The sequence below is a fragment of the Cynocephalus volans genome, chromosome X (genome assembly GCF_027409185.1).
Source record: "Cynocephalus volans isolate mCynVol1 chromosome X, mCynVol1.pri, whole genome shotgun sequence".
Taxonomy (NCBI): domain Eukaryota; kingdom Metazoa; phylum Chordata; class Mammalia; order Dermoptera; family Cynocephalidae; genus Cynocephalus; species Cynocephalus volans.
In genome coordinates, this window is record NC_084478.1 from 147,469,852 (window position 1) to 147,541,940 (window position 72,089).

At 42.6% G+C, this 72,089-nt stretch overlaps 1 protein-coding gene and 2 pseudogenes across 1 annotated transcript; all 3 read right to left on the reverse strand.

Annotated features, from left to right (window-relative positions):
* Positions 1-19,548: 19,548 nt before the first annotated feature.
* LOC134368447 (nucleolin-like) lies at positions 19,549-27,964 on the reverse strand (annotated as a pseudogene).
* Positions 27,965-36,574: 8,610 nt separating this feature from the next.
* On the reverse strand, positions 36,575-54,981 carry LOC134368448 (heparan-sulfate 6-O-sulfotransferase 2-like; annotated as a pseudogene).
* On the reverse strand, positions 54,392-57,990 carry LOC134367381 (small integral membrane protein 10-like protein 2A). The gene is made up of 2 exons (XM_063084120.1): positions 57,420-57,990; positions 54,392-55,630 (listed from the first exon to the last, which is right to left on the reverse strand). The coding sequence occupies exon 1, from the start codon at positions 57,962-57,964 to the stop codon at positions 57,755-57,757; it is 210 nt and encodes a 69-aa protein (XP_062940190.1). The 5' UTR covers positions 57,965-57,990; the 3' UTR covers positions 54,392-55,630; positions 57,420-57,754.
* Positions 57,991-72,089: the final 14,099 nt, after the last annotated feature.

Here is a 72,089-nt window from a genome sequence, read left to right on the forward strand (position 1 = left end):
AAGAACTGACAGAAATTTCATGTAAAAGGCATAATATAATTTGCCTTAAAGATACCACTATCTCACTTTAATATTTTCCCTTTGAGTAAGTTTTTTAAATTTATTTTTTCTTTAAAAAGATCAATAAAATTACAAACCTTTATCTAGACTGATCAAGAAAAAAGGAGAGAAGACCAAAATTACCAAGATCAGAAATAAAGCAGGGGCATTATTACATTGTCATTATGGTTTTTATTGGTGGTGAGATTTACTTTCTTTCTCTTTCTTGTTTGCATTTTTGTTCTACCAGTGGATTTTGTTTTTTCTTATGTATTCGTGGTACTGACTATCATTTTTCAGATTCCAGATGCAGGACTTTGCTGAAGACTTCTTGTAGGGCTGGTTGTGTGGTGGTGAACTCCCGCAGTTTTGTTTGTCTGGAAAATATGTTATTTTCCCCTTGTTTTTGAAGGATAGCCTTCCTGGGTATAGTATTCTTGGCTGGCCGTATTTTTTCTTCTAGTATTTTGAGTATATCATCCCATTTTCTTCTGGCCTATACAGTTTCTGTTGAGAAGTCTGCTGCTAGTCAGATAGGGGCTCCTTATAGGTGACTTGACACTTTTCTCTTGCTTCTTTAAGATTCTCTCTTTGTCTTTGAGCTTTGCCAGTTTGACTGTAATGTATCTTGGAGATGATCTTTTTGGGTTGAATCTCTTTGCGGATCTTTGAGCCTCCTGGATCTGAAGGTCCATGTCTCTCCCTGTACCTGGCAAATTTTCCATTACTATTTTGTTGCATAGGTTTTCCATGCCTTTTCCTTTTGCATCCCCTTCTGAAAAACCCATAATTTGAATGTTTCTGCACTTAAGGTTGTCTGCTAGCTCTCTCAGATTTTCTTCATTTTTTCAAAATTCTTTTTTCCTTTTTTTTGGTCCACCTGGGTTATTTCAAAAAGACTATCTTCAAGATCAGAAATTCTTTCTTCTGCTTGTTCTAGCCTTCTGCTTAAGCTATTAGTCGTGTTTTTTATTTCACTGAGTGAATCTTTCAGTTTCATAAGTTCTGCTACATTCTTTTTTAAGGTATTAATCTCTTTGTAAATTTCCTCCTTCATATCCTGGATTTTTTTTCTCATTTCATTATGTTGTCTAACTGAGTCTTCTCATATCTCAGTGAGTTTCCTTAAGGTTGTTGCTCGGAATTCCTTTTCAATCATTTCAAGGGTTTCCTGCTCTATAGGGTCTGGTTATTGAGAATTACTGGATTCTTTTGGTGGTGTCATATTTTCTTGGGTTTTCATATTTATAGTATCTTTATATTGATGTCTGGTCCCCTGGTAGAACAGTCTTCTGTTACTCTGGAGTGGGCCTTGAGGAGAGAGATGTCCTTTTCTTTTTGCTGTCTACGCTAGTGACTCTCCTGTGACAATGCAGTCAAGTGTCTGGTGGGCCACCTGCATAGTGGCTATGGCTACTGCTGTGGCATCAAGCTGTTTTTGCAGCAGCCGTGGCTGTCAAGAAACTGTCATGGGCCACTCGCAAAGAAGTGGTGTTTTCAGCATGCTCTCTTGCCTGCTTCTGGGCAGAAGGGGCTTCCCTTGGCTCCTGCTCCTTTGAGTCAATTGATATCACTAAGCTATGTGACGTACAAAAGGAAACAATGAGATAATCACCAAAGCACCAAACTCTGCAAGAAACTCAAAGAAACGACTTAGGGCAAGATGTGGAATGTCCCCCAAGCACTAAGTAGAATATCCTTGAAGATTTTAGCTTACATACTTTCCCATCATTTAGGTTTAGCTGCACCAAGCACAGTTCTAATAATTTTAATTTACTTATATTTGACAAGCAGCCTAAAATTGATAAAATTGCAACCATAGACCGAGGAGAAACATAAAGTGGGCAAAATGACTTCAAGTCATGCATTAAGCAAAGGAAATGCATCCTTCTCCCTCACACTACACGGTGAATATAAAATAGCAGTAATAGGCCAAAGTTATCCTCTTTGGGAAATCATACAAGTCTGAAGTAGATGGATATCTATCTATCTATCGATCTATTGTCTGTCTGTCTATCTTTCTATCTATCTATTTATCATCTATGTATCTATCCATCTATCTATCTATGTAGATATGAGGAGGTCTTTTAAAAGTTCATGGAAAGATTCATATTATCTTTCAATTCTATTTTTCCGTGAACTTTTTGAAGTGGCTTCATATCTATATTTTACACTGCCATATTGGTCTAGGGACCATAGATGAAAACATAATCTGAGGCTTTCATGGTACAAAACACTGAATTGAACGTAGGTGCTTATCTCCCCCAAACAAATAGTAACAATTACAAAGAAGAAGAATGTGAATTCATCCATAAAAGCAGTGGAGGTGGTGAGGATAGTGGACCAAAGAGTTGGATAAATTCTGGAATGAATGCCGATGGGATCAAACTGAAGGATAAATCAGAGTGGAGGGCACCACAGCCCAGCAAATCTCAGGAAAAGGCTGCAGCAGAGGTGTAAGCCATTTTCATGGAAGAAGCACCCCCACTTTCCAGGTACAGAGAGTGGAAGTGGGAGGATGACATAAAATGAGATGACTATTTCAAAAAGTGTTAGAAAAGTTGGCTGAATAAGTTGGGCTCCATTTCTACCACTATGCCCCCTCCAAGTAGAGGAGTATGTCTCTTCTGGATGAAAATGGACCGTGTTTCTCTAAAGACTTTGAGTGATGTGCCTGAAAAGGGCTGGGACTCCAGAATGAGGGAAGTTGTATCAATGCCTGTGGTGGAGTGTAAAAACAAGCGTAAATGTTTCCCCTCCCTGAATCCATAACTTGGCATTGACATTGCAGATCCTCTCATCAAAAGGTTGTCTATTCTTTTTTTCTTGAATCTGCTGTGTGATTTGACTTCATCAAGGGGACATTGGTGAAAATGGTACAAGTAAAAGCTGGAAGAGTGCTTAGGCATTGGGGCTTGCACTCTTGCTAGTCTTGGAAACCTGCTGCCACCATGTGAACAAACCGGATGGTGAGAGACACATGCCCGAATCATCCCTACTGAGGGCCAACCAACCCTTAGAAGTAGTGTCACCAAGACCACCAGCAGCAGCTGACCACAGACACACATTCAGCTGACACAAGCAGAAGACTAGCCCAGCTGAGCACAGCCCAAACTGCCAACCTACAGCGACTGTTAACTAAATAAATGGTGGTTGTTTTAGCCTCTAAGCCTTGTATTATTGTTTTTAATTAACACACAATAATTGTACATATTTATGGGGTACAGAGTGATGTTTCGGTACATGTATACGATGTGTGATGCTCCAATCAGGGTAATTAACATCTCCATCACCAGGAACATTTATCATTTCTATGTGTTGAGAAAATTTGAACTCCCCTCTTCTAGCTATTTGAAAATATACAATAAATTATTGTTAATTACAGACGTCTAGGACTACTATGGAACACTAGAACTTATTCTTCCTATCCAGCTGTAAGTTTGTATCTGTTACCCTATATCTCCCTATTCCCCTCTCCTCCTGCCCCTCCCAGCCTCTAGTAAACCACTATTCTACTCTCTACTTCTATGAGCTCAACTTTTTTAGCTCCTACATATGAATGAGAATATGCAATGTTTATCTTTCTGTGCCTGAATTGTTTCACGTAACGTGATGACTTCCAGGCTCATCTACGTTGCCACAGATGACAGGATTTCATGACAGTAGTATTCCATTGTGTATGGATACCACATTTTCTTTATCCATTCATCTGTTGATAGACACTTAGGTTGATTCCGTATCTTGGCTATGTGAATAGTGCTGCAATAAACATCGGGCGCAGATATCTCTTTGGTGTACCAATTTCCTTTCCTTTGGATAAATATGCAGTAGCGGAATTGTTGGATCATATGGTAGCTGTATTTTTGTTTTTTGGGTTCTTGTTGTTGTTGTGTCGCAGCAAAAGCTAACTGACAACTATGCCCTAGAATAGAGCTACAGAGTAGAGTGGGAATCAAAATGAGTTGACCCACAGTGATCTCAGGTGGTGATTAATTGATCATGAAACCCTAGAACTGAAATAGAAGCTTGATCCATTTAACTAAAAGAATTCTGGCAAACAAATTTGTTTCTCGAGTGTCACAGCCCTTTGGTTCATATACCCAGAGGCCCTAGGATGAAGGCAAGACTGAGTACCTTAAGGAAGGATGCTATAGTAACATTATACTTGTGTACTGTAAATCTTCTTAGCTATCCCCAAAAGGACCTCCAGCAATTTAACAAGGTAACTGTTCATAGGGGAAATAAAAATGTGCACACTGTAGGGCTGGCCCATGGCTCACTTGGGAGAGTGTGGTGCTGATAACACCAAAGCCACGGGTTCGGATCCTTATATAGGGATGGCCGGTTAGCTCACTTTGGAGAGTGTGGCGCTGACAACACCAAGTCAAGGGTTAAGATCCCTTTACCAGTCATCTTTGAAAAAAATATATACACACTCTTCAGGGATTATTGGACAATGGCTCTGAGCTAACACTAATCCTGGGGACTCAGAGCAACACTGTTGCCCACAGTCAGAGTAAAGGCTTATAAAAGTCAGATGATAAATGGAGTTTTGACCTAAATTCAACACATAGTGTGCCCAGTGGGTCCATAAATCCACTCTGGTAATTTCTCCACTTCCTGGATGTACAGCTGTAATAGATATAACCAGAAACTGGCAAAACATCCCAATTGGCTCCCTGACGTGTGGAGTGAAAATTTTTATGATAGGAAGGGCCAGGTGGAAGCCTGGAACATACTCTCCCTTCCAATTATAGCGGTAATAGCAAATACATATACAGCACTTAGTAGATGCCAGGCACTCTTCCAATCACTTTACATTTATTAACACATTGTTCCTCAAAATAGCACTACAAGGTATGTACTGTTATTGTACACATTTTACAGAAAATGTAATTAAGGCATTGAAAACTTGAGTAGCTTGCCCAAGGTCACGCTAGTTAGTAATTTGTGGAACTGGAATTTAAACCGGAAACTGGCTCTAGAGTTTATGCTCTTATCCACTATGCTGTAGTGTCAAAACAGTAAAGCAAACTCAATACTACATGCACAGATATTAGGGTCACCATTAAGACTTAAAAACTTAGTGGTAGTGATCCCTATCGCATCCCTTTTTGATGGACCTGTTTAACTACTGAAGAATACAGAGGGATCTTAGAAGTGATATATATGGATTGCCCTTGAGCAGGCTCTGAAGGCACAGGAAAGGTACATGAACAGTGGCTCACTCCCGGTGTCTATGCCTGCCATATACTGCCTTCTCTTTCTCAACCCACATTTATGGTTTCATGGGGACTGCTATGGGCTGAATTGTGTCCCCACCAAATTCATTTGTTGAAGTCCAAACCCCCAGTATCTCAGAATGTAGCTGTATCTGGAGATAGGGTCTTTAAAGAGGTAATTAATGTTAAGTGAGGTGATTGGGGTGGGCCCTAATCCAACAGGATTGGTGTTCTTATAAGAAGAGATGAGGAGACAGGCACAGAAAGACGACCATGTGAAGACACATGAAGAAGATGGCCATGACAAGACAAGGGGAGAGGCCTTCAGAAGAAATCAACCTAGACGACACCTTGATCTTGGACTTCTAGCCTTCAGAACCGTACAGAAATACCTTTCTGTTGTTTAAGCCACCCAATCTGTGGCACTTTGTTGCACCAGTCCTAGCAAATATAGGGACCTCTCTATAACCAGTTGTTTGAAGAGTAGGAAGTTTAAACCTATTTTAGTACACTTCTTCATGACATAAGGGCACCAGCCAGAAGCATATTGTTGTGGGTCGCAGCCCTACACACGGGTAGCCCAAAAGGACAGACAAGAAGGACCTTCCCTAAGAACATAATTTCAAGTGGTGTATCTGGTTGGTCACCGTCTGAAGAGAGAGGTAGCCTAAGGTATGGCTCCACACTGTTTCATGTTCAGGGACTTGGAAAGAATAAAATTTGAAGTATTGGTGACAAGGAAGTGTACAAGAGGTGTGTGTTTGGACCTCTAGGAATGCTGAATACATTTGTGTTCCATATAAATGCCCAACAAAGGTCATCGGCTGCGATGGAGGCTTTCAATATGTGAATGAGAAGAATTGTATTAGAATGTCAGTCAGCCTCTTTCCCCAACCACCGTGAAATTGCTTAAGGGTCCCATTACAAAATGTGCATGGTGGCAGAGATGCAGGCTCGGTATGGGCTCAAACACATGGACTTCCTCTCACAAAGGCCGATCTAGCTCCCTTAACAGTTGAGTTCCCAATCCCAGCTTGACAACAGCAGAGGCCAGTGCTGAGCCATTAACTTGCGTGTGTGTGGAGAGGGTAGGGTTACACCAGCCATCTGGGGCAGGTTGGTTAGATTGGTCTTCCACTTAGCAGTGCACTGCAATATGGATGCGTCTTGCCTGCCTGCAACACTTCAACCAGCACCATTTTCATGGGCACATTCACAATTATGATATCCCACAAAATGCTGCTTCTGACTAAGAAACTCATTTATACCACATGGAGCCTTATCAAGAAGGCTGGGAGCCTGAGTTTCCTGGGAATCTAAGACACAGAGGCCCCAGAGCCATACCACAACCAGTACTACTGAGCACAAGACCAGACCGGGCAAGTTACCCCCCTCCGAAAGCTACGCTGGCAAATGGTGACTTGCCATCTGGATCTGACACCCAGGACCAATTGCTCTCGGACCTGGCTCTCTAGGGCTCTACATTGCTGGCAATGGAGTACACCTCACCTAGGGTGTGCTAAGCTTGAAGGTAGGCTGTTCCCAGTCAGAGCAGGTCTGGGTACATTGCCCCTTAAAGGCAAATCCATCACTGAACCATCATTGTACCAGGAAGGGTGTGGTAGGAGGGGGAGCCAAGAACCAGGAGGCCCAAGACACATAAGAACACATGGTAACTGAAGTGTCACAAATCAACAGAATACTCAATGTAAAGTCTGGGAAAATATCCTATCCTTTTCCAGAAAATACACTAAGATACTTAACTCATACCAGACACCAAGTTACATTATACATGACTGTAAAAATTATATCTAAACAAGAGGCAAATAGAAGAGATATTACATGAATATTTCCCTTTTCTCTGCATGGAAAGTTGTTTTCAAGGCACAGCAACAATAGAAACCAAAATAGAACACATCAATAAATTTAATCAGGTAAAAATTCAAAATTTGTCAAAGAAGCAATTCAAACGCAAAATGAATGAGGAATAGATATTACACAAATATCACAAGGGCTAATGTGCTTCATACATAAATGCTCATAGAAATATTTGAGTACAACACCAAAACACCAATTAAGAAAAGTGTGCAAAAATGTGTCCAAACAATCTAGGGAACATAAAAAGTAAACAAACACCAAACATATGAAAAAGATTCAACCTTCCTAGTAATTGAGGAAATGAAAAACCAAAAATTAAAACATTAGCTTCCAAACAGCCTTTTTTTAGAAATTAGAAAAACTAAAACAAAAACTCACAAAATTAAGAAGGCTTAATGACCACTGGTGGTGAAGATGCAGTAAAACGGGCAATTTCATATACAGATGGAAGTGGTATTTAAAACGTAAACACTTCCAGGAAAGCAATTTGTCAATAGTTCAACAGAATTAAAAGGAGCCTGGTAATACCTTTCTCCTGGGAGTTTAAATTCTAAAACCTAACCCTGAGGAAATGAGCTGAAAAACATAAAGATTTATATATAAATGTATTTACTGAAGCATTGCTTAAATAACAAAATAATTGAAAATCACCTAAATAACAACCAATGTGGGAACAGATAAATATGGAACCATATCATGCAGCCATTTCACTCATGTTCTGTCAGAATCTTTAATGAGATGGGAAAATGTTCACAATATAAGTATACTGGAAAACAGCATGCTATGAAATGGATCTGAATTCTGGAAGATGTATCTTTAGCCATAGCTGGATATCAAAAGACAAAAGAAAATGCCAAGAGATTAACAGTAGTTATATGGAGAATTCAATCACAATACCTAGCTGGGTGTAGTCCAACCCCCTCATTGTACAAAAGAGCAACTGAAAATGAGAAGCAGATACAAGGCTGGAACCTTGGTATTGGCCTGGTAGAGTCTGAAATTCCAATATTCTGGGATTCTAAAGAAGAGCAGTAAGGGCAAGAGGAAAGGTCCTTGAAGTGACTGGATTTCAAAAGGCATCTCTCAGAAAGGCCGCTTCACCAGATATGTTCTGAAAACATACTCACTTTCAAACAAGACATCAAGTGATATAGGTGGCTTGCGGAAACCAGTTGTCTCGGGCTGAAATGTATCTCTGCCCAGGAGAGTTGCTGTGGGCAGAGTTGTTGGCTTCTCGGCCATAAAAGGCTCCATAAGAAAGATCTTGGCTTGCAGGGTGACGAGCACTCATTTGACTAAACCGTTGTACTCTGATGCTCACATTCATCCAATTGTTCAAATTTGGGGCTTGTGCGTTCACAGACTAAAACCGAAGACTAGGCTGCCATCTAGAGGCCACTTACATCAAAAGGAAAAGAGCTCAAACATTGTTTGTTCTGTTCGTATTTGGGCAAGTCATTTCTCCTACTGGGGTCTCAGTTCTCTCACCAGTACAATGAGCGTGCTGTCCTAGTTCGGGAGTCCCCAAGCTCAGCTCCACAAAACACGTATGCCTCTACTGGTTTGTGATTAGAGTTGCACGTCAGAATGATCCATGATCTTTCAAAATGTACATGCGCCTACGCTTCTGGTGAGGAAGGTGTGAAGCAGGCAGGGCCTATGAACATGCGTAAAACGAAGCCAAAAACCATGGCACAGGTGCTTCAGAAGAACTCCCCAGGTAAGGAGTCTGTGATGCAGATGTTAATAGGTGCTCCTTGAACAACAGTAACCAGTTTTCTCCACTCCAGGGCTCTGGAAAACTTTACTATTCTAATGTACATTGCAGATCTCCAAGAGGTGTTTATATTACATGCCACTCACAAAGATGTCTGACTATAGAACCAACACCTAATAGTTCAGGCACATCAGTGTTCCTCAGATCACAGTTAGGAAAACCCTAGACTAGGAAATACTCAAGGCCTACATCCAAAAATTCAAAGTAAACCAACCATTTTCTTTTCGGGAAACTTTGTCCACTATATTAAGGAATTTCCATGGGAAGATAGCATGGACGGATCTCACACGGGTGCATTTTCATACTGGTCTTAGTGCCTCCAATGAAAGATATTGCAAAGTAACTAAATATTACTATTCTTTCCAATCTTTTTTTGGGGGGAGGGGGGAGGGAGGATGTCCTTTTTTATTAATGCTGGAACCGAAACAATACTCCGAGCCTGCTCAGAACGCTAGTCCATACCGCAGTCTCACTTCTTCTCACACAGGTGGTGCCAAGCCATGCCCTGTCTATCATCACAAAGCAAAGTATCCTTGATCCCAGACTGTGGCCCAAAGCCTTCATTCTGCATCTGCACTGAGCGCAACATTCAAGTTGTGGACGAGATACATGTTTATTTTGGTGTCTATTCTCCTACTAAGAGGGAAGGCTCAGCTGAAATTCCAATCCCTGGCAAACTCAGACATGTTTCCTTTACACCCACACCCAGGTTCTGATTTGATGTTCACACCAGCGGATTAGATGGGATTCACACCCCTTGGGTAAACTCATATCCAAAATACAGACTTTGTAGCTATATTGGTTCCTGCCCTTTTGTAACATCCTCCTGTAGGAATTAGATCATATTTCTATATACAGACAGTGGTAGATTGATTGCAATGAAGGACAAAGCAATTCCTCCTCTCCCTGGATGTGCATGTGGCCCTTTTCACTGTGACCTTACTGCTCCCTGCTTCAAGAGGTGAGGTCTGTTTCTCCACCCCCATGAATCTGGGCTGGCCTGTGACTTGCTTTCACCTATAGGATGTGGTGGAGGGGACATTGTGGGGGTTCTCAGGCTAGTCAAGAAGGCTTTGAAGTTTCCACTCCCATTCTCTTCAAACCCATATCAAGAAGGCTGGGAGCCTAAGTCTCCCAGGAGCTTAAAAGACACAGAGGCCCCTGAACCAGGCAGAAACCAGAAACACTGAGCATAAGGCCAGGCCAGGAGGGCTTCCCTGCCCTCAAAAGCTACCCTGAAAATGCTGACTTGCCGTCTGGATCTGAGATGCACGACCAATTGCTCTAGGCCTTGGCTCTCTAGGGCCCTACATTGCTGGCCCCTGGGCAGAGACAAAGTTTTCTAGCAGGGCAGAGAGGAGTTCCTGAACTCCATCTCCACACGAGAAGTCTGCAAGCCACCCTCGGGGCAGCAAGGCCAGAGGTGGGCCTGTGCCCTCTGCAACACACATCTTCCAGGCTGCTTATTGCCATTTCTCAGTCTTTGCTCTCTGTCAAAGCTGTCTTGCATAGTCACACTCACCACCATTCCGCTGTATAGAAGCACTCGTGAGTAGACAGGGCTCAGAGGAGGGAAGGAATACACGGGGGGTTTGACCAGGCCCTGCCCTCCCTGAACCGTGGCCTTGGACCTCACATCCCAAGAGAGGCAGCCCTGTCCATCTGGGCCTGCAAGACCCCATCAGCTCTGTCTTGTGGGTTGGAGTTGACATCATATCCCACTGAAGCCTCATGGCCACCACCAATACGACATGTACACAGATATTCTGCATGCTACTGTGTCATTCAAATGGCATGAAGAAAGCATGTTCCAAATGAAAAAGGGGTGAGGAAAAATGAATGCACATGTTGCATTAATGGGGTAGGATTGAGGCCGTATTTTCTCTTCTCATACAAGCGCCATCCTTGATGCTGCTATGAAATTGCACTGCGGGTGGGAGTGTAAATGGGCCTAACCAAATGGTGAAGCTTTATGGCAGTTTCTACTAAAGCTAAACATAAGCATCCCGTGACCCAGTAATCGTAATACCTAGATTTTTACCCACGAGAAGCACGTGAACATGTTCAACAAAAGATATGTGCAAGAACTGACCATCGTAGAGCACGGGAATAACGAGACTAGTTGGGAGGCTATTAGAATAATCCAGGAGAGCGGTAAAGTGGTTTGAACACGGGTCGTATCAGCGGAAGTGCACGGGAGTGGTCAGGGTCTAGTGGAGTAATGAAGACAGCTGAGGACGTGCACGCGGAGTCACGTGCGGCATGAAAGAAACAGGATTCGAGGACGACAACAAGGCATTTGGCCTGAGCAATGGGAGGGAAAGAGCTGCCATTTACCAAGATGGGGAAGACGGATGAGGAGCAGACTTGGGAGAACAAATATCAGCCTTCATACATAAATCGTTCATCATTCCTAGATCAATGTATTTATTTTAAAAAGTAAACACATAGAAAACAGTGAAATTATGCTTCCATTAAGTGTTCCATTATAGATAGGATGTTGATAGATAACATCACATAAACTTTATATATATATATATATATATATAAACTTAGTAAGATTTGTACTTAAAATCCTAACTCTAAACCTATTCTTGAATTATCTACTGCATTTTAAGTTGGAACAACAGGAGCGGCATCATTTGGGGCTGGACTGTGTGGCCATTCAGAGGGACTGACCCGCAGCATTGTCTCATAAAAACACATGATTTATGGAAGAAACCCAAGTGTCACTAAAACCGATTGCCCCGAGTAAATTATGTGCATGTATGTGATGATGATGTCAGAAAATGGTACATAATGATCAGAGCATCAATTTGATTTTGTGGTGTTTGTAAAAGACTAAAAGCAAATGCCTCTGGTAAAACAACATAACCCTTTTTATTTTATAGTTTCAACCTCTGTGGAAGTGACCCCATGATTATCCTCTTTTGGTGTCTTAATACAGCGAATTAAGAGATTCCTTACCATTTATCCCTCCTTCCATTACCTGCTCCTGGCGGATTCTTCTCTGAATATGCTGCTCTGGATTACGTTTGCTGCTATTTCGGACTTTCCCATTAATGTCGCCAGACAAGCACGTCTGTAACCAGCGATGCCACACTTCTGTGGCCGAGAGGGCATGAAGCAGCAGGAAAATGTGTTCGCAGAACCTCACTCGAGTGGTGTCCAGAGCCTGGGGTCCGGGAAGGACAACACCAGGGCTGACGAGTGAGGGGCGGGAAAGGTTGCAGCGGGAGGACACATCAGCTTCCAGAACTTGGACCCCTGTTCTCCAGGACAGCGGGCCCCGCCGTCCCCCTCCGTCTGCAGGAGTCCTGGGCTCAGCCCCGCGGCCCGCCCCTCGCCCGCGGCCCCGCCCCGCCATCCCGACCCCTCCTCCTGGAGCGGGCGTGGGCGGGGCTCTCACTCCTGTGTAACAGTTAGATGTTATATTCGAATTCAGTTTTGTGTGTGAGTACAGAATTAATACCAATTCATCACCAGATATCATGTGTACGGGAAATAACCTATTAAAATATGTTGCTTAGTTAAAGCCCCAATCGAAAATCGGTTCAAAAGAACTAAGGCCTAGGAATAAACATTAAAAATTGTACATGCCACATGAAGAAATTTTTTAAATGCTAAAGAGGAAAACAAAATAATACTCAAATAAATAGAATGATGTTTTCAGATCTGGAATAGGATAATCAACATCACAAAGACGTTAATTTTTACAATGTGAAGGGATAGAGGAGTTGTGGATTAGGTGCTGCCGCTGGAGCTGTACATGCTGCCCCAGGAACTGGAGAAGCTGAAGGAGGAGTTCTGGCAGGAGCTAGATGAAGTGAAGAGTCAGCTGCTGCCCCATACCAACAAGGGGACTCAACAAATTTGCCTCCACCTGTGTGAGTTGCTTGGTGCCCCCTATGACCTTTCAAGTGCAAAATATCTCTTGTGGGCCTGGCTAGCCCAGAAGAACAAGAAAAGAATTCTGGAAAGTGTCCCATTAAAACTCAGTTGACACAATATAAATATATCACAGTTGTGGTGATCATCCAATATACTGCAATGCACCCTAACCACACTGTACTTAATCAACGCTTGTGATTTTCTTCTGCCTCTTGGGCCCATGTCAACACTGACCCCTTCTAGGACCCATTATGTAGCATTACACAGAAGAATACTTGCATCCATCCATATCTGTAGTCAGGGGTCTTTTGGGAGGGTCTAAAACCTCATCACTGTAGTCATGTCTCTGCTAAATTTGAATAGGCTGTTTTGAATGTTGTCTCCGATAATGATACTCTTGTTTAATAAACTGAGAAAAAAAGGTATAACTGTAGTAGATTGTATTACTGTTTGCCAAATAGTTGCGTTCCTACCCTGCAGTACCCCTTGCTAGGTAGCACTCCCTGTCACATACTTGCCCTGTTGAATGCATGTGTGGTGAATGCATGTTGAATACATGCATGTTGAATGCATTGCATGATGATATGACTTGCCTTATAATGAAATATGGACAGAAATGTAGTAGAAGCTTTAAGAGCCACCAGATGGATCACCATGTCTTTTTACCTTCATTCATCATGACTGACTGATACTATTCCAAAAAGGCTGCTCTGTCATCTTTGATCCTGTAGTAAAGATGATACGGAGTAGAACCTTACGTGACTCACAGTGGACATGTTGTATAAGCAAAAAAAATTTTATTGTTGGAATATAGTGAGATTTTGTTTTGTTTTCCCCCTCAGTCTGAATAAACAACAGAATGATTTTGCCTGTTCAAAGTTTGTTGTATCGACATACTGAAGGTGGAAAGGGGCTTTGACCACCTCTTGTCAACAACAACTTAATCTGAAGGGATTTAAGAATAATTTTTATGGAGAACTATTGAAGGAGGTCATGCTTCTTCCTTTGCAGATTAGTAAATTAATCTTTTAAAACTCATTGCTTGGTAAGACTGAAGTGGAACCAGAATCTCCACACTCTGATGGTGGTCTTATGAATTGAAACACCATTTTTTTTTTGACCGGTAAGGGGATCACAACCCTTGGCTTGGTGTGGTCTGCACCACACTCAGCCAGTGAGCGCACCGGCCATCCCTATATAGGATTGGAACCTGCGGCCTTGGAGCTCCCAGCGCCACACTCTCCCGAGTGAGCCACGGGGCTGGCCCTGAAACACCATTTTAAAACGGCATAGCAATATGTAAGAGCCACTTTGACTTACTGCTATGGACTGAATTTTGTCCCCTCCAAATTCATATGTTGAAGCCCTAACCCTCAATGTGATGGTATTTGAAGATGGGCCCTTCGGGAGGTAATTAGGGTTAGATGAGGTCATGAAGGTGGGTCTCTTAGTGGGATTAGTGGGCTTATAAAAAGAAACACCAGAGAGCTTGTTCTCTCTCTCCGTCATGTGAAAACACAGCGAGATGGGGCCATCTGCAACTAGGAACAGGTCCGTCACCAGAACCCAACCATGCTGGCATCCTGATCTTGGACTTCCAGCCTCCAGAATGGTGAAAAAATACATTTGTGTTGTTTAAACCACCCAGTCTTTAGTATTTTGTTATGGAAGCCTGAGCTGATTACGAACAGAGTAATCCAACTCCTGAGAATATGTTAAAAAAAATTTATCAGAATAAAAAAATCTTGAGGCATGAGGATATTCATAGAAGAAAATCTATAATTCTCAAAACCAACCCCCCCCAACCAAAACCCTAAATATTCAATAACAGAATAGGCCACACATTATTATTCATTAATACAATTTAATTACATGGAACCATTAAAATAATTATAAAAACTAAACAGAAACAAAAATTCATTAACAAAATATTAAGTTGAAAAGCAGAATCCTAAATGATATATTGTCAAAATTGAAATAGCTGTGTGTAGCAGCACCAAACCTTTGATGCTATGAAGTGGCTGCCCTGTCAGGTAGTACATTTCCAGCCCCCTTTGCATCTTCCTGGGTCTACATGGCTAAGTTCTGGTCTAAGGAATGTGTGTAGAACTTCCCATGCCTGTCCCAGAGAACTTTACAACTGATTTTGTGAGGCCAGCAAAACTTGACATAAGAACCTGCCATGAACATTATGAAGCAGGAAAATTATAGGCCAATTTCATTCATAGACACAGATGCAAAAATCTGAAACAACATATTAGCATATGGAATCTTACAATATATAAACATCATGATATATCATGACCAATTTATTCCAAGACTGTGGAATAAAAAAATCAATCAATGCACTCTACCATATCAAATAGAAAAATGGGGAAATCATTTATATGATTACTTTTCTGGATCCTGAGAAAAAGCATTTGATAAAATCCACCTACCATTCATGATAACTATTAGCAAGTTTGGAAAAGTACTGAACTTTATTTTTCTGATAAAGGGCACTTGTGAAAAATCTGGAACGAACATCATACATTATGGGGAAAATGTTGAAAAATTTTCCTTTGAAATAGGAAATAAGACAAGGATGCCTGACATTATCATTTGTAGTCAAAGTTGTCCCAGAGGTTCAAGCCAGTTAATAAAGCAAGAAAAAGAAATAAAGGAGTAAGGATTGGAAGGGAATAAAATGTCATTATATCTAGACTACGAGATTCTCCATGTAGAAAAAAAAAAAGAAAGTACAATTACATTATTAGAATATATAAACAAGTTTAGGAAATGTATTAGTCCATTTCTATTGCTTATAACAAAATACTTGGAACTGGGTGATTTATAAAGAAAATCCAATTTATTGCTTACAGTTTCTGAGGCTGGGAAGTCCAAAGTCCAGGGAACACATCTGGTGAGAGCTTTCTTTGGTGGTGATTTCAGTAAGGCAGGGTATCACATAGCAGAAAATGCCAGAGCAGAGAGAGAGATAGTTCCTTATTCACTCTCCTTCTAAAGTCTGCAGAACCACACCCATGACCACCATTTTAAATCCATTTACTAAGCATGGTCCTTTAATCTAATCACTTCTTCAAGGCCCCACCTTGCAGGTACCATAATAGGATATCCCACTCTCTCAACAGTCACAGTGGGGATCAAGCTACTAATACATAGAACTTGGGGGACACAGTCCATATCAGGAAGTTTGCTGGAATGCAAGGTCAACGTACAAAAATCAATTGTGTTGCTATGTACCTGCAACAAATAGAAAATAAAATGTAAGAAAATATATTTTACAATAGTATCAAAACACAATTTCTAAGAAAAATAGAAAAGAGCAAATGCAGAAAAATGTTGAAACAGATTATTTATGTATCAAAGAATCAATATCATACAGATGCCAATTTTCCTCCAGTATTTACTTATTTATTATTATTATTATTATTATCCTTTAGTATTTAAAACAGTGTGTTACTGATGCAAAGATTGTCAAATAGACAAACAGAGTTAGAATAAAATCCTCAGGAGCAATCCACGCAATGTGGATATTTGATTTGCGAAGATAGTATTTATCGTAGAGCAATAAATGATGCTGAGAAAATTGAATATCTCTATGAAAGAAAATGAAATATGACCCTAGCTCACACCACACACAAAATAAATTCCAGGTAGTATGTAGATCTCAATGTAAATGACAAAAATAATGAAATTTCTATAATATGATATTGGACTATTTTATGATCTCAGAGTAGTAATAAATTATTTAAAAAGACATGAAAGTACTAACTAAAAGTATGAATTAGACTACTTTCAAATTAAAGGCATCTCCTTGTCAAACGATACCATTAAGGGAATGGAAAGACAGCCAGAGAGTGAGGGAAGATATTCACAAATCATATAACCAATGAAGGGATCATGTCTAGAATACATTTAAAAAAAATCTCATCCATAAGAAATAGACAAATGATCCAATAGAAAAATAGGTAAAAGATGTGAGCAGGGACCTTAAAAGGTGGCTCTCCAAATGGTCAATAAGAGTATATAAAGATTTTCAGCTGCATTAGTCATTAGGAAAATGCTAGCTAAAACCACAATGAGGTATTACCATATACCCATCAGAATGGTTAAAATTTACAAATTAACTATAACAAGTGTGAGCAAGGATATGAGGCAACTGCAGCTTTTGCACACTGCTGATGTAAAATAGTAAAACCATTTTAGAAAACTCTGTCAGTGTTTTATAAAGTTGAACATATAATCCAATGACTCTATTTGTAGGTATTTAAGAGAAATGGAAACCTACATCTGCATACAAATTTGTACACAAATGTTTGTTGCAGCTTCATTCACAATAGCCCCAAACTGGTAACAACCAAAATGTTCATTAACAGATGACTGGATAAACAAAATATGGTTTATCCATACAATGGGATATTAATCAGCAACAGCTTGAAACAAACTCCTGATGAAAGCCATATAGATTAATCTAAAAAAGATTATATATAATGAGTAAAAGAAGCCAGACACAAAAGTAGATACCGCCTGATTACATTTACACAAAATTCTAGAAATGTAAACTAATCCATAGTGACAGAGAGTGGATTAGTCGTCTGGGGACTGGGATTGCAAATACAGATTGACTGTAAACTGGCAAGAGGAAATTTTTGGTGCTTATGTACATGTATCTTTATTGTAGTGTTGGTTTTGCAGGTGTGTACATTTGCTCAAACTTATTGAATTGTATATCTTAAATGAGTGCAGTTTACTGTACATAAATTATACCTCAATAGAGTCGATTTTTTTTGAAAAATACTTTCTTCCAAAGAAAACTCTGCACAGTTGGTTGCACCAGTGAATTCTACCAAATATTTAGGGATGAAATAAGCAACACTCTAACACAAACAAAGAGAATAAAAAGCAGAGAATACTTCCCAATTTATTGCTGAAGCCAGCAAGACCTTGAACGCAAAACTTGATAAGGACAGCCTAATGAAGAGAAATTATGAGGCAATCTTACTTAGGAATATAAATGCAACATCCTAAACAAAATATTGGTAAACCAATCTTAGCTATACGTATGACAACCAAGTTGGGCTTGTTCCAGGAAAGCAAGCTTGTTTATCATTCAAAAATCAATCAATGTAATTCATGATATGATTGGGTGTGTAGAATACCCAAAAGATTTAGAACAAGAGAGTATAGCACTGTTGCTGTTACAAAATCAATATGAAAAAATCAGTTGGTATTTATGTATACCAGTAACGAACATTTACTAAATGGAATTTTCAAAAACTCTACCATTTAAAATTTTATCAAAATATCAAGTATTTAAGATTGAATTAAAAAGAAGACAGTTAACACAATAATAATGGTCAAGAGTCTTGAAAAGAACTTTGTCCAAGTAGGAAATCCAAATGGCCAAAATCATTAAACATTAGGCAAATGCAAATTAGAACCACAATGAGGTCCCATTACACACCCATCAAATTTGCTAAACTTAATGAGTCTGCTAATGTCAAGAGTTGGTGAGAATGAGGATCAGTAGGCAATTTCATATACTGCTATTGAAAGTACAAATTAGTTGAACTGCTTTGGAGAAGAGTTTGTTGTTTGTTATTATGTACTCAAGATGAAGACACACATTCCTTATGATCCAACAATCTCTCTCTGAAGTATTTACCCTAGAGGCATTATGTATGTGTGCACCAGGACACAAGTAAAAGAACGTTCATATCTGCATTATTCATAATAACCCCAAATTGGAAACAACCCAAATTCCTGATGAGTGTAGCCTGGATAGAGTAATTGGGATAGATTTGTACAGTGAAGAAAGAAAAGCTAAATTTTTAAAAAGAAGAGTATTTTCTAGTTATTGTGTTATAGTATTTTAAAGAAATCCAATTGCTGCCCATTGGCCCTGGGTAGCACCACATTCCCTAGTACTCTCCTAAAATGAGGAGATGGCGTGGGTTGCTAAAGAGGAAACTGAATCTATAGTCTGTGAATCTTTCTTTGGCCTCCAGGCTTACTGCTCAATAGCTTCAAGCCTTTGGGAACATTTATTATCCTCTCTGACTCTCTTTGTCCAGCTGCAAAATATGCATAGTACTTTCTACTTCACTGATGTGTATCAATGAGGCCATGTTTATCAAAGTCATTTGTAAGCCATTAAACACCATACATGTTCAGTGTTTATAAAAAAGGAAGAACAGAAAGAAAGTATGCAAAGTAAATTACTTTAAAACATAGATGACTGTGTGAGGAGAATAGTCACAGGGATAAATTTATAGGTCAGCTTGCTGAATTATTGAATATCCCAAAAGTGGTTTTAGAGCAGCTTTAATGGGATGTCTTTTTTCTGGCACCAGAGTTTAGGACTTGTAATTTGTCCCAAAGTCACTGAAGCAAAAATCATCATAAAATCTTCTGCATTTCTTTACCAGCCCCCAATGCATAAAACTATCTATAGGGAAAAATAGTTTTGCACATGGGATGAAATTTAATATAAATTCAAACTTACATGTAAGGATTATCCTTATCTCATCTCTTTAAAACATTTATATGAACATCCAGTCAAAACCAACAGGGAATTTCCCTCGAAATGTTATATGAATGGATTTCCAAGTACACCACAGGACTGTATGCTGTCTTGAAATGTCCTCTGAAGACTCTGACATTGATTAGGTAATAATGAAAACCCCAGAGTACTTACTTTCAAATGGAAGAAGAAAAGACTGAGGAACAGAAAAAAACTTAATCACACTTGGTCTTCTTTCTTTGTGGCTGTGGTCTCCTCCTTTTCTTCCTCCTCAGAAGCTTCCCTGCCTTCCAAATCCTATGCAATCTCTGCCATCAAATCCACGTTGGCCATCTCTTCCACCATCTTTGCCTCCACATCCTCCTCTGCCTCCTTCGAGACCTCCAAAGACACCTTTGCCTTTGGGCTTGGCCTAGTTCAAGGTAAATTCATTCTCATCAATTTCACCAACTTCCATGACCTCCTTAGTGGCTTTGGCATCTTCCACACTGCTGCAGTCTACAAGCCAAACACATCCTGGTTGGTAATTATCCTGGCACACATGGAGGTGTCAAAGGATTCTTTCAGTGTCTCTTTTGTACTATAGTATTCCCAGATAGAACTTGACAGAGTTTTGGCTGGCTGGCTTCTTGTATTAGCTGATCCTCTGTGTCCTTGCAACTCTAGTGTATTGTTCTACCTTCTATTTGTCGTTTATTACAGGAATTTAAGGCTTCTTTAGCATTTTCAAATGAAGCAAGTCCTACCAATGCATAACCTATAGATCTGCCATTACGGTTTTGGGGCACCTTGATAGAAATTGCCTTCTCAATACATCCTGAAATGTTTCTTCTGTTACATTTTAGAAGAGGTTGTTTATTTTTTATTTTATTTTTATTTTTAACTTTTATTTTGTCGATATACATTGTGGTTGATTATTGTTGCCCCTTACCAAAACCTCCCTCCCTCCTCCCTCTCCTCCCTCCCCCAAAACAATGTCCTTTCTGTTTGCTTGTCGTATCAACTTCAAGTAATTGTGGTTGTTATATCTTCTTCCCCCCACCCCATTTTTTTTTTTTTGTGTGTGTGTGTGTATGTGCGTGTGAATTTATATATTAATTTTTAGCTCTCACCAATAAGTGAGAACATGTGGTATTTCTCTTTCTGTGCCTGACTCGTTTCACTTAATATAATTCTCTCAAGGTCCATCCATGTTGTTGCAAATGGCAGTACTTCATTCGTTTTTATAGCTGAGTAGTATTCCATTGTGTAGATGTACCACATTTTCCATATTGGCTCATCCGATGATGGACATTTGGGCTGGTTCCAACTCTTGGCTATTGTAAAGAGTGCTGCAATGAACATTGGGGAACAGGTATACCTTCGACTTGATGATTTCCATTCCTCTGGGTATATTCCCAACAGTGGGATAGCTGGGTCATATGGTAAATCAATCTGCAATTGTTTGAGGAACCTCCATACCATTTTCCATAGAGGCTGCACCATTTTGCAGTCCCACCAACAATGTTTGAGAGTTCCTTTTTCTCCGCAACCTCACCAGCATTTATCGTTCAGAGTCTTTTGGATTTTAGCCATCCTAACTGGGGTTAGATGGTATCTCAGTGTGGTTTTGATTTGCATTTCCCGGATGCTGAGTGATGTTGAGCATTTTTTCATATGTCTGTTGGGCATTTGTATATCTTCCTTAGAGAAATGCCTACTTAGCTCTTTTGCCCATTTTTTAATTGGGTTGCTTGTTTTTTTCTTGTAAAGTTGTTTGAGTTCCTTATATATTCTGGATATTAATCCTTTGTCAGATGTATATTTTGCAAATATTTTCTCCCACTCTGTTGGTTGTCTTTTAACTCTGTTAATTGTTTCTTTTGCTGTGCAGAAACTTTTTAGTTTGATATAATCCCATTTGTTTATTTTTCCTTTGGTTGCCCGTGCTTTTGGGGTCGTATTCAAGAAGTCTGTGGCCAGTTCTACTTCCTGAAGTGTTTCTCCTATGTTTTCTTTAAGAAGTTTTATTGTTTCAGGGTGTATATTTAAATCCTTGATCCATTTTGAGTTGATTTTAGTATATGGTGAGAGGTATGGGTCTAGTTTCATTCTCCTGCATATGGATATCCAGTTATCCCAGCACCATTTGCTGAAGAGGCAGTCCCTTCCCCAGTGAATAGGCTTGGTGCCTTTGTCAAAGATCAGATGGCAGTAAGTATGTGGGTTGGTTTCTGGATTCTCTATTCTATTCCATTGATCAGTGTGTCTGTTTTTATGCAAGTACCATACTGTTTTGGTTATTATAGCTTTGCAGTATAGCTTAGTCGGGTAGTGTTATGCCTCCAGCTTTATTTTTTTTGCTCAGCATTGCTTTGGATACACGTGGTCTTTTATTATTCCATATAAATGTCTGGATAGTTCTTTCCATTTCTGAGAAAAATGTCTTTGGGATTTTGATGGGGATTGCATTGAATTTCTATATCACTTTGGGTAGTATGGACATTTTCACTATGTTGATTCTTCCAATCCAAGAGCATGGGATATCTTTCCATCTTCTTGTATCCTCTCTAATTTCTCTCAGCAGTGGTTTGTAGTTCTCATTATAGAGATTTTTCACCTCCTTGGTTAACTCAATTCCTAAGTATTTTATTTTTTTGGTGGCTATTGTAAATGGGCAGGCTTTCTTGATTTCTCGTTCTGCATGTTCACTATTGGAGAAAAGAAATGCTACTGATTTTTGTGTGTTGATTTTGTATCCTGCTACTGTGCTGAAATCATTTATCAATTCCAAGAGTTTTTTTGTAGAGGTTTTAGGCTGTTCGATATATAGGATCATGTCATCTGCTAACAGGGACAGTTTGACTTCATCTTTTCCAATCTGGATGCCCTTTATTCCCTTCTCTTCTCTGATTGCTCTGGCTAGTACTTCCAACACTATGTTGAATAGGAGTGTTGAGAGTGGGCATCCTTGTCTAGTTCCTGTTCTTAAAGGAAAAGATTTCAGCTTTTCTCCATTCAGGATGATATTGGCAGTGGGTTTGGCATATATGGCTTTAATTATGTTGAGATACTTTCCCTCTATACCTAACTTATAGAGGGTCTTTGTCATGAATGAGTGCTGAATTTTATCAAATGTTTTTTCAGCATCTATAGAGATGATCATATGGTCCTTGTGTTTGACTTTATTAATATGGTGTATCACATTTATTGATTTGCGTATGTTGAACCAACCTTGCATCCCTGGGATGAATCCCACTTGATCGTGGTGAATAATTTTACGTATGTGTTGCTGTATTCTGTTTGCTAGTATTTTCGTGAGGATTTTTGCATCTATATTCATCAAGGATATCAGCCTGTAGTTTTCATTTTTGGTTCTATCTTTACCTGGTTTTGGTATCAGGATGATGTTTGCTTCATAGAATGAGTTTGGGAGATTTGCGTCTGTTTCAAACTTTTGGAATAGTTTGTAAAGAATCGGTGTCAATTCCTGTTTGAATGTTTGGTAAAATTCTGCTGTGAATCCATCTGGTCCAGGGCTTTTCTTTGTTGGGAGCCTTCTGATAACAGCTTCAATCTCCTTTATTGTTATTGGTCTGTTCAAATTTTCTACGTCTTCATGGTTCAGTTTTGGGAGCTTGTGTGTGTCCAGAAATTTATCCATTTCCTCCAGATTTTCAAATTTGTTGGCATATAGTTGTTTATAGTAGTCTCGAATGATTCCTTGTATTTCAGATGAATCAGTTGTAATATCGCCTTTTTCATTTCTAATTTTTGTTATTTGAATCTTCTCTCTTCTTTTTTTTGTTAGCCATGCTAATGGTTTGTCAATTTTATTTATCTTTTCAAAGAACCAACTTTTTGATTCATTGATCTTTTGTATTTTTTTTGGGTTTCAATTTCATTCAGTTCTGCTCTGATCTTAATGATTTCTTTCCGTCTGCTAACTTTAGGTTTGGATTGTTCTTGTTTTTCTAGTTCTTTAAGGTGAAGTATTAGGTTGTTCACTTGCCATCTTTCTATTCTTCTGAGGTGAGCATTTAATGCAATAAATTTCCCCCTTAATACTGCTTTTGCAGTATCCCACAGGTTTTGGTATGATGTATCATTATTTTCATTAGTTTCAATAAATTTTTTGATTTCCTGCTTGATTTCTTCTTGGACCCATATGTCATTAAGTAGAATGCTGTTTAATTTCCATGTGTTGGTATAGTTTCCAGAGTTTCGTGTGTTATTAATTTCTAGTTTTAATCCATTGTGGTCTGAGAAAATACATGGGATAATTCCAATTTTGTTGAATTTATTGAGACTTGGTTTGTGACCTTATATATGATCTATCCTGGAGAATGATACATGTGCTGATGAGAAAAATGAATATTTTGAGGTTGTTGGATGGAATGTTCTGTAGATATCTGCCAATTCCAACTGGTCCAGAGTCTTGTTTAGATCTTGTGTTTCTCTACTGATTCTTTGCCTAGATGATCTGTCTAATATTGAAAGTGGGTGTTCAGGTCCCCTGCTATTATGGTATTAGTGTCTATTTCCTTCTTTAGGTCTAATAGAGTTTGTTTTATAAATCTGGCTGCTCCAACATTGGGTGCATACATATTTATGATTGTTATGTCTTCTTGATGGATCAGTCCTTTTATCATTAAGTAGTGTCCCTCATTGTCTCTTTTTATGGTTTTTAGTTTAAAGTCTATTTTGTCAGATATAAGAATAGCTACTCCAGCTCGTTTTTCTTTTCCATTTGCATGGTAAATCTTTTTCCATCCTTTCACTCTTAGTCTATGTGAGTCTTTATGGGTGAGGTGGGTCTTTTGTAGGCAGCATATAGTTGGGTCCTCCTTTTTGATCCAGTCAGCCAGTCTGTGTCTTTTGATTGGGGAATTTAAGCCTTTTACATTAAGAGTTGTTATTGAAAGGTGTTGATTTATTCCTAGCATTTTATTGGTTGTTTGGTTGTCTTAGGTGTCTTTTTTTCCTTGCTTTCTGATTTACTGTTTGGTTTCTGTGTTTGTTTGTTCCTTAGGTTGTAGATAGCGTTTTTGTTTGCTTGTTTTCTCTTCATGAATGCCATTTTTATTATACTAGTGGGTTTTGATTTCTCTTGGGTTTTTATGGCAGTGGTAGTTATTTTTCAGGAACCAAACCCAGTACTCCCTTGAGGATTTCTTGTAAGGGTGGTCGTTTGGTAGTGAACTCCCGCAGTTTTTGTTTGTCTGAGAAATATACTATTTGCCCTTCATTTCGGAAGGATAGCCTTGCAGAGTAGAGTATTCTTGGCTGGCAATCTTTGTCTTTTAGTATTTTGAAAATATCATCCCATTCCTTTCTAGCTTTTAGGGTTTGTGATGAAAAGTCTGATGTTAACCTGATTGGGGCTCCCTTATAGGTGATTTGACACTTCTCTCTTGCAGCTTTTAAGATTCTCTCTTTGTCTCTGAGTTTTGCCAATTTGACTATGACATGTCTTGGAGAAGGCCTTTTTGGGTTGAATACGTTTGGAGATCGTTGAGCTTCCTGGATCTGAAGATCTGTGACTTTTCCTATACCTGGGAAGTTTTCTGCCACTATTTTGTTGAATATGTTTTCAACATAATCTCCATTTTCCTCCCCTTCTGGAATACCCATGACTTGGATGTTTGAGCGCTTAAGGTTGTCTGATTTCTCTCTCAGATTTTCTTCAATGTCCTTGATTCTTTTTTCTTTCTTTTTGTCTGCTTGTGTTATTTCAAACAGTCCATCTTCAAGTTCAGAGGTTCTCTCTTCAATTTCGACAAGCCTGCTGGTTAAACTCTCCGTTGTGTTTTTTATTTCGCTGAATAATTTCTTCAGTTCAGCAAGTTCTGCTACATTTTTTTTCAGGACATCGATTTCCTTGTACATTTCCTCTTTCAGGTCCTGTATACTTTTCCTCGTTTCATCATGATGTCTAGCTGAGTTTTCTTGTATCTCATTCAGTTTCCTTAGAATTATCACTCGAAATTCCTTGTCAGTCATTTCAAGTACTTCTTGTTCTATAGCATCTAGAGTTTGAGATTTATTAACTTTTGGTGGTATACTTTCTTGATTTTTTGTGTTTCTAGTATCTTTTTTTTTGATGTTTATTCATTGTGGCAGGGGGTTTCACAGTCCACTGGTTTGAGACTATTGACTAACTAAGATGTTGCTGTGGTTGCCAATTTGGTATGGCTACCACTGTGACTGCTCAGTTGGCCTCTAGTGCCTTGTGTGTGTGGTTGCCTCGGGTCTTGGGCCTCTCCGGGGAGCCACCTGTCTGGTCAGCTTGGACTCTGCGGGGCTGCTGGATCACGGGGCGGTACCGGAGGGTGTGTGGTCTCTGCTGAGCTTCGACTTCCCGTGCAGGACTTCTCCTTGTTCTGTGCGCTCTGGCCCGGGCTGTTGGATCATGCAGTGGCGACCCCACAGGGTGTGTGGTTTCTGTCAAGTCTCCGCCTCCCTAGCCGGACGTCTCCCCACTCTGTGCTCACTGGGCTGGGCTGGGACGTGTCTTCTGCAGCCCTCATCTATCAGCTGGGCCTTCAAGACCCTGCTCGGCACCACCTTGCCCAGGAAGTCTACCTGGTTCCTGCTAGGCACAGACGACCGGTCACTCTGGGTGCCTTTGTAGCACTGTGTAGATATTTCTCGGGACTTATCACCTTCCTCCTGGTATTGCGGTTTTTTGTGTACTTGTCTTATCTCCCACACCAGAGCGTGAGCTCCTTGGGGGTGGAGCCTGAAGCACACGGTTCACCTTTGAATACCCCCAGCGTGGACCGAGTCTGGTGCCCGCCTGCAGTCAGCTCTCCGGCAGGTTCAAGCAAACTCGGGAACTCTCTGACCACACTATTCCTAACCAGAAATAGGTTAGGCGTTTTTCCGAACTGGTGGCTGCAGAGATGGTATCTGCCTCCCGGTAACAGGAAGTTTACCTGGGGCCGGAGCCCAGGGTGCGGTGGAGTGACAGTTGGCCCAGCCCGTACTTCCTTGCCCTCCCGATGCTGGCCCGTGATGCCCCACGCCACCAGCCCCGCCAGAGAACCATAGAGGGAGTGGGAGGGGAGGCCAGCCCGCAGGCCCCGGGAAGCCCCGTGCTGGGGCAAGCAAGTGGGAAGGCTCAGTGAAGAGCCGAGCTGGGTGAGGAGGACAGGCTTGGCCGAGCCGGGCCGGAGCCACCACCATCTGAGAAAATGGAGGCAGCCCCGGGGCCGGTGAGTGGTCTGGTGGGGCAGGCAGAAGCCAGGCAGGCGTCGGCCCCCTGAGCAGGTCCAGGCCGGGGGTCACTCACAGGGCTGTGCCCGGTCGGTCGCCTCCCTCTCTGCCTCTGTGTCATCACCGTCCCCATTCTCGGCTGCCGCCACCTCAGGCTGCTCACTCGGTCCCGCGGCGCGGCTTGGGCGCTCCCAGGAATCTTCTTTTATGCCGGCCTGAAACCTCGAATCCTAAGTAGGGCAGCTGGCCGCCTTCAGGTTGGCCCCAGCCTCCGGGATCCTGGCAGCATCAACAGCAGCCCTGGCGCCGTGTTCCCTGTTTCGAGACTCACTTTTGCAGCTAAGAAACAGTTCTTTTCCTGCTCCATACTTCAAAGCTGTTGCCTGTAAATGAGGCAGCCTCTCCTACCAAGGGCAAAGTGGTGGTCAGCCCCCATGACCGGCCACCAGCAGTGGTCCTCCCTTAAGAGACAGCAAGAGGAAGGTCCACAAGTTTCCCGGCTGCCTAAGACCCAGTGGCCGCCTTTTCCACCTCAGCTACTCGGCGCCAACCGCCGCAGCCACCGCCATCTTAGGATCTGCCAGGTGGATCCTAGAAGAGGTTGTTTAAAACCAGTTTTTAATTCACTAATCCAAGTGCTACTCTTTCCACCTCTATAATCTTTTTTTTTTTTTGCGGATGGCTGGTATGGGGATCTGAACCCTTGACCTTGGTGTCATAATACCGTGCTCTAACCAAGTGAGCTAACCAGCCAGTCCTCCACCTCTATAATCCTGATTTTGATTGTTTCCTCCACTGTAGTACAGGGTATGGATTGCCCTTTGACCCTGTTCTCTGCTTTTCTTCCAAGATCTTCTCTGCATCGACTTCTATTTTAAATTAATTGTAAGAAATATTTTCACTCTTTGTATCCTTGCTGACTAATCTGATCTCCACAGAATCTTTGAACACTTCTTGGAATTCATCCTGAATGAGTGCAAGGAAGAATTTTAAACAAAAGTGTTATGAAATCTCAATCTTATTGTCATCTCCTTTTTGTTTCTCTAGTTAAATTTTATTGCCAAAGTCTTTTGAACCAGTGAATTCCAAGGCTTTTCCTAGGCCTTTGGCAGATTCAAAATTAACACAGCTAAACTTCTTAGGTCTACCAATTCTGACGTCCACAACAGCGAGATCATTTTTAGCAAAAAGGTCACTGATACCCTATTTTAATTCAGGAGCAGATTTGTTGAACTTTAGGTTTCCAGGAAAAAGATCAAAAACTGTAGTTTTTTCTACCTTCACTTTCTATTTCTTAGCTTCAGGAACTGGTTGCTGTTTGCACATTTTCTTCTCCCACTTTCCAGGTGCTTCTTTGGCAGGCTCTTTCTCCTTTTCCTCATTGCTCTCATCATCTTTGTCATGGTTATCTTCATCTTCCTTGTCCTCAACCATGCTTGTCGTATTAACTTCAAGGAATTGTATTTGTTGTGGCTTCTTCCCTCCCCCCCAGTTTATTTGTGTATTTATTTATTTATTTTTAGCTCCCACAAATAAGTGAGAACATGTGGTGTTTCTCTTTCTGTGCCTGATTTGTTTCACTTAATATAATTTTCTCTAAGTCCATCCATGTTGTTGCAAAAGGCAGTATTTAATTCTTTTTTTTTTATAGCTGAGTAGTATTCCATTGTGTAGATGTACCACATTTTCCGTATCCACTCATCTGATGATGGACATTTGGGCTGGTTCCAACTCTTGGCTACTGTAAAGAGTGCTGCGATGAACATTGGGGAACAGGTAAACCTTCGACTTGATGATTTCCATTCCGCTGGGTATATTCCCAGCAGTGTAATAGCTTGGTCACATGGCAGGTCTATCTGTAATTGTTTGAGGAACTGCTGTACCATTTTCTATAAAGTCTGCACCATTTTGCAGTCCCATCAACAGTGTAGGAGAGTTCCTTTTTCTCCACAACCTCACCAGCATTTATCATTCTCAGTCTTTTGGATATTAGCCACCCTGACTGGAGTGAGATGGTGTCTCAAAGTGGTTTTGATTTCCATTTCCTGAATGCTGATGATGTTGAGCATTTTTTCAGGTGTCTGTTGGCCATTCATATATCTTCTTTTGAGAAATACCTATTCAGCTCCTTTGCCCATTTTTAAATTGGGTTATTTGTTTTTTTGCTGTAAAGTTGTTTGAGTTCCCTGTATATTCCAGATATTAATCCTTTGTCAGATGTATATTTTGCAAATATTTTCTCCCACTCTGTTGGTTGTCTTTTCACTCTGTTGATTGTTTCTTTTGCTGTGCAGAAGCTTTTTAGTTTGATATAATCCCATTTGTTTATTTTTCCTTTGGTTGCCCGTGCTTTTGGGGTCGTATTCATGAAGTCTGTGTCCAGTTCAATTTCCTGAAGTGTTTCTCCTATGTTTTCTTTAAGAAATTTTATTGTTTCAGGGTGTTTATTTAATTCTTTAATCCATTTTGAGTTGACTTTGGTATATGGTGAGAGGTATGGGTCTAGTTTCATTCTCCTGCATATGCATATCCAGTTTTCCCAGCACCATTTGCTGAAGAGAGAGTTTCTTTCCCAGTGTGCAGACTTGGTGCCTTTGTCAAAGATCAGATGGTTGTAGGTGTATGGGCTGATTTCTGGGTTCTCTCTTCTATTCCCAAATAACAAAAATTAGAAATGTAAAAGGTGATATTACAACTGATACCTCAGAAATACAAGGAATCTTTAGAGACTACTATAAACAACTATATGCCAACAAATTTGAAAATCTGGAGGAAATGGATAAATTTCTGAACACATACAAACTACCAAAACTAAGGCAAGAAGATATAGAAAATATGAACAGACCAATAACAATAAAAGAAATTGAACGTGTTATTAGAAGACTCCCAACAAAGAAAAGCCCAGGACCGGATGGGTTTACTGCAGAATTCTACCACACCTTCAAAGAAGAATTGATATCAATTCTCTACAAACTAATCCAAAAGATTGAAACAGAGGCTATTCTCCCAAACTCATTCTATGAGGCAAACATCACCCTGATACCAAAACCAGACAAAGACGCATCAAAAATAGAAAACTAAGGCCAATATCCTTGATGAATATAGATGCAAAAATCCTCAATAAAATACTAGCTAACAGAATACAGCAAAACATACACAAAATTATACACCATGATCAAGTGGGATTCATCCCAGAGATGCAAGATTGGTTCAATGTATGCAAATCAATGAATGTGATACACCACATCGATAAAAGCAAAGACAAAAACCATATCATCATCTCTGTACATGTTGAAAAAGCATCTGACAAAATTCAACATTTGTTCATGACAAAGACCCTCTATAAGTTAGGTATAGATGGAAAGTATCTCAACACAGTTAAAGCCATATATGATAAGCCCACTGCCAATATCAAAAGAACAGGAACTAGACAAGGATGCCCATTCTCACTACTCCTATTCAACAGAGTGTTGGAAGTACTAGAGCAATCAGAGAAGAGAAGGAAATAAAGGGCATCCAGATTGGAAAAGATGAAGTCAAACTGTCCCTGTTTGCAGATGATATGATCCTATATATTGAACAGCCTAGAGCTTCTATCAAAAAACTCTTAGAGTTGATAAATAATTTCAGCAAAGTTGCAGGATACAAAATCAACACACAAAAATCAGTAGCATTTCTATACTTCAACAGTGAACATACAGAAAAAGAAATCAAGAAAGCTAGCCCATTTACAACAGCCACCAAAAAACAAAAACAAAAACAAAAACAAAAACAAAAACAAAAACAACTTAGGAATAAAGTTAACCAAGGATGTGAAAAATCTCTACAAAGAGAACTACAAACCACTGTTGAGAGAAATTAAAGAGGACACAAGAAGATGGAAAGACATCCCATGCTCTTGGATTGTCTCCCTCTTAAATACTATACTATGTTGTCATTTGGGTGATCTTGACACCTTTGAAGACATACTCTCCCAAGATTCCAGAATGTCTTGAGAAACCAAGCCCTGAACACACCAGTTATGAGTGGATTAGCAGGTATTTTTTTGCAGGCTCAGAGGACTTCACAGACATAGACATAGTCTGCTGTGCAAATCTTTGATCAATGTCCAAGTGAATACTTGTGGAATATGCAGAAATTGAATTGAAAGTAGGAGGATGGAGCTACAGTTTCACAGTGTGGTGCTAATAGTGGTCTCTGGGGATCTCCTATTGTTTTTTATCCAAAAGCTTATGAGGAGCTGGTAGGGTAGTGAGCTAGGTGAAGACAAAACAAGTGATTTCAGTAGAAGGCCTCAAACTGTACTATGGTCTTATAAAAAGACATGATTGCTCAAATCAAATTTTTTTCTTACGTGGTCATAGTGGAGGTCTTGCCAGTTCTTCATCAGCTCTGACTCATTTAATACTCTCAGCATCCTGACCTGATTAGAAATGACCAGTTGTGGCCAGAGAAATTAATTAGGGAGTTGCCCAAAATTTTAAGAAACACGGCCAGGGACAACCTGTACCCCATCTATATCTTATTGAGTTAAAATATAATTTGATAACCAGGTGTAAGTTTGGGGATCATTATGGTTTAAATGATTCAGATGAATTAAGCCCACAAGAAAGGGTCCATTTTCTTAAGAACAGAGACAGTGCTTTTCCTGTCTTTGTTTATAGGGCTCTTGGCATGGTTCCTTTCACATGATGGGTCCCAACAGTTATTTACTGAGAGGTGTTGCATACTCAATATACTGGTCTTCATAGCAACAAATATCCAACTAGAAAAATACAATGAAAAATTGAACAGATGTTAGCATTTATTACATGCCTGGTATGTGTGTCGTGCACTAGAGAGAGCTTAATGGCACCAGGTTCAAATCCCAAGCCTGTTATCTAATATTTGCAAGACTCGGGTAAGTCATTTAGTCCCTCTGGACACAATTTTCTCATTTGTATGTGAGGAAACTCATACCTGCTTTGCAGAGTTGCTAAAGGAATTCATATATTCACTTGATTCATTGATTATTAAGCTTTACTGTATGAAGGGCAGTGTGCTGGCCTTTACAGCCCAAGGTCCTAGTTCCCAAGTCATCTTTCAGTGATATCAGAATGGCCAGTTGGTGACACTCCCTGGATGGATTGGAAAGAGGTGATCAGAGCAGGGAATAAAACTCTTTGAAGATCACTGTTCCAAGTACCTTATTTCACAAATAAGTAAAATGGGACTTGCCAAGAATGCTTGTCCATAGGTAATAGTTGGCACAGAACTAGTTCCCTAGTACAGCATCCCTTCTACTATACCAGAACAGACCAGAACAATAATCATAGGCCACTTAAGGTCTTAAACTCCAGAACTATATTGAGTGAAGGGACAAAGAAGATACTACTCTAGTTAGGAAACTGAGGAAGATGTTTTAAATGAGGCTGTCTGAGAGGAGTGCACAGAGGGAGTAGATGGAGTGTGAAAAGGTAGTCGTCAGATGTGCTTCCTCTAAGGACAAACTTAGGCCCTTAAACAGCCATGACATTGAACATTCAGGACTAGAGCAGGTGAAGATTTTTGTGCATCAAGTACTCTCTACGTCTCTACTATTTGCGTCTCAAGCGACTTTCCATCCCCATGAACTGTTCTGAGAATGGCAAAAACAAATGTTAGAGCCTTAACATTGTTTATGATACTTACCATTCTGAGATAGACAAGGACTGGAGAAATAACATTGCCTCTATTTTTGAGGAAGAATGATTCTTATGAGGTAATCATTCACATCAATATTTTGTTGATGGCAAAACCAAAGGACATCCCTTGTAATGACAAGGAATCACGAACTGGAACTAGCCACAGAATCTTACTCTTGATCTCTAATACACACCATTAGAAAACATCATTAGCAATGTTCTAGTAAAAGCACTCCCTGTGATCATGAAGTTAGCAGTCATGTCTTGGTAGAATTTGATGCCTGCTAGAATGCATTCACTTATGAGAGGGGGAGGGAAAGAAGAGGAGGAGGGAAGGAGGGAGAGAATGATGTAGGGGAGGGGGAGAGGGGGGGGGGAGAGAGAGAGAGAGAGAGAGAGAGAGAGAGAGAGAGAGAGAGAGAGAGAGAGAAAGGTATTGAGGATACAAATGAGTTTTAACATCCATGCCCAAAAGAATAATACAGTCTGTAGAAGTAAAAATATAAAAATAATTATGTTTAAAATACATTAAATTTATGTAATTAAATTGTGTGGCACATTTAACTAATTAAGGGCAAATTCACGTGGTTCAACGCGGTGCAATAATGAAAAAAACAGATGTACAAAGTGCATAACTGAAACAGGGTCTAGGTTTCAGTGGAGAGTGGGGGGGCATCAAACTTTACCAACTGGGTAGACATGAAGAAGAGTAGAAATTGGATCTTTGGTTGGCATTGGCACTGATGTTTTAAATGTTTATTAATGCAGTTAATAACTTAGAATTCACACTAGTCAAGACTTTATTCATAGAATTTCTGTGGTAAATCCCTTTGAAAAAGTAAAGAATATTGTGTTATGTAAATATTTTCCTCCAGTTATCTCTGTTATAAATTCATACCAGTTCACCCAAAGGGTTGCACTAGATTAACAGTGTGTGGCTAGGAACATGTATTGCCATCAGAGTGAATACTTCTGAATGTTAATAATTGCATGCAGACTCTCAGGCACACTGTTTATTCTATCAATCTCCACTCCTTTTTTTCAAAGACTTCCATCTGGAGCCTTCTATCCTCATACTTTTAAAAGCTTGGTTGCTATCCTGACTTACTGCAACCTGTCATCTGGATACTTTCCCACTTGCTTCTCACTCTCTACTCTCTCAGGATGGTTTTCCCCCCCATTTGGCCAGTATTACATCTTTAAATAGTTACCTCAAATGAGTCTTGGTATGTGAAGTCTCTGAGAATGTGAGTCTCTGAAAATGTTTTAAATCTGACCTCACCCTTGATTAATATAATTAAGCAACTATATTTTACAAGGGAGTCTTCAAAAAGTTTATGAATAATGCACATTGTGAAAAAACTGCATGGATTGCAAAATTTTTTGCACCAAAACAAGCTTGTACTAACTTGTTATAATGTGTCTGAGCAGGATCTAGTTTGAGCCACTAAGAAAGATAAGACAATTTGAAAAGAGCCCCTATTAGAGTAACATGAATTATGCTAAAATTGGAGCAAGAGCAAAAATCAAATTTATGGTGAAACTTGGGTGGAAGAACGGTGAAATCATTGATGCTCTATGAAAAGTTTATGGGGACAATGCCCCAAAGAAATCAGCAGTTTACAAATGGATAATTCATTTTAAGAAGGGATGAGATGATGTGGAAGATTAAGCCCGCAGCAGCAGACCATCTACATCAGTTTGCAAAGACAAAATCAATCTTGTTCATGCCCTAACTGAGAAGGATAGATGATGAACCGCAGAAACAATAGTCAACACCATAGACATTTCAGTTGGTTCAGCTTATACTACTCTGTCTGAAAACATTTGCTCGAACTTTTAACTTGATGGGTGCCAAAACTATTAGGCCCAGATCAGCTGCAGACAAGAGCAGAGCTCTCAACAGAAATTTTAAACAAGTGGGATCAAGATCCTGAAACATTTCTTCGAAGAATTGTACCAGGAAATGACACATGGCTTTACCAGTATGATCCTGAGGACAAAGCGCAATCAAAGCCATGGCTACCAAGAGGTGGAAGTGGTCCAGTCAAAGCAAAAGCAGACCTGTCAAGAGCAAAGGTCATCACAACAGTTACTTCAATGCGATACTTGGGTACATTTATACAGTGTTTAATGATCATATCAGGGTAATTAGCATATCCATCACCTCAAACATCTGTCACTTCTTTGTGTTGGGAACACTCAAAATCCTTTTAAATTGCTACTTGAAGTTATATAGTAATTTGTTGTTGACTGTAGTCTCCCTATATTGCTGGCTTGACTTCTCAGCCATCATAAGTGTGTGAGTCAATTCCCATAAACTTTTCTTGGTTCTATTTATCTGAAAAACTCTTACACCTTTCATACTTCACTAAACTGTTAATCTACAGTTTCTAAGGCTATAAAAAAAGAAGTTTTTTGTAGTTGCCTAGAATTTGTGTTTTAAATAGTTAGAAGCTATCCAATTTATTTGTTAAAGGACAGATATAAAAACCAGAAGAGAGAAAGATCTCTCTTACAGCAAAATGTAATTTCAGTCCAAGATACCAATACCTCACTTTAGTAAGTCTTCATTTGAAGACATTTATAATACTCAAATTGTTATTCTTGTTGTACCTTGTTATAAGCCATAAGAATCCTAAGGTTTTTATTCTTAATAATAAATCCTGACTTGATAAATTGTAAAATTTAAATTCATTAAAAAAAAATCAAAATGCTAAGAAATTGAGAAAATATATGCCAAATTATTACACTTACATAATAATATCCTCCATGAGGGACTTATAAAAATAGATTAGGAAAAGTTTTAGATGCAAGAGAAAAATGTCTAATGTTACATAAAAAGGCAAATGAGGGAAAATTAAAAAAAAGAATGATAAAGACGTATAAGTAGCAATATAAGAAATGCAAATAAAAGTGATTATAAGATACCATTTTCCACCAAATAAAATTGTTATTTGAAGATAGTCATTGCCTGTGGTGGTGCAGAGAGATGGGTAGACTCACACAGTGTCTGAGGGACTGTCAATCTGTAGAGCTTTTCTGTAAAGCAATTTGCCTAAATCTGTCAAGAGTCTTAAACATTGTTTATATCCATAGAAAAAAATAAATTTTCACAAGCCCATAATGTATGAATAAATAACTGAATAAATAAGTAAAGTAGAAGAAGGGACATCTCCTTCTTATAGTAGAATTCAAGTTAATAAATGTATAACGAAGGGTGGTCATAGAAAATTACCATTTGGCAAATAATTATTACAGGCATGAACAATTAATGAATAGTAAACTTACTGGGCAAAAGTATGATAAGAAATAATATATTCTTATAACCCCAAAGTATCTTCCCACAAGATATGAATTAATTGCATAAAGAAAAATAAGAACTTTGGAATGGAGAAACCAAGTGGTCACCATCCCAACAAAGTGATCCGAAGGTAACATCAACAGTAACTAGACATATTAACATCATGTCCCCTAATATGATGCCCTGAAAAGAGCACAATATCACTTTTGTGGTACACTTGCTAAAAATGCATAATCAGAATTTAAATATGAGAAAACATCAGGAAAAAACAAATTGAGGGACATTCTACAAATAACTGGCTGATAGTCTTCAAAATGGTCAAGGTCATGAAAGACAAAGATTGAGGAAATCCCCCAGATTAGAGCAGACTAAGCATATGGGGTAACAAAATGCAATGTGTGATCTAGGTTTGGGTCATTGTATTAGTCCGTTTTTGTTGCTTATAACAAAATACGTGGAACCGGGTAATTTATAAGAAAATGAAATTTATTGCTTACAGTTTCTGAGGCTGGTAAATCCAAAGTCCATCTGGTGGTGGTGAGAGTGACCCAGGGGTCTCATATTGCAAGGTAGTGGAAGCAGATAGAGCAGAGCCAGAGACTCTCATGTGCTCTTCTTTTAAAGCCCTCAGAACCATGCCCCTGACCACCATTATTAATCCATTCACTATTGCAGGGTCGTACAATCTAATCACCCCAGGGCTTCACCTTTCAATGACCATAATAGGATTTCCCATCCTCTTAACAAGTCACAGTGGGGGCTAAGTTTCTAATACAAAACCTTGGGGGACACAATTCAAGCTTCAATGAGTTTTGGGGGGACGTAATTCAATTCACTATAGTCATGGATCCATAAAAGGACATTACTTGAACAATTAGCAAAATTTCAATAAAGTCTGTACGTTAATTAATAGTACTGTATTGTTAATTTCCGGGTTTTGATCATTGTATTATGATTATGTAAAATGTTAACATTTGAGGGAAATGGGTAAAGGGTATATGAAAATTATCTTTATTGCTTTTGCAAACATTATGTAAGTCTGAGATTATTTCAAAATGAATGAGTGTGGGTGTGCATTCACCAGGGCAGTCTCAGCTGGGCATGGCACTTGCCGTCCACCATGGCTGGCATGCAGCTGGTGAGCTTAGTCCAGTTGGCATGCAGCCCACAGCTCCAGGCCATAGAGAACCTAAAGAAGAGCCAGGTCTCCTGCTTAACCAGATGATGGCAAGTACACTTCTTCTGGCCCATGCAGCACTTGCACTGCTGCACCAGCTGAATGTTGTGCACCAGGTGACAGCTGAAAGTGGTGCCCTTCGTCTTCTGGATGTGCAGAAACAGGATTAGGTCATCACCCGTGATGTTGAAATTCACCTTGCACAGGAGGTTGCCACAGCTGAAATTGTAGTGGGGCATGAACCTTGCAGAGCTCTCATCCCCTGAGTGGTGTGGGTCCAATACCTGGGAGCTGAACACCTGCAGACAGAGGAACTAGCATTTTGTGCTGGGGCACACACGTGTATTGGACGACGATCACGGCAAATAGGAAGAGCATTACCAAAGCCAATGACCGATTACAAATATGCTTGAAACAGTAAGTAAAACTGAAAGTTTCAGCAAAGAAATACAAATTATAAAGAAGAACCCAATGAAGATTTTAGAACTAAAAAATACAGTACCCCTCCCCCCTCCCCAAATCAGTGATGGCACAACAGCAGAATGGAGAGGACAGGCAAAATAATAAGTGATCTTGAAGATGAAAACAATAGAAATTAGTAAATCTGAACAAGAGAGAAAATACAATTAAAAAATGAAAAGAGCCTCAGGGACTTGTGGGACTATAAGAAAAGACATACCATTCATGCCCTTGGAGTTAGAGAAGAAGAGAAAATGTGGGCTAAAAAAAGTATTTGAAGAAATAATGGCTGAAAATTTATCAAATTTGGCAAAAATACATAAAGCTAAAGATTCACAAAGGTAAGCAAACCCCAACTGGGATAAATTCAAAGAAACTAACATCAAGACATGTCATGGTCAAACTTATGAAAACTAAAGACAAAATAAAAATGTTGAAAGCAGAGAAGGAGAAACAATGCTTTACATATTTGGGAAAAAACAATTAGAATGATAGTGGATTTCTTGTCAGAAACTATGGTATCCAAAAGGAAGTGACACAAAATTTTTAAAGTCCTGAAAACAAATAACTGTCAACTCAGAATTCTATATGCATCAAAAGTACCCTTCAGGAATGAAAGGGAAATCAAGACATTCTCTGATGAAGGAAAACTAAAAGAATGTGTTGCCAGTAGTTCTACTCTAAAAGAACCACTAAATGAAGTTGTCTAAACAGAAAAAAAAATGATAAAAGAATCTTGAAACATTGGGAAGAAAGGACAATGGAAAGAGGAAAAATCATGGATGAATACAATAGGCTTTTCTTCTCTGGAGTTTTCTAAATTATGTTTGACTGTTGAAGCAAAAAACGTAACACAGCATGATGTAGTTCTCAATGTAGGTAGAGAAAATGTTTAAGGCAACTATATTATAAATGATGGGGTGCAAAAGGATACAAAAGGAGATAAATTTTCTGTAAGACACATTCAAACTGGTAAAATGTTGACACTAGTAGAGTGTGATTATACACACACACACACATACTGCATTTGGTGGAGCAGTTACCTCTTCCAGACTTTACACGCTAGTTTCTCTCTCTCTCTCTCTCTCTCTCTGTGTGTGTGTGTGTGTAAACTTGCTCTGTTTGGTGCAGTGGTTCTGGCACCAGTGAGGGTGCTGGTTTGTAGTCTTTATGCAGGTCTGTCAGCTGAGGTCAGTGTTGATGAAGATTGCAGGGATCCTCAGTGGCCAATGCTATGGATGTCCAGTCTTCGGTGGTGATGGCTGCTAAGGTCTTCCCAATCTCTTTTGCTCCCACTGGAGAAGTTGTAGCTGAGGGCACCCCTCTTGGCACTGGGTCTGGCTTGTGGACCCATGCATGGTGGCAGTGGCACTGGTGTCTGATGAGTGGCTCCTGTGGAGAGGCCACAGAGCTAAGGTCTGAAGCAAAGGCACATGTGGAGACTGTGGCTCTGGGATCTGGATTGGTAACAGCACTGGTTCCCAGGGTACAGGTATCTTTACTGCCATGCTGGTAACAGTATGTAAGACACAGAAGCTTGTGAAGCAGCCAGGGAGCTAAGAATGGTAGTACAGTCATGTGCCCAGTTACAGTGGCTTTGGAGTTGGGGTGGGGCTTAGCTCTCTGTGGTGGCTGAGCTGGTGCCTGGAGTGCAGGCATGCTCAGGGAGACCTTTGTTCCAGGGCCCAAAATGTGAACTAGCTTGCTATGGTGATGGATCCAGTGTCTAAGACATGGGTGGGTGCAGTGTAGCCACAGAGCCTGGGTCTAAAGTATGGGCACTCACAGGGCGGCCGTGGAACAGGGGTCAGGGCACAGGAGAGGTTGGGAGAGGTGGTGGCTCCTTTCTCAGAGTGGCTCAACAATGGCTGCTTTTTTGGGGGGTGGGGTGGGGGAATGTGCAGCCACTTCTCCTTCTCTGGGGCTTTCTGGCAGGAATGGCTGTTGGTTACCTTAGTGGCAAAATATGCCAGGGTCCTCTGTGTTGCAGGCCATTAAGGATCATAATGGTTCCTCTTGTGTGGCTGATAATGATAGCCTGTGCCTTTCTTCTTTGTTCCTAGCCATCTCCTGACATCTCAGGTATGCTGATCTCACCATCAATCCTTTCTGTGTGGATAATCTCCATGTTTTTGCTCCACTGTGTTGCTTTAGATTTCTTCATATGCCCTTAACCTACTTAAGGGTATTTTGGTTTGTGGATGGCTATCCGTATTTGTTTTTTTTGTGGGGAGATAAAAGTTGGTATCTCCTACTTCACCATTTTGGTGATGTCTCTCCTTCCATTCTGTTTTAATTATTGTAGCTTTGTAGTATATTCTGAAATCAGAAATTGTGATGTCTGTGGCTTTGTTCTTTCTCAAGGTAGTTTTGGCAATTTGGGGTCCTTTGTGGTTCCATATGAAATTCAGGGTTTTTTTTTTACTATTTCTGTGAAAAATGCCATACAAATTTTGAAGGGATTTCATTGAATTTATAGATTGCTCTGAGTAGTACGGACATTTTAACACTATCAAATCTTCCAATCCATGAGCATGGAATGTCTTTCCATTTGTTTGTGTTTTTAATTTCTTTCATCAATGTTTTGTGGCTTTCAGTGTACAAGTCTTTCACTTCCTTAGTTAAATTTATTCCAAGTATTTTATTCTTTCTGATGTTATTGCAAATGGAATTGTTTTTCTCATTTCCTTTTTAGATAGTTGATTGTTAGTGTATAGAAATGCAACTGATTTTTGCATGTTGATTTTGTATCCTGCAACTTTAATGAATTTGTTTATTAGCTCTAAGTTTTTTTTTGTGGATTGTTTAGGGTTTTCTATACATAAGATCATGTCCTCTTTGAATAGGGACAATTTTATGTCTTCCTCCCTGATTTGGATGCCTTTTATTTGTTTTTCCTGTCTTAATTGCTCTGGCCAGGATTTTCAGTACTATTTTTTTTTATTGAAACATAATTGATTATACATATTTGTGGGGTACAGAATTGAATATGAATACCTGTGTACAATGTGTGATGATGAAATCAGGATAATTAGCATATTCATCATTATACATAACCATTCTTTGTGTCCATTAACAAATTCCTTGCTAATCATCCTTCTCTTCCCCCCTTTTCACCTCTAGTATCCACAGTTCTGTTCTCTCCTTCTGAAAGTTCAATGTACTATTGTGACTGTTCTTTCTTTCTTATTTATCTATCTATCTATTTATTTATTTATTAGCTCCCACTTATGAGTGAGGATGTGCAGTATTTCTCTTTCTGTGCCTGGCTTATTTCACTTATCATAACTTTCTCCAAGCTCATTCATACTGCTCTGAATGGCAGAATTTCACTATTTTTTATGGCTGAGTAGTATTCCACTGTGTATACATACTGCATTTTCCTTATCCAGCTGTCCGTTTTTGGACATTTAGGTTGGATCCATATCTTGGCTATTGTAGATATATCAGAGATAAACATGGGAGTGCAGGTATCTCTTTGACATGATGATTTTCATTTTGGGTATATACCCAGTGGTGGGATTGCTGGATCATATGGCATTTCTAGCTGTAGTTTTTTGAAAAACCAGCATCCTGGTTTCCATAATGGCTGTACTAATTTGCAGACCCACCAACAGTATAAAAGAGTCCCCTTTTTATGTATCCTTGCCAGCATTTGTTATTCTCTGTGTTTTCATAATACCCAGTCTAACTGGGATGAGATGATATCTCAGTGTAGTTTTGATTTTCATTTCCCTGATGATTAGTGATTTTGAACATTTTTTCATGTATCTGTTGGCTATTTGTATGTCTTCTTTTGAGAAATGTCTGTTCAGCTCCTTTGCCCATTTTTTAATAGTATTATTTGTTTTTTTACTGTGAAGTTGTTTGAACTCCTTCTATATTCTGGATATTAATCCATTGTCAGATATATAATTTGCAAATATTTTCTCCCATTCTGTAGGTTGTCTTTTCACTATGTTGTTTCCATTGCTGTGCAGAAGCTTTTTAGTTTGATATAATCCCATTTGTTTATTTTTTCTTTCGTTGTTTGTGCTTTTGGGGTCTTATTCATAAAGTCTTTGCCAAGTCTTGCATCCTGAAGTGTTTCTCTTGTGTTTTATTCTAGGAGTTTTATAGTTTCAGGTCTTATATTTAAGTCTTTAATCCATTTTGAATTGATTTTGGTATATGGCAAGAGGTATGGATCTAGTTTCATTCTTCTACATATGGATATCCAGTTTTCCCAGCACCATTTATGAAGAGGCTGTCCTCTTCCAAGTGTATGTTCTTGGTGACTTTGTTGAAAATCAGTTGGTTTTACTCTATAGATTGATTTCTGGGCTCTCTATTCTGACATTGGTCTGTGTGTCTGTTTTTATGACAGTACCATGTTGTTTTGGTCACTGTAGCTTTGTAGTATAATTTGAAGTCAAGTAGTGTAATGTCTCTAGTTTTATTTTTTTGCTCAGGATTGCTTTGGCTATTTGGGGTCTTTTGTTGTTCCATATGAATGTTAGCATTATTTTTTCTGTTTTTGTGAAGAATGTTGATATGTTTTGGATATTTTGTTCCCCAAAGCTCATGTTGAAGTCTAATCCTTACTGTGGTGATGTTGGGTGGTGTTTGTGTCATGGGGGCAGATCCCTCATGAATAGATTATTGCTCTTCTTAGGGTGGGAGGGTTTGGATCCCTGTACTGGCCAGCCATCAAAAAACCCTGTAGTTTGCCTTTTCTAGTAGTGTTTTTGCCAGACTTTGGTATTAGGGTAATGCTGGCCTTCTGAAATGAGCTTGGAAGTGCTCCCTCTTTTTCAGTTTTTTGGAAGTGTTTGAGAAGGGTTGGCATTAATTCTTCTTAATATGTTTTGTAGAATTCTCCAGTGAAGCCATCTGGTCCTGAGCTTTTCTTTCTTGAGATGTTTTTGATTAATGATACACTTTCCTTACTAGTTACAGATCTGTTCAGACTTTCTATTTTTTTCTTTATTCAGTCTTGGTAGGTTGTATGTTTCTAGGAATTTATGCATTTTTCCTAGGTTATTCATTTTGTTGGTATATAATTGTTTACAGTAGTTTCTTGGGATCCTTTTCATTTCCATGGCATCAGTTGTAATGTCTCCTCTTTAATTTCTAATTTTATTTGAGTTGTCTGTCTTTTTTATTAGTTAGTCTAGATATGGGTTTGTCAATTTTGCTTATTTAAAAAAAACCCTCTATTTTTTCTATTATTTTCTACTCCATTTTGTTTATTTCTGTTCTGATTTTTATTATTTCCTTCTTTCTGCTAACTTCAGGCTTAGTTTGTTCTTTTTCTAGTTCATTTAGGTGAAAAGTTAGATTGTTTATTTAGAGATTTTTTTTTATTGTAGGTGTTTATTGCTATAAACTTACCTGTTATTACTGCTTTTGCTGCATCCCATAAGTTTTGGTATGTTGTGTTTTCATTTTCATTTTTCTCAAGATATTTTCTAATTTCCCATTGGTTGTTCAAAAGTGTATTGCTTAATTTCACATATTTGTGAATTTTCAAGGTTTCCTTCTGCTATTGATTTTTAGTTTCATTTCATTGTGGTCAGAGAAGATACTTGGTATGAAAGAAACAAAGATTTGAACAAATCTCTAGACCAAATGGACCTAACAGGAATATATAGAGCATTCCAACCAACAGCTGCAGAATATACATTCTTCTCAAGTGCACACATAGCATTCTGCAGAATAGATGACATGTCAGGCCACAAACAACATCACTCAGTCTTGGGTTCTAGTTCAATACTCCAAAATAAATAGGACACAGACGTGCATCAAACTGAGTAGCTATGGCCAGGAGACTCACTCACATAACCAAGAGAAGGGTGTGTGTGCAGTGGACAGTTCTCAGAGAAAAGGTACCTGCTGGACAGACCAATCAGTCAGTGACTGCTGCCTTCCACTTGGTAGGATAAAAATATACTATGTACACGTTTTAACATACTTCCATATATAAAATTCCAACTTTTGTGAAAGAACAAATGCAGATATGATAAACAATGAAAACACCTGAAACACAAAGACAAACCCAAAGTTACAGCACCCCAAAGGCAAATCTTATCAAATACATCAAGAGCTGATGTTTAAGTAAGCTTTATTATATAAATCTTTATTCATTTATTATATTCCCTTAGGACCATTTCCAGAGACTGCAAATGGTTAGTTTTATATTATTTTAATCAGTTTTACTCAGGTGTGGGTTTGCAGAGCTCCTCATATTGCCATGCCTGAAGTAGACCTTTGACTTACCTATTTTGATTCTGCTCTTACAAAGCCTTTCTAACACGAGGCACTGTGGTGTAACAAGAAACTCCTCAGAGTAGAGTGACCAATCTTCTAATACCAGTTTAAACAGAATTTAATGGTGAACCCATGGTTTCTAGTTCTGGTCCTCCTGACTTCTTGTATGATCTTCTGTAGAACCATGCCAGTCACTATACTTCTGCCTTACCCTTAGCAGGGTCCGGAGATATCCCTCAACATTCCTACATTGCTTAAATATGTATATCTGGCCTTCATATAGTGGCTAAAAGCATCACTTCTCATAGTGAGTCAATAATTTATGTACTATTTTTCTAACCTCAATGAAATATTAAATCATAGGAATCATCAGTTATGCGGGACAATTTGGGGGACCTTGTATCTCATGGTAAAGTGTCCAGTCTCCTAGTATCAGGGTCTAGTATGAATCCAAGAGAAGTAATGAAAAGGGGAAGAAAGAAAGAACTTCTTCAAGAACAGCATCATATGTCAGATAGAATCTCATCTTGTGGCTTGCCATGGGCTTTATAAAGCAACCTGATAGGCAGTGCAACACCCTCATGCTCTGCATCATACTGCCTGGTACAGTTGCTTGCATCATAGCCTAAATTACCTCCAAAGAGTTCTTCTCCTATAGGGCTGGATACCTTTCACACACCTAGAAATTCAAAACATTATTCGCACATGAGTCCATTTGTGGATTTGGGGATATCTGAAGTACTTCACAAGCTAATGAAATGGATGAATACAACAGATTCATAAATTGCATACTTTAAAGCAATATCCCTATATTCTTATATAAGCTCTATGGGTTAGATTTTAAAGTAATCATGTGGTAGTATGAAGGGGTGGGGACAGAGTTCAAACCCAATTGACCATGGATTGACACTTATTGTAAATAGATAATGGAGATATGCAGTTTTTTTGGTAGTATTTTTCAAATTTTATATGTTTGAACATGGCCATGATAAGTCTGAAAAAAGCAATCTGCCTTGAAGAGCAACTTCAAATTTTGGTCCTCATAAATAATAACTGGTTTGTTAATCTTGCTATTCTCTGGTGAGCAGGAAAACAAATCTCACAGTGCACACAATGTGCATTGGAAATTGATCTCAGAGAGAAGGGGTCACAGGCTCTGGAGATGTGGCCCAATGCTAACTTTGAGATTTGTCAAAAGATGTTTTAGAGGAGATTGGTGTAGAGAATTTATATATTCTGTGGATCACATTTCCATGTGTCATATGAGGAGGATAAATTTGGCATTGATAGCGGGTGGGGCTGAGAACTTAGTGCATTCATCATGGTTCTCTAGAGAAATGGAACCACTAGAACACAGATAGATAGACAGACAGACAGACAGACAGACAGAGAAAGATGAGAGGGGATTTATTAGGGGAAGTGGTTCACACAATTATGGAGGCTGAGAAGTCCCATGTAGGCCATCTCCAAGCTGGAGAACCAAGGAAACTGGTGGCGTAGCTCAGTCCAACTCTGAAGGCCTGATAATTAGAGAGGTCAACAGTGTAACTTTCAGTCTGAAGTATGACAACCTGGTGGTCACTGGTGCAAGTCCTGGAGTCAGAAGGCCCAGAGAACATGGAGTTCTGATGTCCAAGGCCAGAAGAAGATGAGCGTCCCAGCTCCAGAAGAGAGAGCCAATTCACCTTTTCTCTGCCTTTTTGTTTTATCTGGGCCCTCAGTTGATTGGATGGTACCTAATCACACTAGGTAAAGGTGAATTTTCTTTATTCAGTTCACTTATTCAAATGCCAGTCTCTTGTAGAATCACCCTCACTGACACAATACCCAGAAATAATGTTTTACCAGCTATCTGGGTATCCCGTGGCCTAGTCAAGTTGACACCTACAATTAACCATTACACCTGGGAACAGGGAAACAGTGACAGAAATTTGTAGAGTCAAGGGGCAAATAACGTATCTAAACCAAAGCAAAGATGATGGAGATCAGGGGTGGGGTGAATTTCAGAAATCACAGGAAGTGGAATCTTTCTAACTGGGTTCATTGGGGAGATGGATACAGCAGACTCAGAAAAGACTCTTGACTTTTTAGGTGAATGGTGGTGATACCACCCAAGACAGCGAACCAAGGAAGAAAAAAATGGCATTTTTGGTTTTTAGGGAAAAAATTCAACTTGGAATATTTTGAATCTGAAAATTTGAGTGTGCCATAGGAAGTTAGATATATGCTCAGAACCTGCTTGGTTACCGTGTCTAATGGCTGGTCCTCGGCACTGCAGGGTAATGAACTCATTTTTGCAAGAGTCAAGAATTGAGCCAAACTCACCAGAGATTGACCTATAAACTGGAATGTGAATCAACTTTCAGTGAGAACTATAAGGGTCAGCTTCAGCTACCATCATGGATCAGAAAGCAAAGAGCATTCTTTAAGAACAGGTCTACTTTAACTGAATAGTGGGGACATAAGGGCCCCAGGAGCCCAGAGTGAGGTACAGTCATCTAAAACTATGTGAGACTTCCAGAGAAAGAAAATGTGGCTGACTTTACAGCTTTAAGCCCTCTGTGGCCTAAGAAGCTGAGCAAAACCCTATGCTTCTTGGAAGATACAGGTGGTGGAGAAGCAATAGAGAGGAATGGGTGAGGATAGAGGGCAGAACAAAGTGGGTACAAGAATGTGTCTGAGCTCCTCTCCTCAAGTCTTCCTCCCAGAGGAGCTTGTGAGGGGAGACAGCACTAAGAGGCTTGCTCCAGTGGCTGCAGGAAGCCAAAGGTTCAGGCACACGAGGACTCCAGAGGTTTTCAGCAGAGTTGGGGACCAGCAGAGGAAGGTGGTGAGCTTCAGGGAGGCTCACCGCAGATTCCAGCTGCAGTACAGCCAGCAGACTCAGAGAATGACTGTCTTTTACAAAGCCAGAAAAACGCTGATGATAGAATTCCTTCTATTTTGTGTTTTCCTTTTCTTTTTTTCCTTAAACCTTCAGTGTCCGCTACGCGTCATCTGCAACTGAGTGCTAGCAGGTGAGAGAGAGACGGACAAGGATAGACAAGGCAGAGTGAATGTTAGCAGTTTTTTATGGGGACAAGAGCGCTGGCGCAGCTGCTTCTGTTTGGCACTTACCCCTGCGGCTCCCATGTGTCCAGCCCCTCCCCTGTGCCAGGCACTGCACACGCACGCACGGCCACCTGATCTCCACAGCAGCCTGCGGGGTGGGTGTTAAATATTCTGGTTTCACCAGTTACCAATTCGAGGCTCAGAGAGGTTGAGTGATACTCCCACAACCCCTTATTAAGTGGCAGAGGTGTGGTATTTAGTGAAAAGCTTGTGCTCCTGACCACTGACACAGTGCTGCCTTTTTGATGTTCCTGAGGCTCAGTGTAAATATCTACAAATAAAGCTAATCACTAATAAAGACTAATGCTCATTTACTGACTGCTCCCATGTGTCCGCCACTGTGCTAAATGCTTATTTATTCATGTAGGTTATTTCATCGATTTCTTGCACAGCCACATTGATGGTTTAATAAATTACCAATCATCTTGCAAATAAAGCAAGTGAAGCACAGAGAGTGTGAGGGACCTGGCCCAAGTCACTAAGCTCTAACCTGAAGAGCCAGGATTCAAATTCAGCTGGTGTATTAGTCTGTTTCTGCTGCTTATAACAAAATACATGGAACTGGGTAATTTGTAAGAAAGTGAAATTTATTGCTTACAGATTCTGAGGCTGGGAAGTCCAAAGTCCAGGGAACACATCTGATGAGGGTCTTTGGTGGTGGCTTTACAGCAATGCAAGGGTCTCACATGGTAGAAAATGGCAAAGCAGAGAGAGAGTTCCTCACACACTCTCCTTTTAAAGCCGTCAGAACCACGTCCCTGACCACCATTATTAATCCACTCACCTCTTCAAGGCCCCACCTTTAATTACCATAACAGGATTTCCCACCCTCAACAGTTACAGTGGGGATTCAAGCTTCAATGAGATTGGAGGGCATCCAGTCTACAGCAGCTGGTTTGCCCCCACAAAGCCTGCTCGAACAGCATTGTGCCTAGTTTAAAACATGGGTTGATCATCTCTCAGTATTTGCTGCTTTTCTGAAAAGACCTTTGTGTCTTATCTGGACATCTGGCTGCCCAGTCCTGTTTGCCAATCACTGTTGCAGCGTGTGTAGGAATCAAAAGCACACAACCAGCTCATAGCTTCTTATTTGCTTAGGTTCTTGCACCTCGTCTAACTTTTCAAAACCTATATATCCCATCCTTATGGCTTATTCATTTACAAAAAGCTCATTTTGTCAAAGCTACCTGGTGAAATGCTCCTTTTTCCAGCTCGTCTGGCTTGCGCTAGTGAGAATAGTGCCATCTCTGGGCGACTCCCTTGAACTGTATCCGAAAGCCCTTGGGAGCGTGTTGCTGAGGCTTTCAGCAAGAGTCACCGCCGCACCGCAGGTTTTGACAAGGGCAAGAGAAGAAAGGTCAGGAGGTCGTGGGACACAGGAAGGGAGTGAGGGAAGCGGGTGTCTGTGTGAGGCTATAGAGCCTCGGCTTTAACCATTTTGCTGTGATTTCCAGGGTGATACGGTCTGACATTTCATTAAATTTGATATCGGGGGAGAGCGAACCCAGCGGTGCAACGTGGACCTGCAGTCATTCCCAGGCGTTGCTGTTACCTTGAAAAATCATAGGAAGTGAGAAACTAGGAAACGGGAAGAGAGATGAGTCTGCTGTTTTCAAACATTGGCAGGAGCTGTGAACGTTTTTTCCCCGCATCACTGCTGCACCCATGAGGCAGACAGGGAGACAGGTGCAGAGGGGCTTGGTGACAGTCCCACGTCCCCAGAGCTGGGGAGCCGAGCGCCCCCCACCCCAGCCAGCCTTTGAGCTCCCGGGCCGCGCTCTGCCCTCTGCCCTCTGCACTCCGATGAGCGAAAGCCTGTGGTCGAGGGAAGTAGGAAAAGGAGTATGAAAAGCACCGCATAGGGTCTGGGGCGGGGCTCGGCATCGCATCTGAACACAACTTGCTTTTAAAAGCGCTCGGATTTGCCATGATGCTCACCTGGAGAGGCCTTCAGAAAAGATGTGCCAGAAGAATTGCACTGAGTGCCATTACCTTCCATTGGCATCTGCTGCCTCCACTGGGGTCCCCGTTAACTGTGCCCTGACATTTCTTTTCAACATGCATGACTCGAGAAAAGAAATCTTTGGGTACTGGTCTCTGGGGACTGGAAGGCCATCTTGCAGCTCTGCTGGTCGGGGTGGTCAGGTTTTTCTGATTTGACTTTGCCCTGGAGGCAGTGATAGCACTCACTCCCCAGACTCCTTCTTTGGTGGCGGGGGTGGGGGTGTCACATTCCTGCTGGCTGAGCCCTCATGCAAATCCTGCCACCTACTCTGCACTCCTTTGTGCCCTGTGAGCACCTCCTTTAACTGGCATACTGGGGAACCTGCGTCCTGGGTCTAATGCAGGGTCAGGCTGGCGAGGGGCCAGAAGTAGGCCATGAACCCATTTTCAGGGGGTCCTGAAGGCCCATCCTGGAACATGGAGCCCTTCTGATGTTGATGAATGCTGCAGGCATGTGGCATGAATTGGTGTGTGTGTGGGAAGGAGGAAGATTCAGTTAATGGGGAGAGCCCTGATTTCTGTGGGAGGGGGCGTTGTGAGTGGAAGAGTGGCCACAGTTGTTATAGAAGGACTCTGGTGGCCAGGGAGAGGGAATGCTGTCACAGCAGCCACAGAGGGAGCCCTCTGAGAAGGGGCTGGTGGCACAGCATGGGTCAATCTGGCCTTGGGGCCCTGGGGATTGCTCTGCAGAACTGGGAGCAGACTGAGGTCCAGCCTGGTTTCAGGTGGCTGAGTTGGAACAGTTGGCAACAGTGACTGGTGTGTTGTCAAGGGTGTTTGCTTATCCGGTACAGCCTGCAGCAAGGCTCTCTCTCAGACTCAGGGCCCGGGAGCAATTAGTACCCCTTGGAAGTTACAGCCGGTTGCTTCCTCCGAATCTCTGAGGAACTGGTCACACCACTTGAGGGATTTGATATCTGCGTCCATCAGGGGCTATTTGGAGCATCGTGGCCGGTGCTACCCTCAGCTGCTCTCTGCTGCCTGGAGTCCTGCTTGCCCCTCTGATTCTATTCCTGGGAGGAACTGGGAGCAGCCTGCTGGAGGGTTGGGAATGTGAGATAATGTAGGATTGGGTCCAGAGGGAGCAGGCATTCATGCGCAGGCAACACGCAATGCACCCACAAGGCCAGGAGAGTCGTGTCCAAGGAGAAGGCTCCAGGCTCAGAGCTGGGAGTCCAGTCCAAGGACAGTGCGGACCAGCCTGCTGGATGGGAGAGGAAGGCTCTGCTTGACCTCAAAAGCTCAAGGCCAGGAGGGAGAGTCAAGCAGTCTGCTGCTCTCCACGGGGCAGGCAGTTGGGGAACGTGGCTGGATCAGTCCTGGATGCCCCCAGCATTCACTAGAGATCCCTGCTCCCTGTCTGAGCCGCCCTAGTGGGGAAAGAACTGAGGGCCAGGATTGCTGGGAAATTAATGGGTTGGGGCTACTTTTGTGAGCTGTTAATACCACAGGGGTGGGGCAAGGGTTGTAGGGGATTGAATGAAAGGCCAGGAGGGAAGTTCATCTACTGAAAAGGCCCAATGGTGAAACAACAATATATGTCAACCAATATTTTTTTCATTATTGAGTTGGAATCCACATAACATGAAAGTAACCATTTAAAAATGTTCAATTCAGTGACATTCACAGCATTATGTGAATATCACCACTGTTTAATTCCAAAATATTTTCATCACCCTAGAAGGAAACCCTGTACCCATTAAGCAGTCACTCCCCATTCTCCTCTCCCCCAGTAACTGGCAACCGCTAATCTGCTTTCTGTCTCTATGGATTTGACTATCTGGATATTTCATATAATAATGATTCATATGAATCATACAAATTGTGAACTTTTATGTCTGGTTTCTTTCACTTAGCATGTTTTTAAGGTTCATCTACCTCATAGTATGCATCAGTATTTCATTGTGGTATTTTTTTAGTTGAATAAAATTCCACTGTATGGATATACCGAGTTTTGTTTATCCAATCATCAGTTAATGGACATTTGGGTGTTCCCACCTTCTGGCTGTTGAGAATAGTGCTGCTATGAACATTCATATTGGTTTGAGTATGTGCTTTCTGTCTTTTGAATATATATCTAGGAGTGGAATTGCTGCACCATATGATAATTCTCGGTTTAGCTTTGTGAGGAACCACCAAACTGTTTTCCACAGTGGCTGTGTCATTTTATGTTTCCGCCAGGAATGAACAAGGGTTCCAACAATTTTTTTTTCTTCAAATAACCATTCTAGGGTGTGAAGTGGTATCTCATTGCGGTTTTGATTGGCATTTCCCTGATTACTAATGATAGTGAGCATATTTTCATGTGCTTGATTGCCATTTCTATATCTTCTTTGGAGAAATGTCTTCGCCCATATTTTAATTGGATTGTTCATCTTTTTGTTGTTGTTGAGTAGCTACAGTTATTTTTATAAATCTGGATCCAAATCTCTTATCAGATATAGTTTTAAAATATTTGCTCCCACTCTGTGGGGTGTCTTTTCACTTTCTAAATAGTGTCCTATGATGCACAAAAGTTTTTAGTTTTGGTGATGTCCAATTTATCTGTCCCTGCATCATTTATAACAACAAATAAAACACGAGCAAAAAGAAAACCAAATACCATAAACAGCCAAAAAAACCGAACTCCCCAAACAAACAGCAACAAAGGGAAATAACCAAGAGGCATTGGGAAATATGTAATGATACCTTCATATAAGACACAGTATGTAGCTTTTGATGTAGAAAAATACTTTATAACATGGAAAAATAAAGTGGGAAGAAGAGGTTTCAAAGCAGTATGTTCTCCCTCCCACACACCCCCATACACAAAGTAGAAATTTGTTGAAAACCCAGCAGTTCCCATTGGGGGTGGGGTGGGGTAGGGGTTGGAGGGGACTGGGCATGCTCTTCATATTTCTGACCTTCTGAGTGTATTTGCTCTAGCACCCCCTGCAACTGCCCACTTAGCTGCTCTCCTGCCCTCTCCTGACTCAGTTGTTTAGATCCCAATCTGTCTCCACACATGGAATGGATCGGAGAAGACAGGTGGGTCCACCTCAGCATGGCCCAGCTGTTCCCATTGGGAAGCTCCATTTGGAGAAGGGCCCCAGCCCTGGAGTTCTTATCTGTCTCCTGGACCCCACCCAGAAAGGACGGGGTCCTTTTCTGTCTTTTCCATCCCACCATCCTTCCAGCCCAATTCCCTGCCCCTCCAGGGGGCACCAGGGGATCAGGACAAGAGCTTCTGCTTGGGAATTTATTTCAGACTGGGCTCCCATCCTCGGTTTCTTTGGGAAATGGGGATAATGGTTGAGTAGTTGTGGGGTTAGGATGAGATTAGGAAAGCAAGGCCCCAGCACGGTGCCTGGCACGTGGCAGGCTCGCCTCAGATGTCACTCCCTGCACACGGTGCCCATTCCTCACTGTAACAAGGCTGCTCCAGGTGAGAACTGTTGGCAAATGTTCAACACACCCAGTCATGTCTTATGCCCACAAGCAACTGAAGGATCCTTCCTAAAAACACGTGGGTGTGTGTGGCTTGCTGGTGTCCACACAGAGGGAAGTGGAAGAGCAGGGCTCAGGGTCTCCTGGGTGCTGCTTGTCACCAGAGCAGGATGAGCCTGCCTGCCTGCCTCAGTAGCAGGAGGTGGTCCTCCCTCATCACGATGCCTTGGGCCCAGGCTCTGGGCTGATTTTCTCTCACCTTGGTTTGCTGGGCAAGCTGATCTCTAGAGTGAGGGTCCATCAGGGACTACAGTCCATCCCTCGTGTGGTGGCAGATAGCGCAGGGCGCCATCACCACTACTGTTGGAAGGGTCCTTCTTCTCAGGATGCTCTGACCCTGGTAAACACTTGCCACAGGTCAGGAGTGTGCCCAGGCCCCTAACCCTAGGCTGTGCTCCACACTCTGAGCATAACCCTGTGTCCTCAAGAGACCTCACTCCTGGTAGGGGTCCTGTGGATCCTTCTTGAAAATGCCCCACTGCCCCCTCCCCAAACTCTGCCCTCCTCCCCACGCCTCCCTCCCCCAGACTCCAACCTCTTCTCCAGGCCTCCCTCCTCCAGCCTCCACCCTCCTCTCCAGGCCTCCCTCCCCCAGCCTCCACCCTCCTCTCCAGGCCTCCCTCCCCCAGCCTCCGCCCTCCTCTCCAGGCCTCCCTCCCCCAGCTTCCACCCTCATCCCCAGGCCTCCCTCCCCCAGCCTCCACCCTCTTCTCCAGGCCTCCCTCCCCCAGCCTCTGCCCTCTTCTCCAGGCCTCCCTCCCCCAGCCTCCACCCTCTTCTCCAGGCCTCCCTCCCCCAGCCTCCGCCCTCCTCTCCAGGCCTCCCTCCCCCAGCCTCCACCCTCCTCTCCAGGCCACCCTCCTCCGGCATCTGCCCTCCTGCTGAGTCTTTTGCCCTCCACCTAAGACCTTGTTCCCAAGCCTCTGCCCTCCTCCCCAGGCCTCCCTCCCACAGCCTCCACCCTCCTCTCCAGGCCTCCCTCCTCCGGCATCTGCCCTCCTGCTCAGTCTTTTGCCCTCCACCTAAGAACCTTGTTCCCAAGCCTCTGCCCTCCTCCCCAGGCCTCCTTTCCACAGCCTCTGCCCTCCTCCCAAGGCTCCCACCCCAGGCTTTCCTCCCCAACCTATGCCAGCCTCCCCAGTTCACCCTCCACCAGACTTCTATTCTCCTCCTCAGGCCTCTCTTTCCCAGCCTCTGCCCTTCTGTCCAGGTCTCCCTCCCCAACCTCTTGCCCTTCTCCCCAGTACTTCGCCTCTGCCCTCCCCCCCAGTCCTCCTTCCATGTCTCTGCCTCCTCTCCAGGCTTTGTTTCCCACCCTTTGCCCTCTTTTCCCTGGCATCTGCCCTCCTTTTCCAGCCTCCTTCCCCAAGCCTCCCTCTGACAGCCTCTGCTCTCCCCGGGGCTTGCTCTCCAGCCTCTACCTGCTTCCCCAGGACTTGTTCCCCAAGCCTCCCTCCCCAGCTTCTACACCTCTTTCCTGGCCTTGCTCCCCAGCCTCTGCCCTCCTCACCAGGCTTCCTTTCCCAGACTCTGCCTTTTTCCCCTCTGCCCTCCTCTCTAGGCTTCCCTCCCCCAGCTTTCTACCCTTCTCTCCTGGCCTCCCTCCCCAGACTTTTCCCTCCTCCCCACACTCTCTTCCCAACCTCTACTCTACTTCACAGGCCTCAGTCCCCTAGCATCTGCCATTTTCCCCAGGCCTCCCTCTGCAGCCTCTGGCCCCCTCCCCAGGCCACCCTCCCCGAATCCTTTCTCCTGCAAAGACCCCCCTTTCTAGCCTTCTATCCTCTTGCCAACGCTTACAGCTGCCAGCAGCCCCAGAGTCCCTGGCCAGGGCTTCGGGTAACCACTGGGACTGGGCCTTGAGGGGACAGAGTTTGGGTCCAGTTTGGAAGGGTAGCCATCTTCCAGGGCCTGAGGTTTGTCTTCTGTAAGCTCTGCAGGGACCCTACAGGCAGGGAGGCAGGGAGGCAGTGGGGACTTTACCACCTGTTGCAGCAGATGGGTTTCAGGGCCACACAAAGCAACCTGCAGATAGTCTCTTTCACTTCACCCTCGCCCACCCTCGGGATCAACTGAATTAAACACTTTTGAATGCCAGGCTCTAAAATGGAAGGAGAGACTTGTGTTTTAAGTCATTTGAACAAAGGTTGTGAATGGGACACACTGCCACCTCTTGGGCCAGGCTATGCCACTGCCTGTTTCTCCTGGGCCAGTGGTCAAGGTCAAGTTGGGTCTGGGAGCAGCTTCTGAACAGGGCCAGGTTTCTTGCCACAGCCCCACTCTCAGCACTCTGAGGCCCCCCCTACCCCCAGCTCCTGGCCAAGGCCACTGGAGATCTCCCCACCGTGCCTCTCCCCTCCCCAGCTCTGCGTCACACCCAGCAGAAACAGGGGGCCTCCAGTCGGTACTGTAGTGCATGGAACCCAAGCACTTTATTTGTAACTTAGAGATACAACAAGATGTGACAACACCAGAAACAACATTTCTGTGACCAGATAGTGCTGACCAGTACAGAGTTAATCACACACAGAACAGTAAACGTCATTCAGGTCAGTGTCTGAATTTGCAGAAGCTCCACCGCCTGGAAAACAGACTGCAAATAAATAAAGTGCATGGAGACCCCAGCAGGCAGCAAGGGCCCTGTGGGGGAGAGAAAGTGGCAGGAAGGGGAGGTGGAAAGCAGAAGCGGCTAATACTCAAGGCAGAACCCCTAAGAAAAGCAGCGGCAGGGACACGATGCTCAGGACTCATCACTGCCTTTCCTCTGGCCGGTCCCTTTGGGCCAAGATAGCCACAGCCACAGGCTTGCCAGGTGCCCCTCCGGACAGGGGTGGGGCTTCCCTGCAGTGGGGGACCTCTGAGGGCAGGGGCCACTGAGGCTGGACACACATTTCTCCCTGTAGGGAAGCAGCTTCTTAGGCCCCAGGCCCAGGTACAGGGAGGGCTTGGCACCCAGAGCAGCTCCGCCTGCTCCACACGTGTGCTTGTGCTCGCACATGCACTCGCAGTGAAGAGACTTCCTCCTTCCTTCCTGGCTGGACCAGGAAGAGGCTGGAGCTGGGGAGCCAGTCACCAACAGGGTGAGACTAGGTTTCGAAAGGGGCTCAGTTGTGTATCAGACTCAAGGAGGCCCCTGACTCCTCCTCTTCTTTCCTCCAGCCCTGTGTCACTCTTGTCCCTCAGAGGCTGCCCCTGGAGATCTGTGGATGGGGTCAGCAGGCCGACAGGCTCCCAGAGGTGGTCCTGGATGGACAGGGCTGGGGTGGATGAGGGGGGCCAGCAGGATTGGGATTCCCATCAGACTTGGCATGAGGAAGCAAGCCATCAGGCCCTGGCTGTTGGCAATCGCAGGGGACACGTGGCAGCCACCGTCCAGCCTCTGTCTTGGGTGGGACAGGTAGAGATCTTCATTTGGGACCCAGTTGCAGTGGGCAGGTGAGGGCAGATGGCCAGACTGCTGCAGTTTTCAGTTGTGGGCCTCAAGCTCCCAGTGCCAGAGGAGATGTGGGACAGGGACGGGTGCTTAGGGCCAGGCCCTCTCCTGGCCACTGGTACACCAGTTAGCAGCACCCATATGGCCTCCAGGACCAATCCAAGCCTATCCAGATATGATTGTCTCCTGTGATCCTGGGGATGAGCAACCGAGCCTGGGGACAGAGAGATGGGGTCATGCCATGGGTCCCAGCTCCATCCCACCCCAGGTTTATTTCTTCACACTCCTGGTTACGTCATGTCTCCAGGAGCCACGCCACTGCCATCATCCTCCACTCTGCCACAAAACTCAGAGGCTGTGCCACTCAACTGCTGAGAAGCCCTTGGTGAAGCTCAGGGTGGGTGTGGAAGCGCTGCAGGTGAGGACGTAACTCCCCAGGGGTTCTGGGACCCATGTTCTTCTGTGTCCCATGTCTCCTCCTGATCTTCCCTAAGACCTTCCATACCACTCCAAGGAAAGCCAGATCCCCAGATTCCCTACCCCTGGACCCCTCTCTCCCTAGGTCCCCTGGGAGCTCTCCCCCTCCACATCCCTCCATGCCAGGTCCTGGAGAAGACTGGGGAGGGGGTGGGGGACTTCATGCTCAGGGCAGACTCAGCTCCACCACTTCCTATCTGTGTGACAAAGACAAATCTCACGCCCTTCCCCAGAGCCCGTTTCCTCAATCATTGGGAGGGGGAATACATCTCCCTCTTGGTGTTGCTAGGAGATCTCAGTGCCCAGGGAGCAGGACATGGCCGGTCCTTCCCATGCCAGGACCAGTTTACTGGGCAACCCTGCCCCTCTGGGCCTCTGCCCGTGCTGTGCCTCCACCAGGAAGGTGCTTCTTCTCCTAGTCAGGCCCAGTTTACTGGGCAACCCTGCCCCTCTGGGCCTCTGCCCATGCTGTGCCTCCACCAGGAAGGTGCTTCCTCTCCTAGTCAGGCCCTTCTCAGCTGCTCCCCAGGCAGCTCCAGGGACAGAGGAGGGGGAGGTCACCAACTACAAATGCCAGTGTCCTTAAGAGAAAGAAAGAGATGGAGACTTCAGAGTCGCCTCAGCACCCAGAGGTCCTTGTTTCCCCCAAATGTGGCCCCCCTAAAACCCCTTCTCTGTCTGCTCTCCCACCCCAGCCTGCGGGCAGCTGTCTGCGCAGAAATCTCATTTGCCCAGATCCCTTCGGTACACAGCAAGCCTCTCCAGGCCATCCAAGGCTGGAGGACAGGACTCTGTGGCACTGAGAGGGCTCTGGTAGGAGCTGTAGGGAGCAGGGGCTGACCTGATGGAGGAGCAAGGCTGTGGGGGAGGGGACAGGCAGGAACTTGTCTTTCCCACTTTTCCTTGTCTCCAAATGCAGAGATGTTGGGGACGCCCTCATTAGAGGCTGGGGGAGCATAAGGGGCAGTGGGAACAGGCAGAGACCCTTAGCTCCAAAGATAGTGCAGAAGGGAGTTTTGCAAAGGGCTGTGCCAGAGCCGCAGAGCACCCCAGGGGCCTGAGGGCTGAGGAGGGAACAGACCTGGGGTTTGGGCCAGAAGAGAACCATCCTTCCTATGCCCACCCCAGAGGGGTGGAGGGAGGAGAGGGGTGGGCGCATCTCTCCTTCTCTAGGGCCTTCCAGGGGCCTCCCTGACCATTCTCCTCCATCCTCTCGAGGGCAGGTGACACCACTGGGTCCTTTGCGGGGAAGGGGGGCGGGGACTGGGCCCTGGGTGGGAGGGGACCCCTGTCTGTCTGTTGGTGATGGGCTGACCCTCGCCCCTCACGCCCTCCTGGAATCTTGACAGGGAAGCAGGGGAGAGGCTGTGGCTGCTTTTCCTCCCCACAGCTCGGCTCGGCAGCTCTTCGGGCTGATTTGTTCGGGCGCCTTCCGTATTTCCCCCAGACCACTAAGGCGCCCGGACATCTAGATGTCCTAGCAGCCGCCACCCGCCCCCTCCCGATTCCAACCTATCGCCTCCTACCTTTCTGCTCAGAGGATGGAAAATCAAGTCGCTGCAGCGGAATTCCTTCATTCTGGTCCCCCGCCCTCTCTGGCCAGTGTGAGGCAACAGGCCGGCCGGACCAAAGTAATTTTGTGGAGCCCGATGGAAAGGCCCCGTTTAGTGAGTGTCTGTGCGGTCGGGGGCCGGGGCTCGGTGGCCGTCCCCCTGCCGCGGAGGTCTAGAGTCCAGGGGCCCGGGCCGCCCCGCCTCCGCCCCCCGCCGCGCCCCGGCGGCCCCGCCGTCCATCATTCCCGCGTCGGGCCGGGCTGGCGGGTGGGCGGGTGACCCTCCGGCCGGGCGGCCGCCGCGGGCGCTCACTCGATCCGCACCTGCAGGCGGACGTTGAACATCACCGAGGCCACGACGTAGAAGTAGGGGAAGTTCATGCGCAGCCGCCAGGCCAGGTCGAAGAAGGTGAGCAGCGTGCGCGTGAGCCCCTTGCAGAAGGCGCCGTACGAGCCGCGGGCCGCGGCCCAGCGCGACAGGAGCACCGCCAGGCCCGACAGGGCCGCCGCCGCCGCCATGGGCTCGGCGCAGGCCCCGCCGACTGACTGACCCACCGACTGGCAGGAGCGCGAGCCTAAAGAACAGCCTGACCCCAGGCTCGGAGCGCCCCACTGGCCGCCCTCGCCTGGCCCGCCCTCCCCGCGGGACTCGAGAGCCGCCTCCGCCCCTCCGTCCCCGCCCGCGGTCTCAGCGCTCGCATAGCCCCGCCCCTTCACCGCCTCCCCGGCCGCCGCAGCCAGCGGAGCCCCGCCTCTGGCGTAGCCCCGCCTCTGGCACAGCCCCGCCCCTGACCAGCAGCCAAAGAGCGGGCCCCGACGTGGCCCCGCCCACGGGACCTGCCCCTTTGGCACGGCCCCGCCTCCTCCGGGGAGACCCCGAGCAGAGTCTGAAGCCTGAGGGCTAGGAAGGCGGTGCCTCCAGGATCGCTTTTGCGGAATCCCCTGGGGTCGGGTAGGAGCGGAGGGCAGGGCGGTCCGGACCGCGATGCTGATTCTACACGGAAAGCACATCCGAAAGTCCCCGCCGGTATGCCACCCCCTTTTCCTGATGGAAACCGGACCAACCAACCCACTATTCCTTTCTTTAATTGGCATTTCTTTCTTCAGTTCGCAAAGTGCAGTAACTCTGCACTGCGGTGTGCCACCAAACCCACACGCATATATTTTTCTCTTTCTCGCATGTTCGCTGGTCGAGTATATTTCTTTACTGGTAAATTTCCCCATTGTCCTTCCCCTTATAAACACTCCTTTTAATCCCTTGTTTGCCCTGGTCTCAGGCTTTTGTTTGCCCTTGTTTACCGCTTTCTTTGGCGGAGTGCTTAGAAGCCCTTTCATGGTTTCACCTAATCTTTATTTCTGCTTAAACTAAACCAATCCAAACAAAACTCGATCGTGCTTCTCCAGACTATTTAATGAAGCGGGGAAATGCTTATGCTTCCTTATGGTCATGACTTTTTAAAATCAGTCACCACAACCCCATCCCAGTTTTCACAAAGAGGACTGACCTGAGTGTTCAGGCCCTCTCGAAATGCCTGTTCATTGTCACACTTGAACTTCACCACGGCATCCCGTGTAACTGTTTAAGGAACTCAGCAGGTTCATATACACTGATTAGGCAGTTGTCCCACCTGCATGGTTGACTTCTTTTAGAAGAAGGTAAAACTGAAGAAAGCTTCCAGGAGATGGTGCAGAGCAGGACTGATCATTATTAGTTCACTTTCCCACTTACTGCCAAACACAAATTCTATATCCATGAATCCCTCCTTTAGAAATGAAGGGAATAGGACTTCCGGTCAAGATGGCAGAATAGACGGTCCCTAGTGTCACTCTCTCCCACAAATCAATGAATTTACAGCTATAAAAATGTAACATCAGCCAAGCTGGGGTCACTGGAGCTCAGGTGAAGAGGATGAGAGACCTATGGGACTTCGAAGGCAGGAGAAATCACGAAGAGAGAAAGAAAAAACTGCTCTCAGCATTTCGGGCTGTGGCTGCTTTAATGCTGGAGCACGTGGAGCAGGAACTAGCAGAAGCCGCAGCTGTGCCCTTCAGATGGAGTTGCTTGGAGGCGGCAGGGGAGAAGAGGACTCTGATGGCCCCCAGGACAGCAAGACCACTAACAGGGTTCTCGTGGACCCACGCAGGAGCAAGGAGCCAGAACAGCTGAAAAACGGGAGCCACTCCGAGGCCAGTGAGTCATCACAAGTGACCGGCGCAGGGCCCATCCCATGGGAAGTTCTTGGAGCACGGGCAGTGGGGGAGACGGGCCCACCGGGAGAACACTGGGACACAGCAAGGACAGCCAATCTGTCCCCCAATCAGCACAGGACCACTCAGAGGAGACTGGTTGGGAATGCAGAATTGCATGGGGTGCAGTTCGATGAAAAATCTCAGGCCCAGATCAGAGTTTCTACACAACCCAGGTGCACCGAGTATCTGGAGAGCTGGAAGTAACCATTAAACCCTGAGCTGCACAAAAAGCCTTCCCTAAGGAAACAGCAGCAAAGCAGCAATTTAGCTCAACCACACAGCTCAAGTACTGGCCCCCACAGGAAGTTCCCCCATTTTAGAAGTAAGCAAAGGACAAAAAATTAGTTCCAGTGTGGAGTTTAAATGGTAGGAACAGCAAATAATCCAACACAGAAATGAAAGAAAAAACAAAGTATCCGCCACCAGGAACAAAGTTTCATATTAATCAGTGAAGATCTTATTTCATCAAAGAACACCCATAACATCTAGAAGGACTGGAAGTCCCCAGATAAGCAAGAGGGGAAGTCAAAAATGAACTCTGTGATCCTGGACCATGCAGTAGAAGGCTGGATAGTATGCCATATTATGAAACATAATTTATGTATCTGTGCAGCTCCTCTTCGGGTAGTTATTGGGTGCCTACTCTATGCCAGGCACTGTTCTAAGAGTTGGGCTGTTGGTTAACATTTGGGTTATTTATTTCTAGTGCTTTGCTAGTTCAAGTAGTGCCAATAAGAACATGCTTGTACATGTCTGCTGACTCACGTGTACAAGAGTTTCTCTATGGTATACACTCAAGAGGGGAATCCTGAGTCAAAATGTGCGTGTAAATTCAACACTCACAGCTAATTTCAACTTGTTTTCCTAAGTGTTTGCAGCAGTTATATTCCTTCCATCTGTGGGTAAGAGTTGCATTACTAGGTCCTTTCCTATTCTTGATATAATCAGATTTAGTTTTTTTTTGCCAGTCTTATGGATGTGAATTGGCATGTCATTGTGCTTTTAATCTACATTTCTCTAATTGCTAATGAAGTTGAGTATTTTTAAAATGTCAATTGGCAATTTGGTTTCCTCTAAGAACTGCTTCTTTCAGATCTTTTGCCCACTTTTCTATTGGACTGTTTTCCCTTTATTTTATTTATTTATTTTTTTTAAAAATTTTATTTTGTCGATATACATTGTAGCTGATTATTGCTCCCCATCACCAAAACCTCCCTCCCTTCTCCCTCCCCCACTCCCCCCCAACAATGTCCTTTCTGTTTGCTTGTTGTATCAACTTCAAATAATTGTGGTTGTTATATCTTCTTCCCCCCCCCCCCGGTTTGTGTGTGTGTGTGTGTATGTGTGTGTGTGAATTTATATATTAATTTTTAGCTCCCTCCAATAAGTGAGAACATGTGGTATTTCTCTTTCTGTGCCTGACTTGTTTCACTTAATATAATTCTCTCAAGGTCCATCCATGTTGTTGCAAATGGCAGTATTTCATTCGTTTTTATAGCTGAGTAGTATTCCATTGTGTAGATGTACCACATTTTCCGTATCCACTCATCTGATGATGGGCATTTGGGCTGGTTCCAACTCTTGGCTATTGTAAAGAGGGCTGCGATGAACATTGGGGAACAGGTATACCTTCGACTTGATGATTTCCATTCCTCTGGGTATATTCCCAACAGTGGGATGGCTGGGTCGTATGGTAGATCTATTTGCAATTGTTTAAGTAACCTCCATACCATTTTCCATAGAGGCTGCACCATTTTGCAGTCCCACCAACAATGTATGAGAGTTCCTTTTTCTCCGCAGCCTCGCCAGCATTTATCGTTCATAGTCTTTTGGATTTTAGCCATCCTAACTGGGGTTAGATGGTATCTCAATGTGGTTTTGATTTGCATTTCCCGGATGCTGAGTGATGTTGAGCATTTTTTCATATGTCTGTTGGGCATTTGTATATCTTCCTTAGAGAAATGCCTACTTAGCTCTTTTGCCCATTTTTTAATTGGGTTGCTTGTTTTCTTCTTGTAAAGTTGTTTGAGTTCCTTATATATTCTGGATATTAATCCTTTGTCAGATGTATATTTTGCAAATATTTTCTCCCACTCTGTTGGTTGTCTTTTAACTCTTTTAATTGTTTCTTTTGCTGTGCAGAAGCTTTTTAGTTTGATATAATCCCATTTGTTTATTTTTCCTTTGGTTGCCCATGCTTTTGGGGTCGTATTCATGAAGTCTGTGCCCAGTCCTATTTCCTGAAGTGTTTCTCCTATGTTTTCTTTAAGAAGTTTTATTGTCTCAGGGTGTATATTTAAATCCTTAATCCATTTTGAGTTGATTTTAGTATACGGTGAGAGGTATGGATCTAGTTTCATTCTCCTGCATATCGATATCCAGTTATCCCAGCACCACTTGCTGAAGAGGCAGTCCCTTCCCCAGTGAATAGGCTTGGTGCCTTTGTCAAAGATCAGATGGCAGTAAGTGTGTGGGTTGATTTCTGGATTCTCTATTCTATTCCATTGGTCAGTGTGTCTGTTTTTATGCCAGTACCATACTGTTTTGGTTATTATAGCTTTGTAGTATAGCTTAAAGTCAGGTAGTGTTATGCCTCCAGCTTTATTTTTTTTGCTCAGCATTGCTTTGGATATTCGTGGTCTTTTATTGTTCCATATAAATGTCTGAATAGTTTTTTCCATTTCTGAGAAAAATGTCTTTGGAATTTTGATGGGGATTGCATTGAATTTGTATATCACTTTGGGTAGTATGGACATTTTCACTATGTTGATTCTTCCAATCCAAGAGCATGGGATATCTTTCCATCTTCTTGTATCCTCTTTAATTTCTCTCAGCAGTGGTTTGTAGTTCTCATTATAGAGATTTTTCACATCCTTGGTTAACTCAATTCCTAAGTATTTTATTTTTTTGGTGGCTATTGTAAATGGGCAGGCTTTCTTGATTTCTCGTTCTGCATGTTCACTATTGGAGAAAAGAAATGCTACTGATTTTTGTGTGTTGATTTTGTATCCTGCTACTGTGCTGAAATCATTTATCAATTCCAACAGTTTTTTTGTAGAGGTTTTAGGCTGTTCGATATATAGGATCATGTCATCTGCAAACAGGGACAGTTTGACTTCATCTTTTCCAATCTGGATGCCCTTTATTTCCTTCTCTTCTCTGATTGCTCTGGCTAGTACTTCCAACACTATGTTGAATAGGAGTGGTGAGAGTGGGCATCCTTGTCTAGTGCCTGTTCTTAAAGGAAAAGCTTTCAGCTTTTCCCCATTCAGGATGATATTGGCTGTGGGTTTGGCATATATGGCTTTAATTATGTTGAGATACTTTCCCTCTATACCTAACTTATAGAGGGTCTTTGTCATGAATGAGTGCTGAACTTTATCAAATGCTTTTTCAGCATCTATAGAGATGATCATATGGTCCTTGTGTTTGAGTTTATTAATATGGTGTATCACATTTATTGATTTGCGTATGTTGAACCAACCTTGCATCCCTGGGATGAATCCCACTTGATCGTGATGAATAATTTTTCGTATGTGTTGCTGTATTCTGTTTGCTAGTATTTTAGTGAGGATTTTTGCATCTATATTCATCAAGGATATCGGCCTGTAGTTTTCTTTTTTGGTTATATCTTTACCTGGTTTTGGTATCAGGATGATGTTTGCTTCATAGAATGAGTTTGGGAGATTTGCGTCCATTTCAATCTTTTGGAATAGTTTGTAAAGAATCGGTGTCAATTCCTCTTTGAATGTTTGGTAAAATTCTGCTGTGAATCCATCTGGTCCTGGGCTTTTCTTTGTTGGGAGCCTTCTGATAACAGCTTCAATCTCCTTTATTGTTATTGGTCTGTTCAAATTTTCTGCGTCTTCACGGTTCAGTTTTGGGAGCTTGTGTGTGTCCAGAAATTTATCCATTTCCTCCAGATTTTCAAATTTGTTGGCGAATAGTTGTTTATAGTAGTCTCGAATGATTCCTTGTATTTCAGATGAATCAGTTGTAATATCGCCTTTTTCATTTCTAATTTTTGTTATTTGAGTCTTCTCTCTTCTTTTTTTTTGTTAGCCATGCTAATGGTTTGTCAATTTTATTTATCTTTTCGAAAAACCAACTTTTTGATTCGTTGATCTTTTGAATTGTTTTTTGGTTTTCAATTTCATTCAGTTCTGCTCTGATCTTAATGATTTCTTTCCGTCTGCTAACTTTAGGATTGGATTGTTCTTGTTTTTCTAGTTCTTTAAGGTGAAGTGTTAGGTTGTTCACTTGCCATCTTTCTATTCTTCTGAAGTGAGCATTTAATGCAATAAATTTTCCCCTCAATACTGCTTTTGCAGTATCCCACAGGTTTTGGTATGATGTATCATTGTTTTCATTAGTTTCAATAAACTTTTTGATTTCCTGCTTGATTTCTTCTTGGACCCATATGTCATTAAGTAGAATGCTGTTTAATTTCCATGTGTTTGTATAGTTTCCAGAGTTTTGTTTGTTATTAATTTCTAGTTTTAATCCATTGTGGTCTGAGAAGATACATGGGATAATTCCAATTTTTTTGAATTTATTGAGACTTGATTTGTGACCTAATATGTGATCTATCCTGGAGAATGATCCATGTGCTGATGAGAAGAATGAATATTCTGAGGTTGTTGGGTGGAATGTTCTGTAGATATCTGCCAATTCCAATTGGTCTAGAGTCTTGTTTAGATCTTGTGTTTCTCTACTGATTCCTTGCCTAGATGATCTGTCTAATATTGACAGTGGAGTGTTCAGGTCCCCTGCTATTATGGTATTAGTGTCTATTTCCTTCTTTAGGTCTAATAGAGTTGGTTTATAAATCTGGCTGCTCCAACATTGGGTGCGTACATATTTATGATTGTTATGTCTTCTTGATGGATCAGTCCTTTTATCATTAAGTAGTGTCCCTCATTGTCTCTTTTTATGGTTTTTAGTTTAAAGTCTATTTTGTCAGATATAAGAATAGCCACTCCAGCTCGTTTTTCTTTTCTGTTTGCATGGTAAATCTTTTTCCATCCTTTCACTCTTAGTCTGTGTGAATCTTTATGGGTGAGGTGGGTCTCTTGTAGGCAGCATATAGTTGGGTCCTGCTTTTTGATCCAGTCAGCCAGTCTGTGTCTTTTAATTGGGGAATTTAAGCCTTTAACATTAAGAGTTGTTATTGAAAGGTGTTGATTTATTCCTAGCATTTTATTGGTTGTTTGGTTGTCTTAGGTGTCTTTTGTTCCTTGCTTTCTGATTTACTGTTTGGTTTCTTTGTTTGTTGGTTCCTTAGGTTGTAGATAGTGTTTTTGTTAGCTTGTTTTCTCTTCATGCATGCCATTTTTATTGTACTAGCAGGTTTAGATTTTTCTTAGGTTTTTATGGCAGTGGTAGTTATTTTTCAGGAACCAAACCCAGTACTCCCTTGAGGATTTCTTGTAAGGGTGGTCGTGTGGTAGTGAACTCCCGCAGTTTTTGTTTGTCTGAGAAATATACTATTTGCCCCTCATTTCGGAAGGATAGCCTTGCAGGGTAGAGTATTCTTGGCTGGCAATCTTTGTCTTTTAGTATTTTGAAAATATCATCCCATTCCTTTCTAGCTTTTAGGGTTTGTGATGAAAAGTCTGATGTTAACCTGATTGGGGCTCCCTTATAGGTGATTTGACACTTCTCTCTTGCAGCTTTTAAGATTCTCTCTTTGTCTCTGAGTTTTGCCAATTTGACTATGACATGTCTTGGAGAAGGCCTTTTTGGGTTGAATACGTTTGGAGATCGTTGAGCTTCCTGGATCTGAAGATCTGTGATTTTTCCTATACCTGGGAAGTTTTCTGCCACTATTTTGTTGAATATGTTTTCAATGGAATCTCCATTTTCCTCCCCTTCTGGAATACCCATGACTCGGATATTTGAGCGCTTGAGGTTGTCTGATATCTCTCTCAGATTTTCTTCCATGTCCTTGATTCTTTTTTCTTTCTTTTTGTCTGCTTGTGTTATTTCAAACAGCCCATCTTCAAGTTCAGAGGTTCTCTCTTCAACTTCGACAAGCCTGCTGGTTAAACTCTCCGTTGTGTTTTTTATTTCGCTGAATAACTTCTTCAGTTCAGCAAGTTCTGCTACATTTTTTTTCAGGACATTGATTTCCTTGTATATTTCCTCTTTCAGATCCTGTATACTTTTCCTCATTTCATCATGATGTCTAGCTGAGTTTTCTTGTATCTCATTCAGTTTCCTTAGAATTATCACTCGAAATTCCTTGTCAGTTATTTCAAGGGCTTCTTGTTCTATAGGATCTAGAGTATGAGATTTATTAACTTTTGGTGGTGTACTTTCTTGATTTTTTGTATTTCTGGTGTCTTTTTTTTGGTGTTTATTCATTGTGGCAGGGGGTTTCACAGTCCACCGGTTTGAGACTAATGACTAACTAGGATGTTGCTGTGGTTGCCAATTTGGTATGGCTCCCGCCGTGACTGCTCAGTTGGCCTCTAGTGTCTTGTGTGTGTGGTTGCCTCGGGTCTCGGGCTTCTCCGGGGATCCACCTTTCTGGTCAGCTTGTACTCTGCTGGGCTGGTGGATCACGTACCACAGGGTGTGTGATCTCTGTTGAGCTTTCACTTTCTGTACAGGACTTCTCCCTGTTCCGTGTGCTCTGGCCCAGGCTGTTAGATCGTGCAGTGGCGACCCCACCGGGTGTGTGGTTTCTGTCGAGTCTCCGCCTCCCTGGCCACACGTCTCCCCCCTCTGTGCACACTGTGCTGGGCTGGGGTGTGTCTTCTGCACCCTTCGTCTATCAGCTGGGCCTTCAAGACCCTGCTCAGCACCGCCTCGCCCAGGAAGTCTACCAGGTTTCTGCTAGGCACAGACGACCGGTCTCTCTGGGTGCCTTTGTAGCACTGTGTAGATCTTTTTCAGGTCTTGTTCACCTTTGTATCCCCCCGGTATAAACCAAGTCTAGTGCCCGCCTGCAGCCTGCTCTCCGGCAGGTTCAAGCGGACCTGGGAACTCTCCTACCACACTATTCCCAACCAGAAAATCGTTAGGCTTTTTTCCAAACTGGTGGTCGCAGAGATGGTATCTGCCTCCCAGTAACAGGAAGTTTACCGGGGCCGGAGTCCAGGGTGTGGTGGAGTGACAGTCGGCCCGCCCGTACTTCCTAGCCCTCCCAACACTGGTCGGGACGCCCCACACCCCCAGCCCCGCCAGAGAACCGCGGAGGGAGTGGGAGAGGAGGCCGGCCCGCAGGGTCCGGAAAGCCCCGCGCCAGGCCAAGCAAATGGGCTCAGTGATGGCCGAGCAGGGCGGAGCTGCCCGCACCTGGGAAAATGGAGGCAGCACCGGGGCAGTGAGTGGCCTGGTGGTGCAGGCGGGAGCCGCGTGGGCATCCACCCCCCGAACAGAGCTGTGCCAGGGATCACTCACAGTGCTGTGCCAGGTCGGGCGCTCGCTCTGTCTCTGGTTTGTTGCCTTCCGTGTTCTCGGCGCTGCCGCCTCGGGGCTGTTCAGTCGCGGCGCCGCTCGGGCGCTCCCAGGAATCTTCTTTAATGCTGGCCTGAAACCTCGAATCCTGAATAGGGCAGCTGGCTGCCTTCAGCGCGGCCCCGGCCTCCGGGATCCTGGCTGCATCCACCGCAGCCCTGGCGCCGTGTTCCCTGTTTCAAGACTCGCTTTTGCAGCTAAGAATCAGTTCTTTTCCTGCTCCACACTTCAAAGCTGTTGCCTGTAAATGAGGCAGCCTCTCCTGCCGGGGGCAAAGTGGCGTTGAGCCCCCAAGACCGTCAGCAGCAGCGGTCCTCCCTTAAGAGATGGCCAGAGGAAGGTCCACAAGTTTCCCGGCTGCCTGAGGCCCAGTGGCCACCTTTTCCACCTCAGCTACTCTGCGCCAGCCGCCGCAGCCGCCGCCATCTTGAAACTCCTGGACTGTTTTCCCTTTAATGACATTTCCAATGCTCTATTTTTTAAAATGACGTTTCTAACTGATGGTAGAAGTAAAATTGGTTTTTACATTGATTTTGTATCTAGCATCCTTGCTAAACTCTCATTAAATACAATGATTAACATATGGTTCTTTTGTGCCAAGTAGAAAATCCTATCATCTGCAAAGAATGAGTTTTGTATCTTCCTTCCTGATCATAATATTGATTTCTGTTGCATTATAAGCCTTGCTAAGACCTTCAGTCTTAGGGGCTTCTTTTGTCTTTTTCTTGATCTTAAGGGGTATGCTTTCAATGTTCCACCCTGTATAGCTCTTACCCCAAATATCTACCTCTCCAACTCTCTGACCTTCAAGTCCTTGCTCAACTATTGCTTTCCTAATGAAGCTCACCCTGACTACCCTATTCTAAAATACAACTTGCCACACCTCCTCAGCACTCTGGAATTTCCTTGCCCTGCTGTTCTTTTCTCGTAACATTTATTATCATCCAACATACCATATGTTTTACTGATTTATTATTTTTTTATCATCTACCCTTCCCTCAACCCATGAGAATGTTAGTTCCAGAAAAACCAAGCTTTTTGTCTCTCTGTTCACTGATTTATTCCAAGTGCCCAGAACAGTATCTGACTCATAGTCAGCATTCAACATATGCTACTTAAATGAACGAATAGACGGAAAGTGTTTGGCAGAATAACTGCCTGGCTTAATGAGGCAAGCACTTAGTAAATGGTAGCAATGATTAAGGAAGAGTTCCGTGATAAATTATCACTGGGCCCCGTAAAAAGAGTCATAATATAAAAGACAGGTATTGACCATTCCTAAAATGTTACATACCTAAAGCACTTTGTACACACACACGCGCACACACACACACTCACTTTACCCAAGAAACAAGTAATTACCTACTGCTGTGTTGTCTGTTTGCATTTAGTCCCATTCTCATGCCCAGAACTTCTTGCAGGCAAAACTCCAGTTAGAGTCTACTCTAAGAAGCACTGTGGTAAGATGTGGGATGTATTCTGTCTCTGGTACTGGTGATGGTAGGTTAGTGCAGGGTTTAGGGGTGGGGGGGTTCCTGCAACCTCCTTAGACTCCACAATGCCCTGTACATCTACAGCTCTGCAACATCAGGGAAGCTCTGGCCTTGGCACAGCTTCCTGCAATGTCATGATTCCTCAGTGATACTCATAGTCGTTGACCTTTGCTCCTCCAGAACTTAAACAGATTGGTCAGCACCTTATTCCAGCATTAGATACCTTCCTTCTTGAAATGCCCATGGTGGTTTCTCTTTAATCAACTGTTCTTGACAGATGCAGGAAACATGGTAGATAAGGTCCTGGTTTCACTTCATTTCTAATAAGAGGGATATGACCAAGGGAATAGGCAATACCACAGTGCATAAAAGGTTCATATGTCAGTCAGTCAATAAAAATTGATGAGGACCTACACCAGAGTCCTAGGCACAGTGCTGAGAAATACAGAGTAATGAGGCTTAGTGTCTGGAGGGAAGAGAGACGTCAAACAAATAATGAGGGATGAATAAACAATTTAAGGCAGTGTGTACTCAGAGGAGACTTTCTAGATGCTGATCTTTCTGAGCACCTAAAGTGTATTCAGGCAGCATGGAAGCTGACCCAGTGTAAAAGGCCTGAGATTAAATGAAGGCTGCAAACCCTGGAGCCCACTGGGGTCTTGGGCCTATTGTAAAAACAACTAAAGAGTATTAGATGAGAATCAATTCAGAAATTGTGGAGTAAAGACAAAGAAAGATCTCAAATCAGTAATCTGACCTTCCACCTTATGAAATTAGAAAAAGAGTGACTTCAACCCAAAGCAAGCAGAAGGGAAGAAATAGTAAAGATAATAGTGGAAATAAATGAAATGGAGAATTAAAAAAAGGAGAAAATCAAATGTTGATTTTTTGAAATAATCAAGAAAATTGACAAACCTTTAGGTAGACTGACCAAGAACAAAAGATACTCAAATTACTAAAATCAGGAGGAAAAGAGAGGACATCCCTATCTATAAACAGGAGTATAAGAGAATGCTAAGAACAACTATATGCCAAAAATTTAGATGACCTACATGAAATGGATAAATTCCTTCAAGATAGCCAGAAAAGAGGATCTTGAATGTTATAACTACAAATAAATAACTGTTTAGGTGATAGATATGCTACTATTCTGATTGGATCACTATACAATATATACATGTATTGAAACAATAAACTGTGTATCCCATAAAAATGTACAATGAAAACAAATAAATGGATAAATTCCTAGAAAGACACAAACTATCAAAACTTACCGAAGAAATAGACATTGAACTGTCTATTTTAAATTGGTGAATAGTATGATATGTGTAGTGGATTGAATTATGTCCCCATAAAACTCACTGAAGCTTGAATTGTGTCCCCCAAGTCTTATATATTAGAAACTTGGACCCCACTATGAGTATTGAGAGGGTGGGAAATTCTATTATGGTAATTGAAAGGTGGAGCCTTGAAGAGGTGATTGGATTGTAGGACCCTGCAGTAGTGAATGGATTAAAAATGGTGGTCAGGGGCGTGGTTCTGAGGGCTTTAAAAGAAGAGAGAGGAGAGTCTCTCTCTCTGCTTCTACCATCTTGCAATGTGAGACCCCTGGGTCATTGTCACCACCACCAGATGGACTTTGGGCTTCCCAGCCTTAGAAACTGTAAGCAATAAATTTTATTTGTCTTTATAAATCACCCAGTTCCAGGTATTTCAATTATAGCAACACAAAACAGAATAATACAATATGTGAATTATATCTCAATAAAGTTGTTATAAAAAATTAAAAATAAAACCAAAAACCCTTATAAGAAAAGAAACAGAAAATTTGAATAAACCCATAACAATTATAGAGATTGAATTAGTAAGTAAAACACTTCCCACAACCACAAAATAAAAGCTCAAGCTCAGATTGATTCATTAGTGAATTCTACCAATCACTTAAAGAAGAATGAATGCCAAGGCTTCTCAGATGCTTCCAAAAAAATTGGAGAGAAGGGAACACTTCTTAAGTCATTTTATGAGGGTAGTATTATCCTGATCCAAAAACCAGGCAGAAACACTGGAAAAACAATACCTATAAGCCAGTGTCCCTTATAAATATAGAAGCAAAAATCCTCAAACCAAATACAGCAACTTATGAAAGGATTATACATAATGACTGTATTAGTATGTTCAGGCTTCTGTAACAAAGTACCACAGACTAGGTGTCTTTAATGAGAGAAATTTATTTTCTTATAATCCTGGAGGCTAAAAGTCTGAGATCAAGGTGTCAGCAAGGTTGCTTGGTTTGTAGATGATGTCAGAAGAAATGTGTCTTGACATGATCTTCCCTCTGCTTATCTGTGTCCAAATTTCCTCTTACAAGGACACCAGTCATGTTAAATTAGGGCCCATCCTAATGACCTCATTTTAACTTACTTACCTCTTTAATGACACAAATACAAATCTCCAAATACAGTCACATTCTGAAATACTGGGCATTAGGACTTAAACATGAATTTCTGAAGGACACAATTTAGCCCATAACAATTAAGGTTTATCCCCAAAATTCAAGGTTAGTTAAACATAAGAAAATCAGTCAATGTTGCACACTATATTATTAGGATAAAGGCCAAAACTACACGATAATCTAAATAGAAAAAAGCATTTGATATAATCCAGCACCCTTTCATGATACAGTCGCTAAACAAACTGAGATTAGAAGGTATATTGGCCCTTTTCTGTTGCTTCTAACAATACCTGAAACAGGGTAATTTATAAGAAAACAAAATTATTTCTTACAGTTCAGAGACTGGGAAGTGCACAGTCAGGGGGTACATGTGATGAGGGCCTTCTTCTGGGTGTGAGTTCTCTACAGGGTCCAGTGGCAATCAAGGTGTCACAGAGCGAGAATGAGCTGAGCAAGAGAAAACTAACCTCACAAACTCTCCTTATAAAGCCATCAGAACCACGCCCATTACTCTACGAGTGGATCAATACATTCAGGAGGGTACAGTCCTCACAATCTAATTACCTCTTAAAGGCCTCACCTTTCAATTACCATAATAGGATTTCCCACTCTCTTAACACTGTTATAATAAAGATTAAATTTCCAATACATGAATTTTGGGGGACGTATATAACCCGTAGCAGAAGGGAACATCCTCAACTTGAAAAAAGGTATCTACAAAAACCCACAGCTAACATACTTAATGGTGAAAGACAATGCATTCCCTAACTTAAAATCAGGCACAAGATAAGAATATCTTGTCTTGCCACACCCATTCATCATTGTACTGGAGGTTCTAGCCAGGGCAGTTAGGTAAGTAAAGGAAATAAAAAGCATCGAGATTGGGAAGGAAGAAATAAAACTATATTTTTCGATGTGATCTAATATATAGAAAATCTTAAGGAATCTACTAAAAACTATTTGAATTAATACATGAATGAAAAAA

Coding starts and splice junctions, on each gene's coding strand:
- LOC134367381 (XM_063084120.1), bottom strand. CDS start 57,964: ATGGCGGCGGCGGCGGCCCTGTCGGGCCTGGCGGTGCTCCTGTCGCGC.